At 47.2% G+C, this 54505-nt stretch overlaps 1 protein-coding gene across 4 annotated transcripts; it reads right to left on the minus strand.

The window, feature by feature from the left end:
- Positions 1-4928: 4928 nt before the first annotated feature.
- DOK5 (docking protein 5) lies at positions 4929-37731 on the minus strand. Of its 4 annotated transcripts, none has more exons than XM_032127119.1 (9): positions 37546-37731; positions 20954-21061; positions 14075-14189; positions 13856-13975; positions 12956-13106; positions 11470-11605; positions 7841-7903; positions 6291-6411; positions 4929-5559 (listed from the first exon to the last, which is right to left on the minus strand). In XM_032127119.1, exons 1-9 carry the CDS (start codon positions 37609-37611, stop codon positions 5492-5494), a joined length of 948 nt encoding a protein of 315 aa, XP_031983010.1. In that variant the 5' UTR covers positions 37612-37731; the 3' UTR covers positions 4929-5491. The 4 variants fall into 4 exon arrangements, with proteins under 4 accessions (XP_031983010.1, XP_031983009.1, XP_031983012.1 ...); XM_032127118.1 differs by having other exon boundaries at positions 12956-13145; positions 37546-37730; XM_032127121.1 differs by lacking the exon at positions 37546-37731 and adding an exon at positions 14363-14529 and having other exon boundaries at positions 12956-13145; positions 20954-21038.
- Positions 37732-54505: the final 16774 nt, after the last annotated feature.

Below are 54505 nucleotides of genomic sequence, written 5' to 3' on the forward strand. Positions count from 1 at the left end.
GCCAGAACAAAGATCTAAAGACAAGGATCTAAATCAAGGGGCTTCCTTTTACCCCAGCACCCAAATTATTGCGGTTTGGGATTGATGCAATCTTAATATCCAGCAAAATACTGGCATCTTAGGAGCTGGTTAGACCAGGAAGCTGAGTTTAGGCTGCCCTGGGGGAAAATCCTTCATCCAGTTCAGGGTGCCAGAAGAGCAGGTGGTGGGTAACTGGTGGATTTCCGCATCCAAAATCCCAGTTCTTCAATAAACCCTATTTTTGGCCTTAAAAACAGCAACTGAATTAGAACACAACAGCTGGGTCTGTATAAACTCATCTATGTAAACCAATTCTTGAGGCTTTCAGCCATCAGTTCTGAGGATCAGGCCCATTTTAACCCTTCTCTTGCTACCAGGTCACACATGAGCATGAGACCGAAGGGAAAATATTCCTGCAGGCTCAACCTGTGCACCTGGATCAGCTGAAACAAAGACACTTCAAAAGAGACCTCTGAGCAAGGAAAAGGAATGAAACAAAAGCAATCAGAATGTGTCAAACCTTCCAAGGTAATTAAATTCTAATTAAGCGTTCTGTTCTCACTTTGAACCACAGATCACACAACTGGAGCAATTTTCCACAAGGATTGGCCAGTCACATGTGGCAAAGGAAAAGCAACTTCCAATGGATTTTGTTTCACTGTGTAAATCACTGAATTGGGTAATACGTGGGGTAAACAAATACTGGAAATAACAGACCCTCTCCAAACAAAGATAAATGGAATTTTTACTCCATATATTGCTGCTCCAGGTGGATCCTGGCCTTGGATCGATCCTTCCTGGCTCACTGCAAAAGGTCAGCAAAAGTCTGCCCCAGCAAGAATTTCCTTGCAAATATTTGCTGCTTTTCTGGAGAGAGAAAAGGATGGATTTGGTTGGATTCCGTTTCAGGGTCTGAATACACAGAAAGCCTCTAACCCTACCCCCATTACAATGAAAAGGCCCATGAAATCTTCATTTTGAGGCAAATATATGAAGAAAAGGGCAGGTTACTCATGAACCCACTGGAGACTCCAGAGCAGAATTCCCAAGCAGCTCCAGCTGGGAGAGGTCACTCCAACTCCTCCTCCTTCACAGCTGGCAGAGGAGCTATAAATCCAATTTTGCCACCTTTTCCCTCCCTACACTGCAGGACAGCATTTATCTGTTATGTAGGTGCACTTTCATTTTACTGAATGTGCCAGAAATACCTCATTAATCCTGGCTGGCTTTCAGCTGAGTCACTCCACATGAAGGAGAAATAAGTATTTATGCAATTATTTTCTCCAGTTTTATGAACAACAGGTTTTGTGTAGCATTTGGTCCATATACAGCCTATCTCTTTACTCAGTCAAAAAGATACAATGAATCCCATTAGCAAGTGAATTTCTCTTAGTCATTTTATAAAAGCCTTTACCCAGTCATCCCAAAGTACAGACAATATCTGATTAGAAGCTGTAATTTGATAAAGGCATGATTTTAAATAGTTCATATAAACAGCATGTCCACCTCTGTGCTGGAGAACGGCAGATTTGTGAAGCTCACAGCAGAATATAAAAGTGTAGGACATGAGGTTAGGGAGAGTCAGCCCAGAAATCTGAGAGACAAAACTGAGGCAGTTGCCAGATTTTAAATGTGGCTTGGGTGCAATTCTCCAAAAAGAAACCCCAATCAAAGTATCTTAATGAGCACAGGTAATTAAATCTCGTTTTTATACGTGTCCTTTAACACATAATTTGTCCAGTAGGACCAGATACATCCCTGCACTGTTTTATGTGGTCCTTATCCCATTGTTTGTGAAAATGGCAGGACTTTTCCTGCTGGGTTCTCCTGGGGACTGCAGGTGTGTCATTCCCACTGTTAGGATGTGGAAAATTAAGTGCCACAGAATCATGGAATGGTTTGGGTGGGATGATCTGATTAAAGATGACTTGATTAAAGATGATCCAGTGCCACCCCAGCCATGGGCAGGGACACCTCCCACTGTCCCAGCCCGGCCTTGGACACTTCCAGGGACGGGGCAGCAAAGAGTGAAGGAGAAAATGAAATCCAGCTTGGAAATAGAGCCTGGAAAGCCGGGCCCATGTGGATGGACATCGCTGGATTCCTCACGGGAGCACGTGAAACTCCTCCCACGCCACACGATCCCTTCGGGATCACCCCACTGGGATCACCCCTCCGTGCCCAGCGCTGCGGCAGCCAGGGGATGCTGGAAGGCGCCACAAAGCAGGGATAAAACCCCGTGTGAAACATTTTGGGAGTTTTCTGTCCAAGCCCCAGTCCCGGGGCAGTCCCGAGCGCCGGGGATCCCATTCCCAGGACAAGGCTGGCATCCCGCGGCAGCCTCCGGGATCGCGCCCGACGGAGCCACGAACGCTCCCACTACTCCTGCTTATTCCCTCCCCGGATTTTCTCACATCCTACCGCTGGAAAGCCAAAAATTCATTTCACCAGCGCGAAAAAACTACGGGTTTTTTGTGATGGCTTAGAGCAGATGAGCCCCTCCCTCCTTTTACCTGCGAGATTCCCAGAGTGTTTAAAAGCTGGGAAAACACTCATGGACAAACCAAGCACCCTGAATGCCTCAGCACCTAACTCCCTACATTTGGATTGTCAAGAAACAGAACCCACAGGCAATAAATACTAAAAAGAAAGCAACCACAACAAACTTTTCCCTGGCATCTGTAAATCCACGCAGGAAGTGTGGAGCAATCAACAGAGCCGAGGCCCGGCTTCTAATGAGAGCCTTGTGTTTGAAAACAGCTTTTCTTTACACACTACAGGGCTCGTGGTAGTGGCAGAATATTCCCTAAAAATCAGAGAATGCTTCATTAGTGTTCATGGAAACAGAAGATCGGTCTGCCCTTGTGAGAGTTAATGAGTACACAGAGATTTCACATCCTGCCCCGATCTCAGCGCCTCAGGCTGCAGGGTTGTTACGCACTGCCCACAATTGCTCAGCAACAGGGCTCATACAACTCTCACTGAATTAATTTTATCTGTGTGATTACTGAAATTAATGCCAATCTGGCTGCAAGTCACAGACTTCGAGAGACGCTCACCTACTTAAATATTAATGATGCTTTTCTGCCGTAAGGTATAAGGGAAAGGAAAGCCAAACACTCACAATTATAGGAATAAGCATTGACAGCAGTGCAAGCTGGAAAAATAAAGGTGTTTCACTCAGACAAGTGCTAAACAAACCCACTTCAAACACTGGCCTCCCTCCAGGGGGCAAATATTGCTTTATTAAATATTGGTCAAGCAAAAAATAGAAGATCTCCTTTATTTAAGAAAAAAAAAAAAGTTTTGAACTATGATAAAAATACCTCGAGGTCTTGAGCGACTTTAGCAAGTCCTGGTGCAAATCCATGTCCCTTCGTCCCTTTAAATGGAGATGGAGATGATGTGACCCATCCCATTTCTCCCAGCAGCACCAGGATTTATTTCCAGCAGTTGTGTTGCCCTCTGTGCTGTTTAAATCACTCCACTCGCATTTTGTTACCTGCAATAAAAACATCTACGGAAAAGAAATGTAATGGGAAGTCTTGATATTAGATCTGTATTTTTCTTCCCTAATGCATTTGATTCCAAGATTTTAGGATCACTACCCAGAGTTCTGCTGCAGTCTGGACCCTCTCCCTCTACCCACTGTGCTATTCCAGTTTGCTGGTTCAGACCTGCTCAAAAACTGGAATAACTTCTTAGCATGGATCTGAAAAGTGGGGTGAGCAGCTCCACACCTCCTCTCTGATCCCTTTTTCTCCTTCCCCTAACACATAACCTTCTGTCTCCACTATTCTGACCTGCAGCATGGATTTTGTGGGATGAAAGGGTCCAGGGGTTTGGCATTTCCATGAGGTGTTCAAGAAAGAACAAGGCTGAAGGATATAAAAAAGGCTGTGCTGGAATTTGGTGGAGCAATTGAAACCAGTCTGTAAATTGTTTTTTATTCTCCTTTTTACACAGAGCCCAAGCTCAAAACCCCTTTGTGAGGGGCTGTTATTGTGGAGGGTCCATGTGTAGGGCAGAAAACAGAGACCAGGAGTTCTCAAGGATCCATGGACAGCACCTGGCAGCCAGCTCCAAACACAGGCAGCCCTTGCCAAAAAGCCATTCACTCCAGGAGCAGCAAATTCCCTCATTCCTTTGGCCTTCTGAGGCAGCAGTGATGCAAAGATAACTCAATGTGCTGGTACCAAAAATTAAACCAAAGCAGCTCCTCGATCCTGTGTCATACACCCCGCCATAACTCAAAGCAACGTGGATTCCAGGCTGCTTTCCCAGCCTTGCCAGGCAGTTTCACTGGAAAGAATCATCTCAGAGCTGGTTGATTTAACCACTCTTCATTTAAAGGCCAAGGTTAGAGTGGCTTTTTTTGGTCTTCTTTGTAATAGGAGTGTTCAGCCAGAGATAGCTGCGTTCTATCAATCACTGCATGAGTGAAAGGTGAATAAAAGCATTTACTGAACTGTCATATCCCTGATGAAACAACAGCTGCTGCCAGCTCGGCAGGGAATACATTAGCTGGAGTAAACCTGGAAGATAAAGGGCTATTAGTCACAACATGCCTTTCAATCCCTGTTTGTGTGAGCAGTTCAGCTCCGGAATGAACATAATCCTTATTTACAATAAATTATGCTTATCTTTGCACTGTGGGGTACCTTCCACAGCGATGGCAGATTGATTTTATTTCCTTCAGAAACACATTTACCTTCACCACAGCCAGGGTTTGGCTTCCCTGAGAGCCTCCCTCCCCTCCAGCTCTGTTCCTACAACACTCCTGCACGTGGAAATCCAACATTTACCTTTTTCTGTTTTTAACTCAAAGCCCCAGACCATGATTCTGTCCTAGAAGAAAATTAGCTTGTGCTAATTGAATGACCAAAAACACTGCACCACAAACTAAGTGGGACTTTTTTATTTATTTTCAATGTTTACAGAGATGGAAATAAATACAGGAAAGAGGAGATTCTTTTAAAAGAAATCAATCAAGTCTTCAAACAGGAAAAATTGTATCCAAGAGCTGCTTCAAACTGGCCACCATTCCAGAGATCAGAAACAGGGTAACAATAATGGGAATAACTAAAGAGAAGCATTGCCACAAACCAGGGTGACACAGCGGTGAACACACAGCTGCCAGGAGACAAAATAACCACACTACAGCAGGAGTCTCACATATTTACAACAATCCTATCATACAAAACCAGTGGGAAGTGTTTAGGGAGTGATTTCTCCTCTGTCCAGCTGTAAGATATAAAAGATACACCAGAGGGTTTGGTGGTTTGGTTCCTCTCTCCAATATCCACGGAAGAGTTTCCGCTTTGGGCAAAGTTTAAAAAATCCTTTGTATTGCAAGAATTTTTCGTCCAACCTGAACTTCTCTGCGTTTCCATCCTTGCTTGTCATCACCACTCATCCACTGGGGCAGTTGGTCAGAAGACAAAGAGTTTGTAAAGTTCTTCCCAGATCTTTATCGATGCTCTGCCCTGTAGGTTGGAAAAGTGTCCGTGCGGTGGAGCTTCACTGGGCTGGAAACGTCTTCATGGAGAGCCAGATGGAAAAAACAGAACAACCCCAGTTACACACAGGCACCTCAGTCAGTGTCTGACACACGGGAATATGGGAGCTAGAGATTACTTAATTAAATCTATCCCTGCTCAATCTGCTGCTCCAGCTCAGAAATATCCACGCAGGTTTTCTTTACCTTCAGAACAGAAACTTGTACAAAGCAAATTATTTTTTTCAAAGTTCTGACTTTCATTTAGAATGTAAAAATGCTCTTTTAGATCCTTTTTTTCCCAGTCTAACAAGCAAGATATTCTTCTAAATATAAAACAAGTGGTTTGTACCCACACAACCAATTTATCTCATGCCAGCTCCATGCTGAATTCCTGGATTCAGCCCTGGTTTAATAAAGGGCTCCGTGGAAGGGCACAGTAAGGCCAGTGCACAGACTGTGCCACCAGCAGCTCCGCCTCCCATGCCCTCATCCATGGAACAGCTCTGACCAGGCATGGAAGCGCTGCTTTCATCCTCCATCCCTCCCCTGGATGGAGCTTTCCGCGTGCTGCCTGCCCCATCTAGTGTCGGAAAGAAAGAACCAGGAAAAATATCTCCTTTAAGGCTTTTTTTCCTGGTTGTTCGGGTTAGGGTTACACCACGCCGGCACACCCCCTGTGCCGAGCTGTCCATCCCAAACAGGACATGCCCTTGTCCCCACCGAGGCTGAGTGCCACCCTCTGGGGAGGTGGCAGGGCAGTGCCCCTTACCTGGCAGGCCGAGGAGCTGCCCGGTGCTGTGCTGCCGGGTGATGTGGTGCCAGTAGGCGCTGCGGGGCAGGGGCACCACGGTGCCCAGCGACACCGCCCGCTCGCTCATCTTCAGCTGCAGCTGCAAGGCAGGACAGCAGGTCAGGGACAGGCTGGAACACTGTCTGGGACAGCACAACCACTGCAAGAACTGGTACTGAAGCAGCCTGAACTCTCCCCTGCCCGGGTTAGTCTGCATGGGCACAGAGCTGTGGGTCAGGAGGGCACACAGCTGTGGGTTAGGAGGGCACACAGCTGTGGGTTAGGAGGGTACACAGCTCTGGGACAGGAGGGCAAACTGCTCTGGGTTAGGAGGGCACACAGCTCTGGGTTAGGAGGGCACACTGCTCTGGGACAGGAGGGCACACTGCTCTGGGTTAGGAGGGCACACTGCTCTGGGACAGGAGGGCACACAGCTCTGGGACAGGAGGGCACACAGCTCTGGGACAGGAGGGCACACTGCTCTGGGACAGGAGGGCACACTGCTCTGGGTTAGGAGGGCACACTGCTCTGGGACAGGAGGGCACACAGCTCTGGGACAGGAGGGCACACTGCTCTGGGTCAGGAGGGCACACAGCTCTGGGACAGGAGGGCACACAGCTCTGGGACAGGAGGGCACACTGCTCTGGGACAGGAGGGCACACAGCTCTGGGACAGGAGGGCACACAGCTCTGGGACAGGAGGGCACACTGCTCTGGGTTAGGAGGGCAAACTGCTCTGGGACAGGAGGGCACACAGCTCTGGGTTAGGAGGGCACACTGCTCTGGGTTAGGAGGGCACACAGCTCTGGGACAGGAGGGCACACAGCTCTGGGACAGGAGGGCACACAGCTCTGGGACAGGAGGGCACACTGCTCTGGGTTAGGAGGGCAAACTGCTCTGGGACAGGAGGGCACACAGCTCTGGGTTAGGAGGGCACACAGCTCTGGGTCAGGAGGGCACACTGCTCTGGGACAGGAGGGCACACAGCTCTGGGTTAGGAGGGCACACAGCTCTGGGACAGGAGGGCACACAGCTCTGGGACAGGAGGGCACACTGCTCTGGGACAGGAGGGCACACAGCTCTGGGTTAGGAGGGCACACAGCTCTGGGTCAGGAGGGCACACAGCTCTGGGACAGGAGGGCAAACTGCTCTGGGACAGGAGGGCACACTGCTCTGGGACAGGAGGGCACACTGCTCTGGGACAGGAGGGCACACAGCTCTGGGTTAGGAGGGCACACTGCTCTGGGACAGGAGGGCACACTGCTCTGGGACAGGAGGGCACACAGCTCTGGGTTAGGAGGGCACACAGCTCTGGGACAGGAGGGCACACTGCTCTGGGACAGGAGGGCACACAGCTCTGGGTTAGGAGGGCACACAGCTCTGGGTTAGGAGGGCACACAGCTCTGGGACAGGAGGGCACACTGCTCTGGGTTAGGAGGGCACACTGCTCTGGGACAGGAGGGCACACTGCTCTGGGTTAGGAGGGCACACAGCTCTGGGTTAGGTCCCACTGCTGCTGCTCCAGCTCACCTTGGTGCTGCCCTGCTCCTGGGCAAGCCCTGCTGCCCCCGAGGGCAGTCCTAACTCAAGCAGCTGAAACAGAAAGTGGGGGTGAGCAGCAGGCAGGGCAGTGCTGGGATCCTCCCCTGCCACCAGAGGGGCTGCCCGGCTACACCTGCAACTTCCCAGAGCCAGATCCCACTCGGCACACGGAGAACCTCACTGGGAGTGTTTCACAAGTTGTTCTTATTAATTCTGAAGCATTTTCTATTCACCTCCCTCCCCTAGAGCCCAGGAAGGTGCCAGCTGATGGCACAGGAGTGCAGCAGGAGAACTGCATCCTCCATCCAGATTCCCTGCAGGAACACAGCCAGACGCGCTGGGAGGAGAGCACAGGGGCTGCACTGCCCTGCTGGGAGCCCCATCCCACACTGCCCCCTCGTGCAGGGCCCTCAGCTCCCTTTCCTTACATAAGCACAGCCCCTGGTTATCGACATTGCACTTAACACATGAGAGCTGACTACTTTAAGGCACTTTTGCTTCCATTAATTCAATAAGGTACAAGCTGATAGAAGTATTTGGGTTTTATCAACAGCTTCACAGTGCAGCTAAAACTCTCCTCCCAAAGCTCAGGGAAACATCAGTTCAAACATACCAAAGCTTCCCTAGACTTTTCTAATTTATGAAGAGAGCTTTTTACAAAAGAGTAAGTTTTGAATTTTGGTTTCACAAAACCAGAGGTGAAAGAACCTTTTACAAGAAAATCAGTGTATTTTGGAGCAAAACCCAAAAGCAAACATAGAGAAGGAAAGAGACATTTCCAAGTTATTCAGAGGTGCCTTCAGCCTCCTCTCTGTGCAGGGACACCTGTGATGGGAAGCTAAAAAACTGGAATTTGGTTTAATAAAAAAACTTTAGTTTAAAACTAAAGCAAACCAAAGCCAGCTCAAGTCCTGCTCTGACAGGAGCCACCTCCACATCAGCTGGATGTGAATCACTGCCCCAGGCAAGGTCCCACCTACACCACACTGATCAGAGAGCTCCAGCCCTCTGCAGTGTCACCACACACCTCAGCACCATGGAAACAAACCATGGCATCTTTTCCAGGGAGTGCCAATCAGCAGAGCACCGTGGGGAGGGCATGCTCAGCTGCAGGTATCGTTTTTTGGAGGTTTCATTTATTGGGGAGCTGGACAGCGAGCTGGGGCAGTTTGAGAACGGTTCTGCTGTCAGCAGGAGAGCAAAAACCAACAGGCTGTGTTGGGGGAAAAACCCCAGAGACACAGCCAGAGCAAAGCTGAACAGTGCCACAGAGAAGGCCCAGAGGAGATGCCCCTCCTGAACTCGATCAGCAGGGGAGAAAGCTGAAAAAAACCACAGCTGAGGATAAAAATTAGCATGTTCTGTCCTGAATGCACAACATTTCATCAAAGCACCTCAGACTGCGAGCACAGGAGGCTTTAATGGTGATTGATTTCATTTGCACAATTAACCTCCTGTGTCTCTGTGGCAGCAGAAGGAGGAGGCACAACTCGCCCTGGCTCCATCCCACAGCAGCACCTGGCACTGACATGGAAAATGAGCCCCTGCACACTGAAATTCTCTCAGATTGGTTGTGAGCATGGCTCCAAAAGGAAAGAAAAGAAAGATGATTGAAGATTTCTTAGGTTTGGTTTCAAAATCAAACCTGAACAGGTCTTTGCTTTCCATTCTCTGGCAATGTGAAAGTGAAAGGAGAGAAACCTGGAGGAGAAGAGCCACCAATGACCAGAGTGGATTTACAGTCACTAAACAAAGGCAGCTCGCTCTTCCCTTTCAAAGAGAAAAGGGAGGAGCTGTGGATTCACTGAAAATAAGTTGTGGAAGTGTCCCAGACGTGCTCAGAGCTCTCTTTCAGCTCCTCAGCAGCACAGCCAGGCTGAGGCTCCAGCCCAAGAGGTGCCAGACATGTCAGAGCACTCCTTGGCAGCTTTGCTCCAGTCCATCACCATGGGATATTCAACTCCCTTTTTCCCTTTCTTTTCTCCTTTTCCCTGCACAGGAGCCCTCAGGTGGTTTAATCAAACCTTCCCCTCAGCCCTGGGTAATCCCCCCATGGATGTGGCAGTGGTCAGGATGCCAGGAGCAAAGAGAAAACACTCACTGGATTTCATTTCTCACCACCACATCTCCTACCTTCTTCCTTTACTTGCCCTTTCTGTAGGTAACAGCTCAAGCTTCACTAATACAAAAATTTACACAGGGTAAGGAATTCTTGGAGACAGAAACAATACAGACAGCTTAGAAAAAAGGGCAAAGATCTGGAATGAAGCCCTCGGTGAGGTGTTCAAAAGCAGCAGAAAAATACAGGGGAAATCAATCAATCTGAACAAAGAGGTTCTTGGCAAATATTCTGTGATCAGCAGAAAAAGCCACCTGATACAACAGAGCTCAGCCTGAGCTTCTAAACCTGAATATGCTTGGGCCCCAGAGAAGACACAGAGCCCTACTGAGTATTTCAACATTTCTGTGACAGATGTGGGGAACTCATATCCAGGACATATGGACTCAGCTGAAACAATTGTATTCTGCTACTGAGCTCCAAGACTTTCAGTTCAGCTGGAATATGCTGTTATCCCCTCCCTTGGCACTGCAGGGTCTACAAAATTAGATTTAGGGGTCGTGGTGGGACACAGTGTTTGTGAAAAAGCTTTTTTAGAGGTTGTGCAGCTGCTGCCTATTGAAATCTACAGCAACTTTGCATCTGCTGAGTCTATGGGCACTTGTGAGATGGAAATTTTACATCATCTATTAAAGACGTTATTCCAGAAATGCAAAGCCAATGAACTTTAAATTGCCTGTAGACCTATTCACTGTTGTTTCAGAACTGATCCCTGCTTTCTGAACATGAAATTGTTCCCTCAACAGGTTCCTCCATCCCTTCTGACCCTGCTGGGCTACAAATGTTACTGAAGTTATGCTGACCTAGCCTAGGTTAATTTTAATCTGCTTAATTTAGTCACTGTTGAGTACTTGTCTCATCTATCCATCTGTCTCCACTGAAGACAAATTTAGATATTTTTGAACAAGAGCTCCCTTCATTAACTAGAACTAAGAGGTTCTTGGTTTTAAAGAAGAAAGTAAAACCCAGCAAAGATGGTGTTAGATGATCTTTTACTGGAAAAGGGCAAACCAGCAGCACTGCTGGCTGCAGGTGAGCTCTTCTCACGTTTCTGAAAGAATCAAGCAAAGTGTCAAGCTCTTCCCAGGGAACCTGTCTGATTCTTCCCAAACCATCCTCGGAGCACAGATACCACTTAGCAAATGGAAAACTGAGCAGGAGCCACATTTTGCAAGCAGACTGATGAGAAATGCTTCCAAACAAATTCATGGTGCTGATTAATCAAAGGAAATTAATGAGACTGTGCACTGACAGGAGCTGATTTTCTCTGTATTAATTCACATTTATCGATAACTTTGCACCCACAGACATTGAGGACTCTCTTTCCCTGTTGTTGTTATCCTTGAACAGGAACTCCAGTTATACATATTGCCCTAAATTTTATAATCAAGCAGAATTTAATAATAATAATAATCAGAATCCCCCTGAAGCAGCACAACTTTGGGTGCTGACCAGTGTGGAATCCCAATCCCCATTCCCATCCCAGCAAGGCCCATACCATGGAGTTCTTCACGCTCTGCAGCAGCCGCTCGTGTTGCTCTGCTATGGCCAGGGCAGCCGAGTGAACCTTCTGGTAGATGGCTTCCCCATCCCTGGTCTGAAAGATGAACAGCCCTTCTCCCGTGTCACACATCCTGCCAAGGCAAGAGCACAGGGCATCCACGTGGGAGATGGAAGTTTCCAGGTCACCACGAACCAGCAACACCTTCCTGTGCTGCTCTAAAAGTGCCATTGCACGAGAAGTGAGGAAACAAAGGTGGCTGAAGAGGGAACAAAGTTATTTCCACCTCTCTGCCTGTGGTTCTGTGCAGCCCTCGTGCCATTTACTGTTCCAGGCCATGTTTGTGTTGCTGTCTCCAAACAGACTCAGCTGCTCCATCACAAGTGTGAAAGCTCTGGAGAGTGCCTGCACAAGACCCAGATTTTTTCTCTTTAGGCTCTATCTGGAATCTGTGCCAGGCAGCATTGATTTGTCTCCCCCCTTTGGACTTTTAATGAGTTTTGCAGACTTTTGTCTTCCCCTTGAAACAACAAATAGAAATCCTCAGAGTCCCAAATGCATTGTCCTGTCATGGCTAATGCATGATCAGCCAAAGGAAAATGTGTTCCTTTCCCCTCCCCAGGAGGGCTAAATCCTGCACTAAGATGGAGGATGGAAACTTGAGTGCCTCCTCCCATTCCAGGTAAGTTAATTGTGTGATTTGCTTCCCCTTCACTGCTGTAATTCTCTAATGTGCTTATCTCAAATAATGCCTCCAGTATCTCCTCACAAGGGTTTGATGGCTCAGTTCAATATTGCTCCAGCTTCACCCAAAGCTTGTTACCACTGAGCCGGAGGAGCAACGCCTCTAAACCAAGGAATTCCATTCAGCTTTCTTATAAACCCGTTTGTCAAAAAAAGATCCATGCAAAACAGGAGTCCCTTCATTCCTTTCATTTGCTTTTGGGAAACAACTTGGCACCCACTGCCCTCGACATCCAACTCCTCTTCTCCTGAGAAAACTCTGTAACTCCGCGCCCAAACCTTGTACAAACTCTGGAATGATGCTCACCTCTTCTTCCCAGATCTTTCCATCCAAACCCCTGGCTCACTGACTGCTTTGTTTAAGAATAACTCCATACAGTACCATAGAACACTGTCAGCCTCCACCCGGCATCCCTGGGGATACCTCAGCTCTCCCACACCCTTCAGGCACTTTGGCAACTGGTTCCATTCAGCTGGGATGGAGAGGGGTTTTATTTAGGTTTATACTTGTTTCAGTATTTTTAACAGAGGATTTTTTTTTTTTAGTTTATATTTCACTGTTTTAATTGGGGTTTTTTGGGGGTTTATATTTGTTTCTATATTTTAATTGGAGGTTTTTTGTATGAATGGGTCCAGACTGGCCTCTGGCTGAAGATCAGCTCCCTTATCCTTGGAAACCCTTTGGAAATGGTCCAAGTACCCCCAGGAAGGCAAAGCAAGAGAACAAAGTCCCACCTACCTCCCTGCCTCAAAGGTGAACCAGGCTGGGTCCCGCCCGTAGCGCCGGAGGGCACTTAATGGCCAAGAGACGAGTTTGACTCTGGGATTCTGGATGTCCCAAAGACAGATATTCTCAAATGTTATCTGCAAGGTACATTCCCCATGCACATCTAAATTAGGGGATGGCATCAAATACACATTGAATCTCTCTGGGAGAAAAACAAAAGGTTAGTCTAAAATCCCTGCCCAGCAAACGTGGAAGTCATTCAAGGAATTTCCTATTTTCCATCTCTAACACAAGATCTTATTTCCACTTAGAACTGCTCATTCCCACACAAAGAATTCCTTCCAATAACTCAACAAACTCCACGTTTGGGGCAGTCAGATGCTGCACCCAAAGGGCATCAAATATTTGTGTGTGCACTCAGAGCCTGAGGAGAGCTGTGCCAGCATAATCCTGATATTTGCAAACAGCTCATAACACTGTGTGCATGAATAAATACATTGCTTGTGCAGGTAATGAGCTCATTTGCATAGGAAAGTGGAGTAGCCACGGAGTCAGGTTTTGCATGCAATTACTGTTATTTATTATTCTCTTTACAGAGCCTCAGTCACTGACATCACACAAAAAAACCCACACAACAAATAGTTCCCATCTCCAAGAGCAACTAACTCATCTGAGAAAGAGAAGTGCTACTCCAAAATAATTCCAGTTAACTTATTTATTATCACTGGCAGCAACTGAAACTAAAAGCCAAAAATAAACCCCTGAACAACCAAAACCAACCCCCCCAAACCAGGAAGGAGGGCTTGGAAAAACAGTTTTGCTCCTCTTTATTTCCAATATCTGTACATACAGTCCAAAAGGCTTGAAAATAAAGCAATTAACAATTCAAAAGGTCAATATTTCTGTACCTACCACTCTGCTCCCTCTCTACTCCAGATGCCAACAAGTCAGGCTCTCCAAGGCTAATGTCATTAATTCGTGTTCCCAGGCACTCCATCTGCAGCACCTTGCACCACTCATCTGCCTCAAGCTCTGTATAAATGCCCAGAAAATCTCTGTGTAGGTACATCATATTTATAATTTCACAATAATGCTCTGAGCTTTTCTAAGGAGCGTCACTGTTTCACCCACCTGACTCACAGGCAAAGGTTTTGGAGGTGTCATCACTGAAATAAATGCCCACAGCGTGTTTCTTTGTGCTTTTTGGCAGCCTCGAGATATTCTTCACATTATTGAGCTCCGTGACCTGGAAAAGCACAATTTGGGATTTTAATGAGGAGCTTGGGAAGAGATCTGTCCGTTCTTGACTGGGCAAGGGGAGGTGAGAAGGGAAAGGAGGGAGAAAAAGGTGGGACAGCATCAACAGGCTCTGAACCTCCGTGATGGCTCTTGAGGAAACGCTGCCTTGCCAGGAATCACCTCGGACATTCCATGGGAAAGCCCTGGGAGATGCAGCAGCCACGTCCTCCACTTCTCTCACCTCCAGACATCACCATCCCAATGGGAATTTTAGCCAAGAAAAAGGTGGAACCAAAGCTCCCTCCAGTCTGAGCAATATTCACACGAAAGGCATGAGAAAGACCAACCTGGTGCAGCAGAACCAGAGAGAGGAGAGATGGAAATCTAAAGGATTCACCCAAGTGGAGTTCCAGCACTCCCAGTTCCAGCACAGCTTTCAGCAGGGAGGAAAAAACAATGGTGAAAAGCTGCTCTCTACGTTTTTTTGGTTTTTTTTGATGGAAAGTTGAGGATTTGTTAGAATGTTCCTCTTAAAAAAAACCAAACAAAAATAAAATCACAGTTTTCATTATCAGAAAGTGTTTTAGCATTAAAGATTCAGACTGTAAACACAGATTTCTGTTGCTTGGCTGCCAAAAAATAATTGGAAAAATAGCTTTTATACCCCCCAAAAAAAAAAAATGGTATTACCTTGTACACAGCTTTAGTAAATCCGTAACACAGTGATTTCATATTTCTAACATGCACTTTTCACCCTCACAACCCATGAGTAATGCTCCGAAATTTGGCTGAGGGGGAATTCTTTATTTAAATTAATCACACTTCCAAGCACGACCCTGGAGAAGCTTTTCCTACTGTGAATGGGAGGAACAAAGGGCAGTTCATGGGCAACATCTCCCCAAAAATTATAAATAACAGCCAATGTCCAGAACCTCCTCCCATGGGCAGCAGCAGAAGGATATAATGGAAGGATCATCCCATGGGGAACCTCCAGCAGAGCTGCCAAATTTGGAACTCAGGTTTCTCCAGCCTCCAGGTTGAAGATTTTGAGAAGTGTCAAAACTGAGACTTGATAATTTGGCTTCATTTTGCACAAAGGTTTTTTTTAACCCTCTTCCAGGAAACGCTGTGATGGGAGCACATCCCCCAGAGACCCCAACTCACTAAATACAGACCTGTCATGACCCATTCCCTGGGACACGGCAGGTCAAGCACAAACAGCTGCCAAGTTCCACTCCAAGGTATTTTCCTCAGACGCCAAGAAAGGATTCGAATGCAAGGGGAAAGAAAACCAGATTTTCCCCATCCAGGACAGCAACCACCTTGACATTTAGGCCGAGCACACTTGCATTTCCTGCAAGGGAATGTGCTAATGAATTCCAGCCCTGGGTGAAATGTAAGTTCTGAGTCAGCAGAACTTACATTTTGGCAATGAAGGATTTAGGCTGACTTGGAATTTTGCTAATGGGAAGCTCCTGTCTGAGCGTCCCTGCTGGATATCCCAGGGCCTGCCTGCGGGCAGAGGAGTCCTGAGGGTGCTGTGACACGGCTCAGGGTGCTCAGCAGCACACACAGATGGACAATCTGGCACTCTGGGACTCTCCGAACTCAGGGGCACCAATGATTCCCTGCGGAAGAGTGGCTGGAATCCAACTTTCCAGCTTCCACTCCTTCCATCCTGGGCACAATCTCGTGGCACCCGATTTCCGTGTCTGGAAAACAACACCCCACAAGCACCTGGCGGCTCTTCACAGAGCGGGGCCTCCAAGTCTTCACCTGACAGCATCTGAGCTGCCATCGAGGCTGAGGCTGCCTCCACCTCTCCCAGTTCCAGGGGTATTCTCCACTCAGGCAGTGGTCCCTCCTGGCACGATCCAGAGCTTTATCCAAGGAGCAATTCCTGCTGCCAGCGCTCCACCTCGCACCTGCGCTCCCAGGAGAGCAGTCCTCTGGAAAAAATCAGGATCCCTGACCTGCTGTGCCACCCAGCACGTGCCCTGCTCAGCCCAGGCGGCTGAGCAGCCTCCCTGTTGCTCCCCTGGCACAACAGATGGTCCCAATTGTCTGGCACATCCTCCTGGAATTCACACTGCCGGGGCGGCAGCCTGCAAACACCCCCACGCTCCTGGAACCCGGCCAGGAGCAGGCACCAAACACCTGCAAATACTGAGGCTGAAGTTTGGTTTATTTCTCCTTTTTTTTTTTTAATTTTTTTGCATTTTAAAATAGCTCTCCTCCTGCCAGGCTCTTGCAAAACGAGTGTTTTCATGGGTAGTTTAATCCGTGTATGTTTTATTTATCTGAAATCAGGAACTAACGTACACTTAGCAAAGTAATTCTAAACTGAGGGGTGAACCACAAATATCGGACCTAAGACTGTATTAGCAGAGAAATGACAAGAAGAATGGTATTTTGTTAAGGTTTAAAGACCTCCCTTTGCATATTTCCCCCCTCCTTTTCCTTTTTGAGCCTCCTTTGGATTAAGATGACAATCCATATAACTGAAATGCATTTGATTAGATTAAAAACTAAAATACTTGCAGAGCTGTGTGGTGAGAGAGTTCTGAACCAGGACCAGGGATTAATCAATCAGTCATTTCCCAGCTGACAGAACGAGCAGAGCTTCAGCCTGACAGATCCACTCAGCCAAAATTCTTCCACTTCTCCCATTCCCATCAAAAACATGCCCAAAAAGCAGTTTCCTAAAAAATGATCCTCAGCATTCCAACTATTGTTTGAATTAGTGCATAATTCTCAAATATGGGGAGCATTTCAGAGCATAACACCAGGGGTTATATTTATTGCCTCCACAACTGCCACACTCAATGGTTCCCAAGCACTTTGGGGTTTCATCTTAATTAAGGATTCATGGCTCTGTCTTAGCTCACTGAAAATTGCCCCGTGATGAGAACGAATCAAACATTCCCCAGGAAACCCCAGGGGAGCATTTAACGGAAAATGTTATTGCTCGCTCCTGCTGGTAAGAGCTGCCTGCACATCTCTAACCTGCTAAGTAAAAATAACAGATTAAATTTTGTATGGAATCATGGAAGGGTTTGGGTTGGAAGGGACCTTAAAGCCCATTCAGTTCCACTCCCCTTCCCTTCCCTTCTTCTATCTCTTCTCTTTTTCTCTCTTCTCTCTTCTTCTTCTCTTCTCTTCCTCACAAATATTCCACAAGCCCCACTAGGCGGAATTTTAGTGGAGACACCAAAACACCCTGAGAAGTTCCTTTAATTCTCTGAAAGCCTTGAACCTGACGCCTCGCTCACAGATAAGTGATAGCATTCATTAAAATAAATGTTTAACAGCTCGTTATTAGCAGAGTGGTCAGACTTGAAACATTTCATTTGCCGTGATACAGTTTTGCCTGGAAAACAATTACAAGTTCCACAGTCCAATTTTCCAAATGGATTATTCCATAACCAGACAGGAAGACTGTTTAAATTACTTCTGCTGTTTCAAGGCAAGATTAACACAATGGGATTAAAACTTAGAACCCCTCGAGGACTCGGTGTATTCCTGTCAGCAGGGTGCAATTAGTTGGGGTTTTATTGGAATATTAAGGATTCTTCTGGCACATCACAAAGTCAAAAGAAATCAGTATTTCTTCCTTCCTCCAGTAGTATTTTGTTCAAGCATGTGGCAATTTGTGGCTGCTTATTTACGTTTAACAAGTGAAAATCAGACAGTCACCTGGAAAGCAACTCTCTGTGTAGACCTTGTAGCCTGGATCCTAATTATTTTCCCTCCCTTGTGAGACCAAAGGAATTAAGTGGGAAATTTGCTTTGTGTGTGCAAATCTCCAGTTTACTCCATCAGCTACAGATGACTGTTCTCACATGACCTTTATTTTAGGACACCGTGACCTTTCCACTTTTAAAAAGCAGAGCAGGACTAGTAAGGATTTAAGGTTAATATTAGACCAAAAAAAGTATTTATTTCTGGTTTGCTCTTCCCGTGGTGAGGATGTCCAAGCTCAGGCCCTGGTGCAGAGCTGCAGACAGGGACACATTCAAATGCAAACAAATGGGACTCTCCAAAATAACAGGAGCACCACCAAGGCACTGCTGGGGACCCAAAATTCAGATGGGCAAAGAAAGGAGCTGCTGCCCAGCCTCAGCCCCAGGGACTGGTGCCACCACGGTGCCACCACAACCAGGGCCCTGTCAGCCCCTTTGCACCAACAAATCAAAGGAACACAGCAGTTCAATGCATCCCAGGAAAAAGGAAAGCCTCAGAAGGAAACACTTGAGTGAAGGAGGCAGGGGCTGTTGAGAAATTAGCTCCATTCATCATTTTCCTTTTCTACCCTTTACAGTTTTATGATGGATTAAACCTCTCCCGAGACTGATGGGCTGAGTGAGGGCTCTTCAGTTTTTTTAGCTGCTTTCAGCAGCATTTGAGAATCACTCCAGAGCCCAGGTAGGAGTTGACTTTAAGGAAAAAATTCTTATTTCTTTTGCCTTCGTGATGTGCCAGTAGAATCCTTAATACTCCAATAAAAACCCAACGAACTGCATCCTGCTGACAGTGTGTTCCTGAGACCCTGGGGATGTGCAGGTGAGGTTTTGCTCTCATCTGCCACCCTGAACCCTTCATTAGCACAGGCTCGTGGCACACTTGACACCTTCACAGGTCTGCCTGGGTTTTGGGGGTTTTTTTGCAGGATTATCTTCTCCTGTCCCCAAGTGACAGCACCAGAATTATCACAGCAGAGCCTCTCCACACCACCAACCCTTGCAGGACAGCAGTGACCACCTCAAACCTCTGCACAATGGCTTCAGCACCAAAATCCCACCAATATTATAAATAAAAAGCAGGTGACATGCAGTGAGTGTTGAAGTCTCTGCCACATTCTTTGTTGGGTGTTTTTATCAATAATTAACTCTGGTTTTCCTAAGAATCATTCAACTACAGCCTAACACAGAGCAGCAGGGACATGCTCTTTTTTCACTTCTTCCAGCAGCTCATATTTAATACTTTCAGAATCTCCATCATTTGCCACGTTTGAATTTCACACATTTACAAGGCTCATTTTAAAAAAACCCCTCATTTTTATCCACCTGTGCTCTTTGTAAATGAGTACATTTTGCCCAGAAATGTCATTTAATATTCATTAGCTCCCTCTCAGTGAGGTTTGTTAAAAATAAATGGGACCTGTCAGCTTGGAGAGCTGACAACTCTAAACCAGAGAAGAGCCTTACTCAACATCCTTGGTTTCAGTTCCCTCTCTGCCTGAGAATATTCTCAAAATCCAAATGAACCCCAGAAAGTCAGCAATTTTTCCACTTTCCATCAGCCAGAGCCATCCCTGGAAGTGGCCAAGGCCAGGCTGGACAGGGCTTGGAGCAACCTGGGACAGGGGAAGGTGTCCCCAAGGTAGAACTGGATGACCTTTGAGGTCCTTTCCATGTGATGGGCAAAGTTCTGATAAAAACCACACAAAATTTGTGTGTAAGTCCCCAGTGACGGTTTCTGGAGTTTGATCATCACTCATTCCTGTCAAATCAGCTACCAGAGATACCCAGAATTTAAAGGAGAAGCAATAGCTTGAAATGAAGTAACTGTTAAGTAGAGACTAAGCTTGGCCTAAAAGTGAAAATCCCTCCCAGCTAGTGAGGCTTTCCATGGTGCTTGAGTCTGCAGGTCCAGGCTGCTGGTGGGTTAAACACCTGCAAACAGGTGCTGACCTATGGAATTTTGTGAAAGAGGAGAAATTCCAGTCTCATTTAGGCTCCTCTTGGATTTCATATCCATTACCCAAGGTGCTGCTCATATACTGCATTAATTTAGTGGACAAGACAACAAATTATTGATTATTGCATCAATAATTGACAGATATAATAACATAAATGCAGTGTTTCACACAGAGCTGGAAGTTCTCACACATTTCTTACACAGAGAGCTCTGTGCAGCCCTCTCCCAAAAAAGGGGAAAAAAACCCTCATTACTTCTGCAACTTGCTTAATATAAACATGAATTAACTATTTCTGGGCTTGACTTATTAGAAATAGCCACGGGTTCTATGACCAATCGATTACAGGTTCCATGGCACGTAGACAGGATTCAGAGACAGGATTCCCTCAGGATTTCCTCTTAAAAGTCTGTCCAAATGAGTGCAGAGCAGCCTCAAGCTCCTGGGAATTCATGCCCATCACTCCTAACCTTCAGTTTTTGCTGACAATTATTATGAATTAAAAGGTTTCTCATTTCCACCTCCACGCCCAGGAGAACGACACACGGAAATTCTCAGGTGAATATGAAACGTGCACATCACTCCAGAGCAGTGGCTGAAGGGAAAATCCTCATTCTTGTAACACCAGTGAATTCAGCAGAGGTTTTCACACCAGGTCCATGCTGTCCTTCATGTCTGGAGCTGGCTCCTGTCTTCCCACAGAGGCAAATTCCCAGGAAAATGGGAACCTCCAAGTGCTTTTTGAATTCCCATGTTCCTGGGAATGTCCCGTGTTCCATGTTACTGTAAACACAAAGAGCAGGAGCCACTGGGAAGTATTTCAGATGTGATTTTAAAGGGCTGAGGAAAGGCCAAATGCTTTAAAAATAAAGTCCTTCTCCACTCACTCAGCAAGATGTTTGCTACAAAGAATGTTTACTCTGCCTCCACTGAATGAAAGCACACACAAACAGCTTTAGGACCCTAAGAGTTAAAAAAGTTTCAATTTTCAGGCCAACTAATAGACAAAACTTTGGATTTTATTCTTGATATTGCATCAGATAGAAACAGTTTGAGAGAACCTTGTGCCTTACCTTGTGGTAGCATCTGAAGTAAGCAGCTCGTTCATCTGAGAACTTCTCCAGCCTCTTTGGCCCTTTGCTTGAAGCTTTCTTGAACACTAACCAGCACCTCTGGTAAATCTAGAGACACAGAAGAATAAACTTGGCATCTTCAATGGCCTGAATATCACCAGTACTCACCGAGAAGTTAAATCCCCAATCAGCTGTGGACTCTCAGAAGTTCAGAGGGAGCACAAGCCCAAGCTGTTGGGGAGCTACATCCTGTTCCTTTGGATCCAGCCAGCAACTCTTGAGTGAGAGGTGACACTCTGCATCAGCTGTGAATAAGGGTAACACAAGGGAGCAGGAACTGAATTACTGACAAGGGAAAAAGCAGATTATTTAACTGCAGAACCCAGCACCATTCTGTCATTTTGCTCCCAGGGTCTAATTGAATTTAAATTCAAGTCATTTGGGGCAGGCTCTGTGCAGAGTGGTTTTTAAAACACCTTTCCAACCACAGCACGAAGCCACTTCATCTCTCCAGCTCCTGCCACAATTCCCTGCAATCTTCCCAGCCATCCCTTAATTCTGGTGCACTCTCTGCCGTGCTCCTGCATTCAGAGCCACAGCTCTCAGCTGAGCTCAGACTGCCTGCAGAGAAGGCAGGAATTACAAGCCTTGCCAACTGTTCACAGCCCACACTTCATCAGTAATTCCAAAGTAACACCTGGTAGCTTCGAAATAAATCAAAACTGCCACCGAAATTAGTGTGATTTCAAAAGCAAAGAAAAAAATAATCAGACCAGCCATCAGCAAGGCACTCACAGCACAGATTCAGCGGGGTGAGCAGTGATGGGACCCATCACAACATCCCACTGCCCCACTAAGGCAGCTCCCAACAGGAAAACAGCTCTATCCTCTGACCCCTGCTGGGTCAAAAAACTCTTCATGTTCATGAAAAGCAGCTGTAACTCCCTTGCTGAACCCACAAAGGGTTGTTAACTGACTGGCTGTGCTTCTTTCACCAGTTTTTAGCTGTCTCTCCCAGCTGTATCATTTTTCCCACCCCATCTCACACACGGACTCTCACACTCCTGGCCCATGTGGCTGCAGGAGCATTTAGTTCAAGGCCAGGCTGCTCCCATGCCAGGCACCAGCTGAACTGATCAGGATTTTCTTCCCATTTTCCAGCTTTTTGGGCACTCAGCCTGTTCTGTTTAATGCAAGGGTTTGATTTGGATTGCTCAGAAATCACTGACCACAGTTACAGCTCACACCAAAGCCACAATTTAAATATGCACCTACTTCTGCTGGGAGAGACTTTGTACATTTGCCTTCTGAGAATTTGGTTTGCTGGGCCAACATCATCTCCTCCCACCTGATAACGAAAAATAATCTCCAAAATCCCACCCAAAAGAGACTGTCCAAAGTTTGAGTATTCAGCCCTTTTGCTTTTCAAAAACCTGTAGTTCTAACTTCAGCCATTAGAAGCCCAAAGAAGGGAAGAATCCTTCAGTAATCGTTTGCTGTTGTACTTACAAACAGACTCAGAAGAATAGACACACCCTCACTGCTTAAAACCTTCAAAAATGGGATGGTGGAGATATTAGGAATGGGCACTGTCAGCACTGTCCCACCTCTGTGCTCTCCAAGTACATAAAACTCACCCAGCATCACCTTTAGGGAGCATAAACTGCAGGAAACCCTGAATCTCCAGCAATAAAGCAATAAAAATAGTGGGATTTAAAGCTCCCTTCCCATCAAACCACTCCATGATTCCACCAATAATTTGGCAGCACCCTCCTGGGAGCACTGAAAAATTGTCAGTGCCATGCCCAGGACAAAGAGTGAATCCCAGACCCTGTTTTGAGCTCCACCACAGAGCAAGGAACGAGGTCTTTGGTGCCACCACGGTCAGGGCTGTGCCTGAGACGTGTCAGCACTTCAGGCTGAAGGCATGGACTGCACGAGCTGCTTGTGTTGCCACAGCTGCTTGCCAGCAGCACGAAGCACCAGCCCCAAATGCTCCCAGGTGCCGATTCCATCAGAAACACTGAGCTCACTCATCCCCCAAGCCAACACTTTCCCTGCTGCTCCGTGAATAGGAATTAGCTGGAAGTGGTGCTGTAATTACCTGCGCTGACAGTGATTAGGGAATCCAAACAGCAAATCGGGGGCTGATGTGCTGGGAGAGCAGGAACAGCTGGCATTTGCACAGCACCTGAAACCCACCAAGGTCTCCCTCTGAGATCTTCTGAGAAAGTCCAACTCAGGATTTAATTCAAGTATCAAAAATCAGCATCTATTCCTTATGGCCTCTCCTGAAAAGTTCAGCTTGAAGGAGGCCATGGAGCAGGTAACAACATGAAATTCCAGGGGACTATCCCGGCTGTTTGTGAAGTGGATCACCCGACTCCCAGAGAGGCTCTGCACGGCCAAGGTCACATCAAGCCAGTTCTATTTTTGGCTCCAGAGATGATCTGATATAAATCATTACCACAACTGAAGTGACTTCAAAGGAATGATGCAATGTGAGGATCGGGATTCCTGCCCCTCGGAGCTTCCCAAGCAGGCAGGAATGCCCATCCCTCCTTGGGGCTGGAAAGAGGCCTCAGCAAACCTGAGCTCAGCTGGAACTGGACCAACCCATCCCCCCTGCCACGGGCAGGGACAGCCTTCCCTATCCCAGGGTGCTCCAAGCCCATCCAACCTGGCCTGGGACACTTCCAGGGATGGATCTGGCTGAGGAAAGTGAAAAAATTCTTCTGATTTTCTCAGCTTCGGGGTTTGAGAATATTCTCAGGCAGAGAGGGAAACTGAAACCAGGGGTTGATGTCTTACATGATGACCCAAACCCTGGAGCATCCTGGAAATGAGGGTGGGAGGGAGACCTGGCAGTCCTCACCTCCTCAGCTGAGCAAAAGATCACCAAGGGCTGGATTTCCAAGTGCCTAAAATGCTCTGCTTTGTACATGAAACACAGATTATTCCACACAGTAAGAATGGAATAGAATATTCCACATGATTAGAAACAAAGTATTTTAATTTAGAAGCTAAAATCTGAATTTCTTTGCCCCAGCCCTCACTATTTTTACTCAGGAACCACGCTAAAAAGCCATCTGAAAATGGCCAAATATGTAGAAATTGGAGGGGGGAAGGTTGTTTCTCTGATCTCAAAGGCAGGGGTTTAAACCTGGCTGTTGTAAAAACTGAGATATGTGGCCTCCACCACACCGCCCGAAAGCACAGCTACTTGACTACCAAAACAAACAATCCCACCCTTGTTTGTTTGTTATTTCACAGGGATCCAGAAGGAATGTTTTTCTGCACTTTGCCCTGAAACAAAGCATTCCGATGAGCTGCATTTACGGGGACACTGAACTCGACATCACATAAACACAAACTCTGCTTTTTTCCAGAGCAGGAGCTGCACGTTCTCTCCTGCAGCTTGGGATCCCTTCCAGAAACCCTGGAATATTGCCAGGGATTTGCCTTTGGTGACTCCAGTAACCTCTAGAAACACACAAAACAGCAAAGGCATGGCACAATGCCTGAGAAATTCCTCAGTCTCTCCTGAAATTTCCCTTTTTTTTTACCTTTTGGAGGAAAAAAATGTGGCCACTTTACCCAAGGCTGGTAGGAAGCTCACCCTGAAGGCTGCAGATGGAAAATGATTTGAGCGTTTTGTTGGATTTTGGCAGGGCTGGAATTCCAGGTCCAAGGTCCTTCCAAAGGGAGCTCTTCACACAGGCAGCCCACCAGGGTTTGGATTTCCATTCTTCTATTTATGAAAAAAAAGGCTTTAATTTGTCACTTCTGAGTCAAAAGGTGGGAGATGAGCCCCGAAATTGTTTTCAGTTCAAAGGAAATTTGTGAGGGGACAGGATCTAGAATTTTGCTGTGCTTCTAGAAAAATGAAGCCGTGCCAAGAGAGACAGATTGCAGCTCCTTTATTCCATCCCCTCCCCTCCCCAGACGTGTCTGAGGCAGCAGATCCCCATCAGGAAGCTGTCCCCCATGGAAAACTGGAGAGCTGCTTTCGAGTAAAGAGCTCTGGTTTATCTCTCATCTGAATGGGACTGTGTGACCCTAGAAAAGGCACCACAACCTCTCCATGAGCTCACAAACTATTTTATTGGAATTATTTCCTCCATTAAATTACGGCTTGCCTCTCTCCTTTTCCAGCCCATGCCCATGTCCCCCCACACTGGCAGCTTGTTCAGCTCTATTTCAGCCTGAAACGCCACAAAATAAGCATGGAACAATTACAAATAGACGGATCACTGGATGGAATCCCATGGCTGTGAACGTCTCTAACTGGAATTGTGCTCGGCAGGACTTAAATGATCCCTGGAGAGTGGATCAGTGGCTGTGTAAAATCAGCAGCAGAGTTGCCCACGTGTTGTCTGCAAAGCCATCCACGCTCTTGGCAACAAGACGATTTCCCTGTCCCAGAATACCCATTCCATGTGTTCTGAGTGAGCCATATTCCCTGCCATCAGCCCATAGTGACTGCATCAATCAAGGCTGGTTTGCATCCAGCTATTTCCTTCTCCTGGGCACTAAAGAAAATCTCAATTTTTCCTTCCCCCCCGAGAACACATTTGGGGAAGGATAAACCTCACTCTTTCCCCTCATTCAGGCTGCATCTCCACCAACAATATTTGACATGAGAGTCATCCACAGCTGCTAATAGGGAATGAGGCTGTAATCTTGTCTCTGATTGCATTCAGAATGCACAATGTTGCTCAGGATTGCAAAGGTTTTTTCAAGTTACAAACCCCAGCTTTGGCACTGGCCAGGACTTGCTGCAAGGCCAGTGCACACAGAAGTGCCTGGCAGATCTTTAGGAACCTGTGCACCTTTAACTCGTGTTAATGCAAGTCACAACAGATTCCTATTGCTCTGAAACATCAGGCATTTTAATCAGTCTTTTCTCTTCAAAAACTCTCCCCTCCCGACTGGAATTACATCAACCAGAAGTGGGATTTTTGTAAATGGTTCAGGCTCAAAGCCATTCCTCCAACCTTAGCTTCAAACACCCAAGAGCTGGATTTGAGCCCACAGACACATTCCCACTTTGACACAGTAATCAGAAGGCAGCTTTGTTCTACATCTTCATTTATTTGGGTCCTTCAGGACTACACAGGATTGATTCCACAGAGAAGATTCACTGCCAAACCCCCCTGAGCAGCTGGAAGTCTGTGACACGTTGTCTGAGCCACGCAGGGAGCTGGGGAGCAACATCTGAGTGCAGACGGCAAAAGAGCTCACCCAGGATCTGCTGACAAGCCAGGGATGGATTCTCTGCTTTGCTGGGTGTCCACGCTGTGCTCTGGGACAGGGAAACACAAGCAGCACTGACAGATTTTGCTCCAAACTGGCCATCAGTCCTTGGCTCGGACAAAGGGGGAAATGCTCCCCCAAACTGCTGCTGGCACAGATCCCAGAGGCACCGGGCTCACTGAAGGGCAGGGAGCAACGTGCTGAGATATTCCAGCCTGATGGAGGATTAGATGGTAAAACAATGTTCAAGGGACACCTGGGAGCTTCCAAGAGCCTTTTCCAGTGAATCACTGCAAGTGTCAATAAAGCAGCAACATCCCCTTCAAACTGCTGATGGACCCAGCAGCTGCAATTCTGGAGTTCAGCAGCTCCTTAATTACAGATCCTGGCCAGGTGATGAAGCAGTGCACCAGTAAAATCCCTCTGGCACAAGATCTTTGGAGGGCTTTGCAAGGACTCTGTGGTTCAGACAGGGCAGGGGAGCCATCTGAAGCAGCACTGAGGACCTCGAGGGGCAGAGACACCCAGGAGGGGGGCACCTGGAGCTAGACAGTGAGAGCTGATAATGGAAAATGTCTTTGAGCAGGCAGGGCTGGGGTTTAGACCTTGCTTATCCCACAGGAATATCACAAGTGTTCTGTAAAGGAGTCATTTCTCTCCCTCCTCTACTCACTGCACACTGGGATGTGCTGCTTAAATGCAACCTAAAAGACATTAAAAGCAAGACTTGAGTCTGCTCTCCCTGCAAAACTGATGAGTTGGACATGGTATCATTAGAGAGAGCATTATCTGAAATATCCTTCCACTTCCAGGCTGGTTTTTTATGGACCTACAGCCTTCAAAGTACAGGTCTGCTGGCTCGTTGGGGTTTTTATAAATCATACACAGACAAGGTTATAATTCAGGGCTGCTTAAGGCCATCAGGGGAGAGAAGAGCCACTCCAAAAGAAGAGCCAAGAAGCATTTCCAGCAGAAACCCTCCCTTGCCAGTGACAGCTGAAAAAAAGCAGCCAGGCTGGAGCTAAGTATCAGATTCAGCTCCTTGAACATCTGCTAAGCTTTGTACACGGGCACAGTTAATTCTGGGCATGAAACTGGATAGGAGAGAATCAGCCTGGGACTGTAACCAGGGAGAAGAAATAGTGAAGGCTTCACTGGAGGTTAAAGCCGGGCTCTGTGCAGGCAGCTCGTGCTGCCAGCAGCTGGATTTGCAGCTGGATGTGCCGTCCTGCCGGGCCAGGCTACGGCACAATCCCGGGGCCCCGGCACAATCCCGGGAATCAGCACCTTTTAGGATTAGGGAGCTGCAGAACAGTTTATAGTGAGTTAGGGTTTGGAATTACTCCTTTGTGTCGCAGAGTACCTGATTTGGTCGCTGGAATTCCACTGGCTATGGGGGGCAAAGGGCATTGACACAGCTCATTAGCAGCTCACGGAGCTCACTAATTAGGACATGGGATGCAAGAGGCTGCTCTGGGTGAGAGTCACAGCTCTGACAAGGACACTCCTGCTGAAGCCAGGGCAGCAGGATGCTCTCCCAGCAGGCACAGGTGGGATCTGCTCCACACTTGGGCTCACTCACAAACTCCGGTTTTCACCCCCCAGAGCACACAATCATTTGCAGAAGCTGCATTTCAGAGCTGGACTTGTAATTTTAAGATTACACCTAAGGAGACCAAAAAAAAAAGGGCAGAAGTTGCACATGAATGGAGCCTTTCTGTCAGTAAAGTGATTTTTCCAGCACTAAGCTGCCAGCATCCAAAGGCAGACACGGGAGAAGGGCTGCAGCTCCTCCATCCTTGAGCAGCTCAGCCAGACCTGCTGCCCACCTGCAAAACTCAGTTCATGATGCTTGTTAGGAGCTGCTTGAGGGTGACAAATGCCCTGCAAGCCCCTCACTCACAGATGGGATAACCGGAATAACTTCCCATCCCTGGCCTGCCGTCATCCCCTGCCATTCACCAATTCTTCACCTGCAAGCTCCAGGAAGCAGCAGAGGTTTTTGTGTAATAAATACAGCTCATGCCATCCCTGCAGACAGCTCCAGGTGTGGAGGTGAGTCCGTGGCACTGTCCTAGCACGAGGTAAATTTATCTCATTCCTTCCACATTTCCCCTTCACTCCTGGCATCAGAGCTCTGCAGCCACAGGTCACTCCCCGGGCTGCTGGGGAGCAGCTTTAAAATCAAAGTGAAAGATTAAAATGAAAGAGCAAATCGTGCTCCCAGCGAGTCACTGCAGGCTGGACTTCACCAAACGCAGTGTTTTGGGAGGAGTGAGGGATTTGCAGCCCATGAAATCGGGGGAAGGAGCACCTGAGAGCTGCAGAAAACAAGGGAAGGAGTTTTCCCAAACTGCTGAACGGGCTGGGCCTGCCTTCAAAGCTGCTCCAGGGAAAATTCCTGGCACTCAGAATGGATTTCCCTTCCCAAGCACTTCAGTGCCTGCTCAGGGAAGGATCCTGCCCCTCTCCCCAGCACACCTGGAGTGATCCTGCCCCTCTGCTCAGCCCCCAGAGGCACAAGGAGGGACAGGCAGCTCCTGTTTATTTGGGTTTTTTTTTTTTCCTTCGAGTTGGAGGAATGGACTAATATTGACTTAAAGAAACACTGAATAAAATGAGGATTCCAGAGCCCATATTTCCCTGGTAGAATTCCCTTTTCCACCAGCTCCTGCAGCTCCCCTGCACTTTTCCAGGCTGATCTCCACATTAGTTCAAATGGACAAACCCAGCTCGTGTGAATTTCTCACATCCCAGCTGTGTAGCACTAATTAAAGACAGAGTTCAGGAGTTCATTCACATTTAGGTAGATCCAACCTCGAGAAAGCTGCATTAAAAATGTCTATAGAAGCTTAGCAGAACAGTCTTAATTTGCACTTCTCCATTTAACAGGGAAGAGCCACTTGTATTTTACCACAGCACCGTGCCAGAAGTCTTCCTCTCCACAGGATGAGTCAATTCAGAACATCACCAAACATCCCCCCTCACCTTCCTGGAGACATTCACAGGAAATTTCCCGTTGCCAAACACAGGGCATTCATTGATAATTCACCAAACACTCCTTGGCAAGTGAAGGGACAATTTAACCTCCTCCATTGACGTTACTGGGGAGAAACACCACTCATTTTACCCTGTTGATCTTCTGAATTGAAACAAGTGACATTATTATCAGTAAAGCAAAAAAAAAACCCACCAATAATCATTTCAACAGCTTGAACTCTCGCTGGTATTTGACAGCACTTGATGAAGTCAGACAAAAAGATAATGGAACAGTCCATCATCTTCCACGGCATTCCTAAAGCTACACAAACACCAAATTAAGATGTCAGTCTCAAATTAAGATGTCAGTCTCAGGAGCAGCCCTTGCATCTGTTACTTTCTTTCAAGTGTTTCCACAGCCACTGCAAAATGTTATTTATCCCTGATCTCACCCCAGGGCAATGCCCATGCACAGCAGCAGGAGAATTTCCTCCACACTGGGAAAGGAACTGACAATGAAAAGACATCAGAATCACCAAAGAGTAAATCTCACCTGTTTATAATTGGGTTTCCTTTCTCTTCCACTGCCTTTACAATCATCCCTGACACATCCTTGCAGGGCTGGTGCTGACACCTCCAGAAATCACTGATTTTTCTACCGAAGGAAGAGCAAATAGGGAAAAGGAGAGAGCCAAGATCTGCAACCAGCAGGTCAGGGAAGTACTTGGGATAAAGGGAAAAGGGTGATGTGGTCAGATTTGCATTAAACTTGTTACAATAAAACATCCTTAGAATAAGATAGCAAATGGGTAAGAGCCGCTTGTTCACTCGTTAATTCAGTTCAGGAAAAAATTTGGAATTGATTGTTTTACTTCACAAACTGAGCCCATCTTCCAAAGAAGAACACAGAAGGTAATTTATCAGAAAACAGGCTGGAAAGCACAAGAAAAGCCATTCCTCCTCCTAAAATGGGCCAGTATCAAACCAGGAAATCATACTCCAAATCATGATCTGTATAATCTTCTGGGGAGAAAAACAGGAATAGTTCTGAGGTTTGTCCTTTTTGGATTTTGGTGGCGTTCTTTGGGAACAAATTAAGACCCTTATTTCTCCAAGCTGTTCCCACAAGTCAAATACTAAAAGAAACAAAACATAATTCCACCATGGGAGCTGCAAAACTTCCTTTTACCTCACCCAGAGCCGGGCTGAGCACCCTGCTCCCCCAAAAAAGGGGTGACACAAGGTGACAGCACCCAAATGACAAACCTTTCTCCAACCCCAATCCCAGAGCTGACCCCATAAAGACACTGGGCTCTCATCCCATTAACTTTGTGCCACAGGGAACCCACAGGGGTCTTGCTTCAGCCCCAGTACCCAGCTGGAGCTGCACGAGGCTTGACTGGCATTTTCTGGGATCCCTCCCCTCACCAGCCCAAGGAGAAAGCTCCAACTTCCCAAGGAATGTTCTGGATCCCATCCCCGCTGCCGCTGACAACTTCTGAGCAGTAAGAAACCTTAATATCTGTGAATATATTCTAACACCTTATCTCGCAGCTTGCTGAAACTCTGAATTTCCAGTGGGCTTAATATCTCACAGGTTGAAGTCGGTGCCTGAGAAATCTGCTCAGTTTTTCCTTGTCTCCAACTTCCAGACTGAAAGGATCTGCATAGGTGAGCAGAGTTTTATTAATAAAGCTGCTTCAAATGTAGATACAGGCAACTCTTCCTTCTCCTTCCCCCAGCCTTACATCATCCTTCTTTCCCATTTTCACAGCTCATGCTCTAAAATCCCCACATTAACTCTCTGGCACATGTACTCAAGCACCAAATCTCTTCCACCATATGGTTCTAGTCCTGCAGATTGTCTCTTCCCCACTCTACCTCTCCTCCCACAGGGTTTCACAGAAACAGAGCGACGCAGAACTTGTCAAAGTACATGTCACTGGCAATGTTCAACACTGATCTCCTCAATGAAGCTGCCACAGGACTCAGTTTAATTAAAATCAAGCACAGCAGACCCTGAGAGCTTGAATTTCTCTGCAGCTTTCCACAATCAAATGTGTCTCCTGAAGTGGACAAGTCCTGAGCTTTATGCCAAAGTTTCTCTGAATTTCTAAGCAGGAGGCAGAAGTTTTCCCATCTAAAACAAGGGTGTGCAGTCAGCACTGATGCTCTGCCTCCTGAGGAACAACCTACAGGACAAAATTGCTGGATCTTCCCAGTGCAGTCCTGCACGTGGCCAGTGTCCAACAGGGAACTCCTCACCCAACACTCAAACACAGGAAAGCGTCCCATCCTCCTCATTTTAGGTGAAATTTTAATGTCAATAAATCACTGATCAAAATGAGAAGCAGGCAGTCTAGAAACCTAAGAATTATTTTTTTTCACTGAGTTTTTTAATCAATCCAGAAATATTTGAGCACTTCAGCATTTCCCAGGAACAAACAACTGGCTGCAGAGTTGTGGCAGTCCCAGCTCCCTCCTGTCACCAGCTGAAGACTGAATTACTACAAATCCCTGCCAGGGGCTGGCCAGGAGTGCCCTAATTCTGTGCTGGAGAACACCCCTGACACCACATTCTTTCCCCCTGATGTGATTAAGAGGTTTTGGGCCAGTCAGGCCCATCCAGCACAGAAACCTGACCCACACAGATCCAATTTCTGTCCTCAACGAGGGTCATGCTAAAGAGGGAACAATTACATTGCTGTAGTTCCAGCAGTCACATCTTCCACAGGAGACACAGCCACTGTTAATTTTGCCTTCCCAAACCTCACAGTGAGTGGGATTTCACTGAATCTGGCTAAGCTGGCTCAGATCAGTGTTAAACCATGTCCAGAACACCACACAAAGGGATGCTCCCCTGGAGTGCCCAGGGCAATCCTGAGCAGGACAGGCTCAATCCCTGTCCCATGCACCCAGTACAGCCTGGAAAGGGCCCTGCAAAGGCAGCAGCTGGAAGGAAAGGGCTCTGGGCTGAGCTCACCTTTGGCCCTTCAAACAGCCCTGCTGCCACATGGAGGGGCACAAGTTTCTCCATCCTCAGCAAAGGTGGTCAAAGCCATAATTGAAGACTCTCCTGCACAAATCTGACCCCATCAGAGGACTGACTTCTCCCCAGGCAGGGCTGCAGGAGTGTTCCAGAGGCTGGACAAGCCACGACTGAACCCCTGCAGGAGGAGGGCTGATCTGTCCTCAGGAACCCGCCAGGGACAAACACCAGAACTGCACTGAAACCCCGCTAACCTCACCTTGGGTGCTCAGATCCTTCTGGAGCCAGCCCCGATTTCCATGGAGGGCCCTCTGCAGCAGCCAGCTGAGGCTGATCATTCCCTGCATAACTCAGAGGGGGCTGCAGAGAGCCCCCAGGGCAGGCTGGGGATTTAATTAGAACTGTTGTTAAACAGACCTCAAGGTGGAAGGGACCTCCTGAGACAAAAACCTGGCAGCAGCACTTCCTTCCCAGCTAAAAAGAATTCCACTCTGCCCCTCAGTTCCCCTCCACGAGCTTTATTCCCTGGCAGACAGACCAAGGAGTCTCTGCATTTTTAGGAACAGACACTTGGCTGTTCGCACGGCTCCATAAGTCAGTGGATCCTCCCAAATGAGGGTTTTTAACAGCCTGCAATGCCTTGATAGTAATGCAAGCTCGTGGGGCAGCCTCCCAGAGCCGCACCCGCAGGATACACCCTCATAAAATCGAGGCAGCCAGAAAATAAATCAGGCTGCCTGCTCGTGATGCCCACCTCTGAGAGCTCCACCCATCAGTCAGGGCTTGGATTATTGTCCTGAGCTGTAAACATCCCGTGTGTCCAGTGAGTGGTGGGATTTGTTTTACACAGCTCAATACTTCCGAAGGCTTTTCTAACAAACAACAGATTGCCAGGACTGTTTAAGTGTTTCTTTGCTGCAACAGCAGCAATCTGTGTATATTGATTCGGCAGCATCTGTTGTCCTCTACTTTTCTTATTTTAATAACCCTCTTTTTTATAAAAGGAAACATTTTGTCTTCTTCCAGAACACAGGCTCACCTGAATTTTAATATTCAAGTTATTTCAGCATCTCCTATCCTGCTTGTATAACCTGTAAGGCTTGGGAAGGCTGCTGCTCCATCTGTGAGAGCCAAAGTTGTCTTAGTCTTGCATCTCCACCATGAAATGAAGACAACCTGAATTAACATGTTGAAAATAGGCAGGGAGCAGAAATAGTTTCAGTTTGAAAGCTGGCTGAAGCAGAAAGCAGCACAACTGCTGCATTTGTTCTGTTTCTAATGAAATAAATAAGTGTGCAAACAACCGCGCCTTTTATTTTTTATCCACAATGCATTCCTTGCTTCAACCCGGGTTTATACTGGATCATGGCACAGACTCTCATATTAAAAGTCTTCTGGAATAAAGACATTTTAAGAGTTATTGACATGACAGATGCAGCTTTGAGGAGCTTGTGACTCAAGGGAAGAGCACACCCGAGCACAAATGGCTGTAGATGGCCCCACAACCACTTTTAAGCCACAAAAGTTTAAAATTTGCTGTCCATCCTGGAATTTCTCCTGGAAGATTGTTCAGTAACAGAATGCACACACAGAGCTTTGAGCCACCTTGTGCCACACCACAGCACACAGAACGAAGCTCACGTGAGTTTAAAAGTGATGCTTCCGAAAAATGGGAATACAATGGAAACACTTGCACAGCAGCCAGGTGTGATCAGAGCAGACAAAGTCTGGCACAAAGCACAGTCATGTTTTATCCCAAGCTGTCTCAGGAAGGTGTTCTATCCCACCTGGAAAGCAGCAGCGTGGAATGGAAGCCAGCACAGCCAAACCCTGTGCTGGGAAGAAAGGAACACCTCTTTTCCAAGCAAACCAGTGAGAACGTTTCTGGAAGCTGATGTTTTCCAGTCAGTCAAGTACTGGCAGAGCCTCCCTCCCCTCCACAAAGCCTCAGGTGCCTTTTCCCTTGTACAGCTCTTCAGGCTCACCAGTGCTACAAACCCCTCTGTTTCAAAGCTTGGCTCCTGTTTTGATTTTCAGTTGGTATTTGAGCACTGAGCTGAGCCAGCCCAACCTAAAGCCAAAGCTCAGGTGTGTTCACATCCACCCACCCCAAAAACAGAAAGACAGGAACAGGCTTTTCCATTTGGGAAACATCTCCCTGATGCGCTCCCCCTCAGAAAGGACACACCTGTACCACAGAACGAGGTGTGATTTGAAAATCCTAAGCACAAAAAAGCCTTTCCAGACAGAGAGAGGCCATAAAGCTTCACATACAGAAATAAAGCCTTGAATCAGCTGAGAGGTGACTGCAAAGCACCGGGTGTCCTCCTTCCCAAAACACAGGTCCTGGTGGTCTCTGACAGAATCCCTCCTCCCAAAGCAAAGCTGGTTTTTTCCTGGTTTAAAGAACTCTGGAAGGTTGTGCTTGTGCCCTGTCAGCAGTTTTCGAGCACACAGCCTCCTGTGTGTCACTGCTAATGACACAACAGACCGACACCATTGGCTGAGGGAATTATTTTTCTCCCTATAAGGATGGAAAGAATCGGGAAGAGTGAGCTTTCTCCTGAATATATTTGGCTCTGCAGAAGACACATGTGATACAAATGTTGCTATGGAAACTATTCTATTAAATAATACTCAATTAAACTTCCACGTTTCAAGTGCGCAGAAAGAGTTCAGGTGCAAAACCAATTAGCCTAAATTCAATTTTGGAATTACAAAGTAGGGCCTTCCAGAATTGTCACGTTCCTTTTAAAAGAGGTTTGGATTTGAGCAAGCTGCTTCTCTGCACCCCTTTCATTCCAAATGTAGCACCTGCACCCCAGTTACTCAGGAAAGTCATTTCTTGAGGTAATTTGTGGCTCCAAGCTCTGCTCCCAGTTCCCTTAGAGATGGAATTACCACAGCGTTACAGAGTCAAAGCCAGAAGCTGCATTCAGCCTGGAGAGACAATGCTCAGATTACAGCTGTGCCACCAGAATACAGGAATGTATCTCAGTGACTCCCACTCACATCCTGTCACACAGGGAGTGCTGAGATCCCTCTCAATTAAACAGGAATCCTACACGGGGCTGGAGTAGGCTCATCTTTCCTGATGTTTTCACAGCATGGGAAAGTTGTCTGAAAGTTACTATTTTATAATCTAAAGTATTTTTTCCCTTCCTACCTGCAGCTCCTGGGTGTCCCACAGCCCTCCCCAGCACAGCCACCAGAAAACAACCTGTTGGCATAAATCCTTCAGCCTCTGAAGGAGCCAAGCCCACATCAGCCACACAGTGAGATTGAATTCAAGCTCTTGCTCAAGCCAGGAGCTCAGCCAGCTGCAGGTGTCACATCACACCTGCAGCCAGGAGGAAGGTGCACCAAGGAGCAGGGACACACTCCAGTCCAGCCTTTAAAGAACTCAGACTGATCATAGTTCCCCAGTTCTGCTCTCAGTCAGGGTGCTGGGCTGTAAGCAGTTTACAGAAAATGCTACAGGAAGAAGCTGCAGCCACATCTGCTCTCGAGTCCTGGGCCAACATTCCAAGCTGGAAACTACCAGGAGAGAAAAGCTTTGCTGCTGGTCAGGCTGGTTATTCCCAACAAATGGAGCAGGGTTTGCCCAGGTCACCTCTCCAGCACCAAATCCAAAGCAGCAGCAGCCAGACTCCAGTACCTCCCAAGGTCCCTCTCAAGCTCGGGAATGCTGTCAGGACAGGAAAATCAGAGCTGAGGGCAGCTCAGGGCTTATCCTCAGCCATGGCACCTCTCTGGGACTCGGCTTGGACTGCTTCACAAAAGCACTTTTCATCACCCCTTCTGTACTTTCCAGCCACTGATAACGATACAAACCTTTGGAACTGGAACAAAATCCAAACTGTCCTTTCAAAGGAAACATTTCACATTTGTTCCATTTCCATGGACTCGGTGTCATTCTCCATTTCTCTATTTTTGCACTCAGCTGTCACAGGCTCATCTCCTAAGAGGGCATCCAACATTTCCTCACCACCAGCACTCTCAGAGAGGTCTGGAAAGCCTTTATAAAGGAAAGGCACCAGCACTGACAGCATTTACAACTATTCCAGAGTTAGATAAGCCTGATTCACATGTTCATTGAGCTTCACTGTTACAGTACGGAAAAACGTATCACAGTCTAATCTTACTCATCCTTTATGCTGGAGCAAACTGAACACTGATATATATTCAGTAATGAAACTGAATCATGACACACCAGTTGTGCCAAATTTACTACAGGTCCTCTCCGAATGACATTACCTCAATCTGTCACAGAATCACACAGTATTACAGGATGACCTGTGCCTGCAAGCGCAGGGATGAGAAATCCAGCCTGATGGAAGACTTTTAAATGCTTTCCTGTTTCCAAAACAGCCGGAGAGATGGAAGTTACCAAAACTGTGGAGAAGTCATTGCCCATGGATACAGCAAGAGATGGGAGCTGTAACTGCAGTGAGGCAGCAAAAGCCTTCAGAGGACCACAGACACTTCACCAAAACGAACAAATTCTGAATTGCCAACCCATCAGTTTGGAATAAACACAATAAATCAGTTTCTTTCCTGTCCTGAGAGGGAGATACACAAATGATAAGGTTTTATACATGCAAAGCGTCCCTCCAGGTGCATCCCCCTGAGCCAGGCTCACTAAGGGACATGGAGCTCTCCAGTCCCATCCCCGGACGGCTCAGGGGAGCAGCAGCCCCTGGACTGGGGGAACAGCCCAGGAATTTCAGAGCTCATTCCAGCCCAGGTACTGCGGGGAACTGCCCTGCCACTCCCGGCACATCCAGCACCTACAGCCGGAACCGGGAACACGCCGTGGCAGCAAAACAACCTGAAAACAACTTTAAATTACACCAGCAGCCAAAGCGGGCTTGGCGAATTTTCATTTCGCGCAACTCAAGCGACGCTAAAAGCCCTGAAGACACCGCAAACCCTCACTCCTCCCAGGCAAGACCTTAAACCCCAACTGGCAGCAGGAACCGCAGCACCTGAGCGGCTCCAGAGCGCTCAGCTCAGCCCTGCCCGGAGCTCTCGGGACCCCCAGTCCCGGGGCACGGCCACCGCCAGCCCCGGTCCCTCCCGGAGCTGCGCTCGGAGCGAAGGGCAGCGCCGGGAGGTGGAGGCAGCGCAGCATCCCCGGCTCCCAGCGGGAGAGAGAGGAGAAAATAAATATATACATACACACCTATACATACTATATATTTAGGCGCCTTCACTCCTCTCTCCCCATCTTTTTGTTTCCTGGCTCCCCTGCGGATGCACCCACCGAGCTCAGTTTGCAAAAAGAGACAAAGGAGCAGCAGGGGAAAAAAAAATAAATAAAAGAGCAAAATGCCCAGCCCCGGGGCAAGCGCCCCCGGGCACTCACCCCCAGCCGCCGGCTCCGGATGCGCACGTAGCCCTGCTTCACGATGTCGTTGAAATTGGAAGCCATCCTTGCCCGGGACAGGCGGCGGCAGCGCCGCTCAGCCCGTCCGCATGGCCGAGCAGCGCCGGAGCCGCGCCCCGGCAGCGACAGCACCGCCCGGGGAGGGACCGCACCGCCCCCCGAGACACCGCACCGCCCCTCCCAACACCCCGCACCGCCCCTCCCAACACCCCGCACCGCCCCCCGAGACACCGCACCTCCCTCCGCACCTCCCTCCCAACACCCCGCACCTCCCTCCCAACACCCCGCACCGCCCCGGGAGGGACCGCACCGCCCCCCGAGAGACCGCACCTCCCTCCGCACCTCCCTCCCAACACCCCGCACCGCCCCTCCGAACACCCCGCACCGCCCCGGGAGGGACAGCCGCACTCCTCGGTACACCCCGCAGCCCCCCTCGGTACAACCCGCCGCGCCCTGCACAGCCCCGCACCGCCCCTCGGAACGATCCGCACCACCCCCGGAGCCACCCTGGGGCGCTCCGCTCCACCCCGCACCTTCCCGCACCAAACCCCGAGCGCCCCGGGCCGGGGCAGAGCTGCCACAGCCCCGTCCGCACTCCCTGTGCCACCCCCGCCTGCTCCATCCCCGCATCCTCGCCAGCCCCCGCTGCCCCGATCCCGCACCCCGCCCTCCATCTGCAGGTGGCTCAGCCGAGAGCACCGTGATCGGCCCCACCGTGCGGGGCCACCTGCCTCTCAGACCTGTGGTTTTTCTCCAGGAAAGTGGCTTTCCCTGGAAGTCTTTCAGATGCCTGAAATGCAGCCAGGATTCTCCGGAATGTCCTCCGAAGGACGGGTAACCCGAGCTGCTGCCCTGTGGCCGTGCCTCACGCCGAGGAAATGTCACACGAGCCTGAGCTGCGTTTTCTGGGCAGCGTGTGGTTGCAGTAAGGACAGGCCTTGCCTGGCACCAGGCCCTGGGGTTGCCTTCTGTGGCTCCCAATTTCTCCTTTCCCAAGAATGTGCAAACACTGCCAAGTACTCCAGAGATCAGGAGAGAGGGGCTCTGGTGACTCCACACGGGTTACCTGCTAGTGCCGTGCTATAAATAACGTGTCCTGGCAAGGGGGACTGCTCATCTCTGCGTAACTTCTTGTATAGAGTCACAGACACAGGAGCCCAAGGTGGTCAGCCAGACAGGTGACTTTGGGAATTATCCTGCTGTGGAAATTACAAATGGGACAGCAAGAAAGGCAGAGCAGGGAAGCAGCACGGAGCACAGAAAGGAGAGCAGCCCCCAGCTGGGCCGAGCGCAGGGCTGTGGGGAAGAGATTGCCCGTGTTTATTTAGTTCACAGAATCACGGAGTCATTTAGGTAGGAAAAGATTATCGAGGCCAAATCCACCTCTGATAGAAGGTTTGAATGTGTGGCTCCCTCATTTTGGGAGCAGCCAGGAATGATGCAGTGGCAGAGTGGTGCTTGCAGCTCTCACTTGAAGAGGTGATTATGCTTTGCAAGGCTTTGCGAGATATTAATTGATAGAGTGGATTTCGGAGGGCTCTCCAGCTGAAGGACTGATTCGCTGAGGATGGAGGAGGCAAGTCTGCAGTCCTCACTTTGGGATCTACACTTCCCGCTCCTTTTCACAGAGCTTTTTTACAGAATGTATAAAATAATGTTTCAGTCAGAAACAGAGGAACCTTTCACTCCCGTGCACCAAAACACACTGGAAATCAGAGAAATATTCTAAGTCTGTAATATGACCTTGAGGCAACAGGTTCAGAGGGATGGAGCAGCTTTCCTACGAGGAAAGGCTGAAAGAGTTGGGATTGTTCAGCCTGGAGAAGAGAAGCTTTGGGGTGACCTCACTGCGGCCTTGCAGTGCCTGAAGGAGCTGCAGGAGAGATGGAGAGAGAGTTTGGTCAAGGGATGGAGGGTCAGGACAAGGGCGAATGGCTTCAAACTGACAGAGAGGACATTTAGATGGAATTTTGGGAAGGAATTGTTCCCTGTGAGGGTGGGCAGGCCCTGGCACAGGGTGCCCAGAGCAGCTGGGGCTGCCCCTGGATCCCTGGCAGTGTCCAAGGCCAGGCTGGATGGGGCTTGGAGCAGCCTGGGACAGTGGGAGGTGTCCCCACCCATGGCAGGGGTGGAACAGGATGAGCTTTAAGATCCCTTCCAGCCCAAACCATTCCATGGAATCCACACACACCAGCTGTATCTGACAAAGCCCAGGCTGTGGAATTACCAAGAAACACACTTTTGTTCAATACTAATGCTGGAAGCATCAAGTGAGTTCTAAACCCAGGATTAAATAATAACAACAATAAACAAAACCAGAGAGTCTTAGCAGGGCTTCAAAGGCATTTGCAGCAGGGAAGAAATAACAGAGCCACTTTAGATGGCTTTTCAGCAAGTTTGGACGTTTCTTCTAATCCCTGGCAGGACCTGCAAACACTCACTGCTGGTTTCATTAGTCACTGGCATATTCCTGCAGGTAAACACGTTCCTGAGAGCTTGGCTAAGCCAAGGTGGATTTAAGCCTGTGCTTATTCTTTGATGAATTAGGATATTAGAGTCTGCTTACATCTTCCCTTTGAACAGCACAAATCCCTTACACACGCCACGCTTCAAAGAGAAAAGGCACTTTAATTCTGTGTGGGCAACATGCTCCAAGAATGTGACAGAAAATCTCATTGTTCAGGTTTTCCACTCGGTGCTATCTCCAGAAAAAAACTTGTTTCCCACTTTTTTAATATGCAAGTGTGTGCCCTGGTTGGTTTGACAGGAGTCCTTTCCTTTCCCTGGGTCTGTTGACTATTAGCCCTCACCACAAGGAAGTGCAGCACTATATTTATCTTTATCTACATTCTAAACTGTCAAAGACCTCCTTAATAAGCTGTCACTGAAATCCTTCTCCTTTTAATGCCAATATTATCACTATTATTTCTTGGGAAGATAAGAGCCAAGGGTCACTTTGAAGCACCAGCCTCTTGTTAATAATTTAATTGGATTATTGTTATATTTTAATCTCATCAGAACTCTCGTGCTGCCCTACGATGAGCTCGTTGCTTTTAGCCCCCTGCAAACACAAATCACTGTCACAAATTTTAACTCAGTTTTTCCCCAAAATGCCATCCTGACATTTTAAAAGGAAGTTACATTCATTTTATTATATCTGCAGCACCTCATCCCCTGTGCCCAGGGTATTATTTCATCACAGCTGAAATCTGCTAAACATCTCTGGGACTTCCCAAGTTAAAGGATAAAAAACTGCTTATTTTCAGGAAGCAATATTTTCCATGGAAGTTATTTCCTGGGACTAGTCAAGCATTTTCTGATTGAAAAAAAAAATAAAATAAATAAAATTTCCCACTTGATCCCCCTGAAATGATTTTCTGGAAATCTGTAGCACACGTCAATATTTTTTTATTAAATGCCCCCCTACCATTTTGCCTCCATAAGGTCAAGATGCCAACATTTTTCCTCTATGATTTTGATATTCCAGAGGAGCTTGGAGATGATAACATCACCATGAAGTGTGCTGACCTTTTCAAGTGCTCTGGGGTTACTGGAATGCAATATTTCAACCACAGGATCTCCATGAAAAGCTGCTGGGCATTCCAGTGTCTAATTTTGTTGTGGTGCGAGGTACATTTTTGACATTTCCTTCTGATTTTTGCAGTGGGAATTGTGAATTTGGATGAGTTCTGGCTGTGAGGAAATGTGACAGATAATGAGTGAAATAAGAGACTGTAATTCTTTATAAAAACTGATGGGTTCTCTCATGTTACTGCAGACATTGAAATCCCTTATTCGCCTTTTGCAAAGTGCTGCCTTGGATCATTTAATTTTGGAAAAAGCCAAAAAAAGAGAAGTTGATCCTGAATTTCTTTCTTTCAGAATGCAGAGATTTGATTAGTTTTGCCTCATAACTGTGGCTTGTTCTCCTCTGGTGCAAACGCTGGATCCACAGCACAGAACTGCTCAGAAATTCCTTCCCCACTAACGTGTCATTGTGCTAATTAATTTTGAGTGAATGAATTCTTCTGAAATTAAGATTTCTCAGGTACTTTTCCCTGCTGTTCCATCTCCTTCTGTACCTCTTCCTTTGTACATCATCCACAATCTGTTCCCAAGAGGCAGGCAATGTCCAGCTCTGTCAGGCTTCAGGCTGAGGAGTTGTGTGTTGGGTCACAGAATTTAGGAAAACCCATAAAATTTGGCATAAATTCGAGCATTCCCTGGTGGAGTGAGGGCAGGACCCTTGGTTAAAACATCCTCGTTCGCTCCAGGGGTTTTTAAATCCATCAGGTAGAAAATTGCATTAGTGGAATGCGTGCAGACCTCCCTGGCAGAATTACTATGCAGATGTCAGTCAGTGCCAAAACATGAAAATTCATGAGACTGAACATTTAACTTACAAAAAAACCCCATCCTAACAGCAGGAACAGCAGAGCTCCTCGTGCAGCAAGCAGGGAAGTGCCTGCCAGCAGGAGCCACTGATAATCAATATTTAATGCCAATAAATAATCTATTAACCAGGCTACCGTGTCACTTTGCACAGTGCTGCCACTGCCTTCCCTCTGCAGGCTTCATCCCAAGAATTCTGCTTTCGGAGAGCAAGGTGGAGAGAGGTGAGAGAGTGAAGGGAGGGCTGGGGCAGCCGAGGAAATGCATCATTTCACTGGAAACTGCTCTGATTGGAATATTTTGTCCCTAACAAAATTCCTGTCAACACAGGGAATGCTAAAATGGAAATAAATACGTGCTGAGTGAATGTGCAAGCCAAGGGAATCCAGCGTTGAAAAACCCAACGTTTATTTCGCTTGCTTTGTGGTTTTGGTGGCAGTTTCAAGCACTGAAGCGCTTTCGCATCGCTGCTCTCCTGCAGACACATCCAGGGACCTTCCTGCATCTGCAGAGCGGGCTGGGGGATCAAACAGGGTCAGGGGGTCACCATCCATCCTCCCCGTGCCTATAGGGGATTTATCAGAGCCCGCAGAGCATCAAAGCCCGGCTCTGAGCCGGGGCTGTGGCAGCGCTGGGGTGAATCAGCCTGTGCTGATAGCGCCTGAAAATTGCATTTCCCCCACTGCCTGCTTGGGATTTCCTGCCTGAGCCAGCACAGGGACATTGATCCCAGAGCTGGTCCCGAAATCTGTGAGCGCAGCCTTGGTGGGGCCGGCAGCGGGCAAAGCAGCGCTGCCAGAGGCTCAGACCTCAGCAAGGGCTGGGTTCTGATCATTCCCGTGTGCCTGAGGGTTGGGATTTCACTGTGCTGCCTCTGGAGGAGCATTTCGCTGCCCAACAGCACCTGGAATAACTCCTCAAGGGATCCTTCCAAACAGGACCTGGCCCTGCTGATGGCAACATCAAAATCTCTGGGATCAACCAGCATTTTCCCATTCTCTCAGGGCTGGAATTGCCAACGTCAAGCTGGGAGATTTGGCAGCCAAATGTGTGGAAATCCTACCATAAATTCATGTTTTGCCTATTGTATGTTCACAAAGGAACCCAACTGGGAGAGTATTAATGGCACCCAGGGCAATATTTAAGGCAGGACTTGTATTTAATGGTGTCTGACATTTTAAACGACATTCTGTAGGAATCTGAACCTTGTAACCTTGTCCAGAAAAAGATCTGGGGTTCCTACCAGCTCTCAGGCTGTGATCAGTGCTGGAACAGGATGCTGGTTGCTATTACACAAAATTATCACATAAAGTACATCATATTATTATTTAAATAATTTGCCATTATTATCCTGCAAGAAAAGCACCAGCTAAGTTTCAGTTGAAACCCAAATGTTCAAGTGCTTTACTTGAAAATTCAAGTAGAAGCTTCTTTGCTTTACATCACAAATTTAAACACGAGCTGTTTCTAAATTGGACTTCAATGTACACATTTATAGATTCCAATACCAGTTGGTTCCAGTGACATTTCTTACCTATTGTTTTGCCCTAAATACTCATTCCTGAGCTAATGTCGAGCTAATCTGATGTCTGTGTTAACAAAATAGCTGTAAGGCAAATCCTTCTCCTGCCTCATGCTGCTTTAAGCATTTAGTGCTGCACGTCTACAGAAAATTTATGCTTGGAATTTTGTTTTTTGATCTTTTTATTGCTGTTAAATGAGTTGGGGAAAAGGAGATATTCTAATTATAGTCCTCGCAGATGGCATTTGGAAAAGACACCAAACAGTGGCAGTTTACAAGGCAGTTTGTTACTCTGTGCTGCCTCAGGAGCAGTAGATTTGGGGGCTGGATTTTAACACTTCCTTGGGCAGGGTTGAATTTGCAGGAGCATTTGGGCACCTGAATAAAAGGAATTGGTTTGAAAACAAAGAGCGTTCCCCAGGACTGCGGGTAGGAAAAGCCAAAGCTCTCCCAGTGCCCTGGAGCTGGTGGGAAGGTGGGAAGGGTGGATTTTGTCTTCCTCCCTCTGCAGGACGTGGTGCAGGAAACAGAAGTTTGCCAGAGCTGATTTCAGTTTTGTGTCAGGTCGCCCAAAAACAATGCACAAACTCGGGGGTTCTGACTGTGGAACATCTCAATAACATTATTTGTTTATTATTACCCAAAGTTTATCAAGTTTTCCAACAAAGCTGCCACGAATTGAGCACCTGCCTGCAGTGGGGTGGGATTTGCAGGCTTTTCTCATGCAGCTCCTTCCCCAAGGAACCGAGCAGAACCACTTAACACCCAATTATCCTTGATTTCCCTGCAATTTACACAGAAAATATTGCAAATTGTGTCTCTCATGTAAATGATTTCAAACAAGGCCTCATGAACACAGGTGGCTTTGCTCGCCTGGCTCTGGGGGCTCATCATTGTCCTGACTGGGGGACACACACGGATCAGCAGGAGCAGAGAGGGGAGAGAGGCACAGCTATAAATATACAAAATAAATATACAAAATATACAAACCCCACTCATTCCTAAACTAAAACAACAAGGACAACCTGAGAAACCTGCCCTGCCCAACATTAACAAGTCCTGCCAGCAGTGCCTCTGTTTCCTCACTGATAGTTAAATGTTACATTAATTCAGATTTCACTCTGTCATCATTTGTGGCCAGACATGTCTATCTCACTTTATGCTCACATTTTTTCAATCAGTCGTTTACAAAGCAGTTTAAATGTTACATGAATATTAATATAAAAGTGAATTTGGGTGGCAAAAAGCACTGAGGCAAAAGGTTAGAAATTATTATAAAATGCAGTGCTGAAGAATTACTGAACCTGTGTTCTCCATAACCCACAACAAAACATCTGCTGAAACTTAACTATTGTGTTAAAACCTCATAATAGCATTATTATGGGACTCTTAAGGGTTACTCAAGGGTATTGAAATTCAAATTTTGGTCATTCCGAGTAAGTCCTTGTGAATTTCTACACTCAGAGCTTCCTTTTTCAACACAAACCACTGCCAGAAAAAACAAAAGGTGGGAATGGGAGAAGTAATTTTAAATTGCAGCTAATCTCGATGTAATAATATTACCTGTCCCTTCAGACTGCCAGGGCTGGAGGCAGCAATGAAAACCTGGCAGCAGCCCTGCTCCTGGCACTACTGCAGGAGTCGTGGGCATGGCTTTGTGCTCCAGAAATCACCTGTGTGCTTTGGGCTTTGCAGAAGGGCTCAAGGAAGCCCAGCTCTTAATGGATTTTCAGTGGGGTTTGGCCGCCTCCCTCTGCAGGGTCCTGGGGGAGCCTGGTTATTACATTTGGAGGGAGGCTTTGCCACGTGCAGGATTTTCCCATTTTGCTGCGGATTTGGGAGGTTTTAGACACAGGTATAAACTGCAGTGAACAGGGCAAAGAGCAAGCAGGGCCTGGAGCTCCTGGCAGCCGTGAGAGCAGATTCCAGGGGGTTTTATTGTGCTTAAAGCGGTGCCAGGCTCCCCTCTGCCTTCATTCAGGAAGATGAGGGGAGGGATTCATTCCTCTCCTGCAATTCTTGGGAATTTCTGACCACGAGCACTGAAAGGCACAGCCCTGACTCATCAAGAGCCTTCACTGTGCACCTAAACCAAAGCACTCCCGTGGTGGCATCACAAATTAATGGCCTGACTCATGGAATGGTGTTTGAGCAGTGCTCAGGCCATGGCTGTTCCAGGCCTCCTTCCCTGAGTGATGGATGAGTAATTCCAAAGCCCTGGTTTCACTCTCCATCAATAACAGCAGTTATGAGGGTTTTTTCTGGAGGAACTGGTGTCTGCTTGTTGTAACTTTTGGCTGGAGTCTCAGTAAATCCGAACTGGCAGAGTTTGAGTCCCTTCAGCCCAGCCTGCACTCGTGGACACGTGGGTCTGTCCTTTGTCTTAAGAGTTTTCCTCGTGGTCTCCAAACAGGGAGGAATTCCTTCCCAATATCCCACCTAACCCTGCCCTCTGCCAGTTTGAAGCCATTCTCCATTGTCCTGACCCTCCATCCCTTGTCCAAACTCTCTCTCCATCTTTCCTGCAGCTCCTTCAGGCACTGCAAAGCCACACTGAGGTCACCCCAGAGCTTCTCCTCTCCAGGCTGAACAATCCCAGCTCTCCCAGCCTTTCCTCCCAGCAGAGCTGCTCCATCCCTCTGCTCGTCCTGGTGCCTCCTCTGGGCTCTCTCCAGCAGCTCCAGGTCCTTCCTGGGGACCCCAGGGCTGGATGCAGGATTCCAGGTGGGCTCTCACCATGTCAAGTTCTTCTCCACAATTAATCTTTTACTGCAGGAATTCACAGAGGAGCAAAAATGTTCCTGCAGAAGGTGGGGACATCAATAATGACATTCAGGCTGTCAGGGCCACTCCTTTGGGCACCAGCAGGATTTCCTGGTCAGCAATCCCTTGGATGTGGAGAGATGTCACCCCCTAATCCACTTTTCTGGCAGCTTGTTCCCACTTTTCTGAACATCCTGGAACAACACACAAGCCAATAGTGGTTATCACTTGATGAAAATAGGGCAATTTATCTCATGGAACACATGGATGTTTGTGGCTCCTGGGGACAGTTTGAGTCCCCATGGCACAGCCAGGCTGCTGTGAGAGGCTCAAATGTCTCCTTGGTTAATTGGGAATGTTAATTGGGAGGGTTAATCTCACCTGCCTGGCAAGATGGATGGGGCACTGGGACTGATCAGCTCCAGTGAACCCTAATTCCCAGCTGTGGTTCAGTTCAGGACAGCAGAAGTGATGCTTGGATTGAGTCATGGCAATAAATCATGGATGAGTGCTTGTTTCCATGGCACTGGAGCAGCGTTGGGCCTGGAACAGGCGCTGCTGTCATCCCTGCTCAGTCTGCTCACTCCTCACACTCTGGGGCACTTCCCTTCCTGAACACCAAACTTTAACAAATTATATTTCCTCTGATGAGAAGCAGCACTTTCTATCAGGCCTCCTTTGGGCAGCGTTGCTAAAAAGCATTTCTGGGTAATATTTAATGTCATCATCACATTTTCTTCTTTGTTTCAAACTGTTTGCCACCAAACAAAATGTATAATTACAAATCTAATTACATAGATTGTCATTGGAAATGTGCTTAGCAATTGGGTATTTTCATGAGCAAAACACAAACCTACAATTGCTATTATTAAAGGTTTTGTGACACTCTTGCTTTAAAAGTGTGAGGAATTGGTGATTTTGATGAATAAAGTTCTTTTGTGGCTTTTCTCCTGGAACTTTTTTTCCTGTATCCAACTTAAATTAAGGAATTTGGCTCCACTGCATTGTAACAAATCCTTGAAACCACTGCCAGGAAATAATAAAATTTATTATCAGTGGAATCTCGAAGTCCATTTTAAATACATTCAGATGTTGTTGACACCTCTCAAAAATGGACTGAAAATGTGAAAATCTGACTTTGTTTAACATCACCAATTGGTTTTTTATTAAGTTTTAAAAATCACATTTCTAGGCATTTTCACTTCAGAATCACAGCATGACCCTGAAGAACAGCTTGGTTTGAACCATCTTTTAGTCACCATAATCAGAATATGTGTGTGGAGTTTTGATTTAGTCCTGCCCATTTCTTAATGGACATCTCAGCCCAGACAGCCTCAGTAATCCCAGAAAACATTTTGCCGTGGATTCACTGTCATTTTTTGCTTGTACCTTCATTTCTAGAAGAAAGGCAGAGAAGTTTTTCTATATAATTGTGTTGATTTTACTTTACTGACTCTTTTTAGGGAGTTTGAGCTAATGCTAAGCAGGATGAAAACCTGATCTGGTCTCAGTAAATTCCCTGAACTTCAGCAGAAGCACCAGGAGCAACAATAAACTCCTCTCACATGGGCACTTTTTGCTCTAAGATTCCCAACCTAATCCAAAAGGAAGATTATCCTTTCACTCAACAAGTGGCAGTGCAGAAGATAAGCAATCATGCCAGCAGATTAGAAAGACTCCAAAATATCCTTGTAAAATAAACTATTAAGGCTTTGATGTGTCCTTATCTGGCAGGGAGAGATTTCCCAAACATTCCAGAACACAAACAATTGCACTGCAGGGCTGAAAGGCAAAGCAATCAACTCTGGGTGCACTTTTGGAGCCTTTCATAACTGAGCCAGTAAAAAAAAGCAGTCCAGGCTTTAAGGAAGCACAGACCACACATTAAAAAAGAAATCAATATTAAATAAAATACAACTTGCACATATGGAAACTAAATAGCTCCTTGTAGCTTAATGCAAAGCATTAATTGAGCTGGGAAATATTTTTACTGATAAATATAAGGACGGGGGAAAAAAACCCTAACAGTTCAATAATAGAATTTAACAGATACAAAACGTATAAATTAAATCAGCCTACGTGGACTTTGCAATATTTTGAAAGATATTTGGGCAAAAAGGTTGCTCCAAACGAATGAAGTACCAAAATCCAGTGTGGTGAAGCTAAAAGGCAGGTCCTGCAAATATGAAAAAGATCAAAAGAGGGTTTCAGGTTTATTTACAAATCTGATTAATTGAAAGTGAGTAACTGCAAATGGCCACGCTGGCAGAGCGTTGCATCAGAGAAGGTTTCAGATGGCTAATGGTAATTATGAAATATGTGACAAATTAACTCCAAGCAAGTGAAAATATACATGACAGATAAAAGCAAATATTACAGTGCTGCTCACAACTCCTCAGTCTTTCAGTGACAAGAATTTTAGAATCAGTCAGAAATTACTTAAAAAAAAAAATAAGATAAAAGCAGTAATTTGGGAGATGAAGCCACTGCAGTTCCAATGGGAGCATCCAGTTTGATGTCCCCTGGCATTGTGGAGCTGATCAATCTTCGTGGCTTTGGGGAAAATTAAGAATTTTTAGAAAAACAACCAACCCAGTCAAAAAGTCACATTTGTGATTGACATTCCTCCCTGTAACTCTGCTTCCCTGTCACACAGTCAGGGCTGGGAAGAGCTGTGAGAAGACCCATCAGCATCTCCGATATTCCAGAGGCAACAGGACTTGCAGGAGCTGAAGTGAGACCTAAACCCCACTGGCTTTCCTCTAAGCACCACCCTCCCAGCATTATATTTTTTATCAGTAAGTGGTGGAGTCTTGGCTCTTCTCCTGCCCCTGACGTGTTAAAACCGGCACAAATTCCAACAAAACCGGTGCTGCCCTTTAGTGCTGTGCCAGAAGCGGTTCTGGTCCAGCACAGTAGCTCACAGGAGCCAGCGAGAGGCAACATTTGGGATGTGCCACCCCAAAAGCTCCGTGCAAAGAGGCTTCCTGGGCATCCAGAGCCTGGAAACGTCCACTCCCTTCCTCCGGCACTCGGAGAGGTCCTGGTGGGGATCTCCCCGGAGGGAGACGTGCCTGGTTTGTGCTTCAGAGCAGGTTTGATTACAAGAAACATCCTTGTCTGAATCACTGCCAGGTAGACGAGCACAAGGCAATTAAAAGCACCATTTGTTAAAGCCCCATAATTGCACTAAGCCCCATAATCCTCTGCCACGCAGGTAAAGTGCTCTGGGTTGTTTTGGTTGGTTGGTTGTTTTTAATTTACAGGTACTAAAATGCAGGAGAAACGTTAAACCACCTTTTTTTTAGTACAATTTTCCTCTCTTGGCATTATCCCAGCTCTGCAAACGATGCTGGCGAGCAGACAAGGAGCATTAGGAGCACGACACCCAGCCCAGACAGCAGCTGGTGGAGGCTCTCACCTCTCCCTAGCAGGGAACAGAAGGAAAAGCAGAGCAGCTTTGCAAGAGGAAAATGATCCAACATACACCGGGAGCTTAATGGGATTTGCATCAAACCTGCAACTCGTTGAATAAAAGCGAAAACAACAAGACAAAGAGCTTCATTTGTGTGCTGGAAGTGAGAAAAAGCCCCGTCCCCCAGGGGAAGGAACAAGATTCCAGTGATGGCATCACTGGAATGGAGGAGCAGGTTAGGAATGCGAGCTCAGGGGGTAAAGACGTGAGCAATCCCAAAGCTGGCCATATTTTAGTGAGCTAAGTGCGGATCTGCCTCTCCCCCGTGGGGAGGGAAAAGCTGAAGGTGGCAGACGATTTTTCCTGTGTAAAAGTGAGTAACCACACAGAGGCATCAAGTGGATGAATGGGCCTCCCCAGCCAGGGCTCTCTCACAATCACTCTTTCAAACGTTACTGAATAAAAACATTTCTTTAGTCTTGCTCCAGTTGTTCACCTGTGACTGCACAGAAATTGCCCCCACCACGTCCTGTGGGGGAGGTTTTTATTCCTGCTCGGGGGTCAGATGTGGTCCAGAGCCAGGCAAGGGCTCATCTGACAGCCACGGCTGTCACTGAGGGGGATGATGTGCAATAGGGGGATTTAACCCCAACATCTGGGTTTTCTGCTGGTATTTATTATGGCAGAATTAGGATGGACTGTGACTAAATGATTAATCCCACAAGGTACCTATCAGTCCTCACAGTCACACCAGAGCAGCCCTTTGAGATCTGCATGGCCTCAGGTGTCACCTGCTCCCACCAGGGGACCAAGAAGAGGCTTTTTATAGGGAAATCAATCCTGAGGATTGTTGTGATTTCTTCAGAATAATCAAAAGCATCAGTGACGTGGAGGGGGAAGAGGAATTCATTTAAAATTAACAATTACTGGTGTGACACGATGGCACGAGGTTAAAGAGATGTCTTAGTGCAGACAGCTCACGTTTTAAAAAATTCTCATTACGTTTTGCCCTGGAGTAATGATTTATGCAATTAGGATGTTTCCTTCAGCTAACCTCTCTCCCTCTTTCCAGGTTTTCCAACCATCTTCATTATACTGGAGCACCCTCAATGCAAAATTCATAGCAATTATCAAGTCTCTAGGAAGCTCATGTTCAGTATTTTTTTTTTTTTTAAGTGCCTCAAATTAAGGAATGAGGACAACAAAATCATCTCACTGCTCAGTCTTAAAAATGTTGGAAGGACTAATCTTAAATCAATCCATGGATGCCTCTGATCCATCACAGAGACCACTGACAACACTGCAGGAATGCTGAATTTCTGTAATGCTGCAGCTCAGCCACACTCCGGCATTCCTTAAGGACCATTCATTTATATTTTTTAGGACATTTAAAGAAATTCTTCTCAAGCCAAATGTATTTCTTCTCCCACTGTTTGGTTCCCAGTCCGGTGCGTGTTACAAAGATCACATTACAGTGAATGAATCACAATAACTTGAAACCACAACGTGCTGCCACCTCCTTTTGAAGGATTTGTTCATGAATATGTACCAGAAACCTAGCGCTTGCCTTTTGGGCCCGAGCTGATCCTCACGTGGCTGTCACACAGCAGCATCCCAGACCAGGATCTCACTGAGAACTGGTCCAGCAGCGTCTGCCAGCACATTCTGAGGAGTTTTAGAGAACAGAGAGGCTGCATAATTAACAAGTCAGCACCCTGCAACCACCCCGAGGCAATGTGAGAGCTAAAAATGACTGGAGAAATGCAAGGAGTGGCAGAAGGACTCGTTCTGTTCGTTCAAATAATGAATTGGCTTCAAAGAATCGAGTGGGGCTGTTGTCTTAGTAACCCAGTCCGAGAGAGAAAATCTTCCAGGAAGTTGGCAAGCAGTGCCTGGAACATCTGCACACCCAGGCAGGCTGGCAGATCCAGGTTCTCTGGCAGGACCTGGCAGCAATTGTGTTGGAATTTAGCAAGTGCTGAACCAAACAGAACAAAAGAAGTTGCTTTTGCTGCCCCCATGACCCCTATTTCCCAAACAAACAAACAAACAAACAGTTGAACTGGCAGGTCAGCTCAGGACACGCCTCGCTGGGCTGTACTTGGGGTTTTACATAAATGCAAACACAGCCCAGACCAGAGCCAAACCCTCCTCGTGCCCAAATTCCCCACTCAGTCAATAAAACTCATCAATAAAACTCAGAGCATTTCCTGTTACCCTGTTTGAAAGGATTTTGAGTGTTGTGCAAAAGAGAACTATGAAAATATGCACTAAAATCAGAAAGTGTGTTCAGGCACTGAACTGTCGGTCATGGAAACGTGTGCTGCAATTACAGTTTGTTAAAAATACATCATTTCCCTCCGGCTGCGCCATCTGCAGGAACTGAACTCACCTTTGTGGACAAGCCAGGCTGCCATCAGCCTAAAAAAACAGAAAATTTATATCAAAAATAGTGTGGCCAGCAGGAGCAGGGCAGGGATTGTCCCTGTGTGCTGGGCACTGGTGAGGGCACACCTCGAGTGCTGTGTCCAGTTCTGGCCCCTCACTGCAAGAGGGGCTGGAGCGTGTCCAGGGCAGGGAACGGAGCTGGGAAGGCTCTGGAGCCCCAGGAGCAGCTGAGGGAGCTGGAAAGGGGCTCAGCCTGGAGCAAAGGAGGCTCAGGGGGGACCTTGTGGCTCTGCACAAGTCCCTGACAGGAGGGGGCAGCCGGGGGGGGTCGGGCTCTGCTCCCAGGGAACAGGGACAGGAGGAGAGGGAACGGCCTCAGGCTGGGCCAGGGCAGGCTCAGGGTGGGCAGCAGCAGGAATTTCCCCATGGAAAGGGTGTTCAGGCCTTGGCAGGGGCTGCCCAGGGAGGTTTGGAGTGCCCATCCCTGGAGGTGCCCAAGGAAGGGCTGGAAGTGGCACTCAGAGCTCTGGGCTGGGGACAGGGTGGGGATTAGGCAAAAGCCACAAGATTCTGTGATTTACAGAGAGGAAAAAAAAGAAAAAAAACCCCTTCCAATCCAAAAATCAATCTTCAGTAACCAAACTATTCTTTTCCAACCCCCACTGTTATTGTAAAAGAACAATTACTGTGGCAATCAGAAAGATTTAACTGGAGTGCCTGAAATGATCTCTCCTGGGCAATATTTCATAAACACGTCCATATTTCATCGGTTTGCTCTGCAAACAGCAGAGAACGCTGTAAGTCACACAACAAGCAGCCCTTTGCAGCATCACTTTGATTTTGGAGTGATCTGAAGTGAGGGTTGAAGAGCCAATAAAGCATTCCAGATCATCTGGGATCCCTTGCTGGAATTCTAAATGTGTTCCCCAAAGGAGAGAGTGATGCTCCTGAACCTGGAGTTCAATTTGCTTTAGCAGTTTAAGTGCAAAAGAAAGTTAATTAGTCATAAAAAAGGAAATGCTCTGTGATAAACATGGCAGCCCGATTTGTATTCAAATATGACTTTTTCTGGTCTAAAATAGAAAGCAAAGCAATTAGCCTGCACAGGCATTAACTGCTGGGGTTATCCAGTGGATAATGAGCAAATGCAGCCGCCCGCCACTTCCCTCTGCAATGCTGTTTCTCATTGACTTTAATGCATTCCTAACATTAGGGTTTGTTTACCATTATGGTGATTAACAACAGGATCAAACCCCGCTCTCAGCTGCCTTACAAGACCAGAAAATTTATTGCAGGAGCAGCACTTGGCCCACTGCAATTCCTGAATTTCAACCACAGCTTAGCAGAGAAGTGATCTGAGTGCTCAAAACGCTCTTCAAAGTGTGCAGGCAGTGCTGAGAGTTTGACTTGGTGGCTTTTAAAATGTAAATAAGAAATTATCAGAGATCTTCAGCTCGTGGAATGTGTGGAAATAAACAATGTCTTCGCTGAAGGAAATGCAGAAGTGATGGAAACAGCAGTGAATGACCCAGGAAAGAAGCACTGGGCAGCCCAGGGCAGAGCTGTGGAGAGGTAGGACAGGGACATGAACAAGGACACTGCAAATAAACTCCTGAACCTCTTCCTGGAGGTGTTTCACTGCAGCTGGACATCCCTCATGCAGAATGACACCTTCAAGGGGCACCTAAGAGATTGAGAGGGAGGAATCCCAAATCTTAACTCAAGTGATTTAACCTAATTTGAATTGCATTACTTTTCTCCTCCGTCTCGGAATATTCATTGGGAATTTTGACAGATCAGTTTACTGCCAGTGAGACGAAAGATATGCCTGTCAGCCAATGTTTACGAGTCAGTCTTCAAGCTGAGAGAGAAAATTAAAACCATTACCATACCACCAGTCTGAAGCCAAACTTAATATCACACCACATATTTGGCAATTAAGCTGAATTAGATGAAATGAAGGGAAGAATCCTTCACCTTGGCTGGAATTGGAGTTTTTACCTCAGCACATCCTCCAGTCACATTTAAATTACAAATCTGAGGAGAGGGGAGAGGGAAAGTGAGCTCACCAAAACATTCTGTGTTGTACAATCATGTTTTCAGAGTGTTCTTGTTCCAAATCTGCCAGGAAGTTCCGCTGGGGTCAGCTGGAGATGGAGCAGGGTGTGATATCCTCATCCTCTGGAAGTTCTGGATTGCTCCACTGAATAACCCCAGCAGTTAATGCCTTTGCAGGCTAATGCCTTGCTTTCTATTTCAGTCCAGAATATCTGAATACGAACTGGGGTGCCAGAGCATCCTCTGGAAGTTCTGGATTGCTCTGGGCATGTGCTGCCAATGGGAATTGTTCTCTCTGCTGCTTTTGCCCAAATTTTCACCCAGTTCTGGCGGAAGCAGCCAGACAATTTGATTCTTAAAAAGAGCCCCTGATCTCTGGAGAGAAACAACAGAACCACAGA

The sequence above is a fragment of the Corvus moneduloides genome, chromosome 17 (assembly GCF_009650955.1).
Source record: "Corvus moneduloides isolate bCorMon1 chromosome 17, bCorMon1.pri, whole genome shotgun sequence".
In the NCBI taxonomy this organism is placed as follows: Eukaryota; Metazoa; Chordata; class Aves; order Passeriformes; family Corvidae; genus Corvus; species Corvus moneduloides.

Coding starts and splice junctions, on each gene's coding strand:
- DOK5 (XM_032127118.1), bottom strand. CDS start 37,611: ATGGCTTCCAATTTCAACGACATCGTGAAGCAGGGCTACGTGCGCATC. Junction 14,190..20,953: donor ACTTCAGATGCTACCACAAG/GTAAGGCACAAG, acceptor GTGCTTTTCCAG/GTCACGGAGCTCAATAATGT. Junction 13,976..14,074: donor AACCTTTGCCTGTGAGTCAG/GTGGGTGAAACA, acceptor GCATTTATACAG/AGCTTGAGGCAGATGAGTGG.